Source organism: Trematomus bernacchii, unplaced genomic scaffold (genome assembly GCF_902827165.1).
Source record: "Trematomus bernacchii unplaced genomic scaffold, fTreBer1.1, whole genome shotgun sequence".
NCBI lineage: Eukaryota > Metazoa > Chordata > Actinopteri > Perciformes > Nototheniidae > Trematomus > Trematomus bernacchii.
In genome coordinates, this window is record NW_022988043.1 from 27,279,142 (window position 1) to 27,351,230 (window position 72,089).

General features: G+C 42.4%; 1 protein-coding gene across 1 annotated transcript; it reads right to left on the minus strand.

The window, feature by feature from the left end:
* Window positions 1-12,966: 12,966 nt before the first annotated feature.
* On the minus strand, window positions 12,967-49,053 carry LOC117472450 (protein crumbs homolog 1-like). Its single transcript, XM_034117626.1, has 13 exons — window positions 48,889-49,053; window positions 39,298-39,993; window positions 36,684-36,879; window positions 35,847-35,986; window positions 34,772-34,957; window positions 34,558-34,671; window positions 28,773-29,726; window positions 27,372-27,913; window positions 24,288-24,453; window positions 18,108-18,969; window positions 17,651-17,767; window positions 17,364-17,490; window positions 12,967-16,109 (listed from the first exon to the last, which is right to left on the minus strand). The coding sequence occupies exons 1-13, from the start codon at window positions 48,956-48,958 to the stop codon at window positions 15,888-15,890; spliced, it is 4,392 nt and encodes a 1,463-aa protein (XP_033973517.1). The 5' UTR covers window positions 48,959-49,053; the 3' UTR covers window positions 12,967-15,887.
* Window positions 49,054-72,089: the final 23,036 nt, after the last annotated feature.

The window sequence follows — 72,089 nt, forward strand, 5'->3', positions numbered from 1 at the left end:
TTCAGTTTATTAAAACATGCATCTTAGATTTAAAATGTTGTCATACATTCCATCAGTTATGATAACAATGCATTAATAATTGAGATTTGGGAAAATGTTAACATCACCAGATTTCAGTCTGCTGGGTCATGAAACATGCAAACAAGCAATCTGTGTTTTACTAAATCTGAATTGTCCTCAAAACCTTTGGTTGTTTTCCTTTTCCAAAAACTGTGAAATAGTTTTCAGGCGTATTAAAGGATCCATGTGTTAGGGTCTGAGAAAAGTGTGTGTGTGTGTGTGTGTGTGTGTGTGTGTGTGTGTGTGTGTGTGTGTGTGTGTGTGTGTGTGTGTGTGTGTGTGTGTGTGTGTGTGTGTGTGTGTGTGTGTGTGTGTGTGTGTGTGTGTGTGTGTGTGTGTGTGTGTGTGTGTGTGTGTGTGTGTGTGTGTGTGTGTGTGTGTGTGTGTGGTGTGTGTGTGTGTGTGTGTGTGTGTGTGTGTGTTATATCTATCTATTCCTGGGCCGGGGATCCTCTCCTGCAGGTCTAATTACTTTAATGAGGGATGAGCTCCCTCTCTATCAGCCCTACCCAGGGGTGCACATTAACATTCCCCCCACATAGTCATACACACCAACACTCACAATTAACCGCAAATTCATCAGCAGAGTAAATACTTCTTCTTGCCTTTGTGTGAAACGTACTCTCCTAAAGTCTTACTTCCTTGAGAGAGCGGGCCTTCAGCCCATCCTCCCCCCCCCCCCCCCTCGAGTCAAGTGATTCAGCCCAGACTCAGCTCAGCTCCTGCGTACCTTAAGTCACCTGCCTCCACTTCCAGCAGACACTAAAAGGTGAGAAGACACCAAGTTTTTTTTACTGATCAGACAATATGCAATTGAGTCATTATTCGGCTGTGCTGTATCACTCTCACCCACTCGTCCAATTTAGAATCCAAGGAAGTGGCTGACAGCCGGCTATCTAATGATGTTTCTGTTGTGACCCGCAAATATTACCCGTGCTGTGTGCGTGTGTGTGTGTGTGTGTGAGTGACTGTGTATTAAGCTTCAGAGAGCAGTCTAGCGTTGCCAAGAGACAGTGCAGGCTCCACTAAGGGCCACAGCTTTATTCATGAGAGAGATGTGGAAGCTTGGAGGGTTAGTTATTTAAACTGATCTGATGAGCAAAGCCCAAGGATGTGAAATAAACACTGCTGTCAGCGCTAAGTCAAAGCTGAAGCTTGTGTCTGCCCTCGGGTGGTCGTGAGAGGGAACTGCATCAGGAACAATCAGAAGAGAGCAGACAGAAGTGTGACCCCGCGCCGCATCATTCACTCTGTTTCTCTGAAACTAATGTTGGCGTTAGTCAGTAAGAGACGAGAGATGCCCACTACTGTAGGTGCTTTTGAAACTCAGTTTAACGATGGACCCCATATTGATTAGAAAAAATAACAATTGCAAATAGAGATTACCTCAAATTCCAAATACATTATTTGTTGTATTCATTTTCTGTTTTATTTTCACCAGAATTAATTTATAATGGCACTCAACTGGTAGTTGGTATCTCTTCAGCACTTTAGCCATTTACAGAGGAAGAGAGGTGTGTGTTCACCTGTAAGGGTGTGTCTATTGAAGAGATGCTGTGGTTTGCATTATTGGAAATGTAGGATCCCGTTTTTGTTTTGAATTTGGCTTGTAGCAGCTCAAAGTAAGGATAACTTGTTTAAACCTTTTGTATCTGTCTTGTGAAATCCCAAACTTGATGAAAGTGTTACTGAATTACTGTCTCCATGGCCTGTTTCACAAAGCCTCACAATTCAAGGCATGTGCAAAAGAGAATATATTTGTCAACAGGTTTAGATACAAATATGATATATAATCAGTTTGATAATCAGATTAGGTTGTGGAGAAGTTTAAGGAGTACTTCTGGAGGCCTCCACTTCACTTGAAAGACCCAGACCTGGTGTTCTGGTTGCCTTTTGCCCTAATGCTGATTAGGGCAAAAGCTCTTCAGACTGTCCTTCTGATGAAAAGCAGACAAGACCCTCAAATGTGGGTTTATTTACAGTATATCACTGTCTACCGAAAATGACCTTTTAAGATAAGATTTTAATTATTGGAGATTTGAATATTTACCAGGCTAAGAAATGTGATCTTCTTACATGTTTTGGATTTCTAAGTTTTAATCAGATTGTACATACACCAACGCACTCCAGTGGTTCCGCCTTGATTTGATATTTTCACACATAAAAGATGTTCCTGCCTCTCCTGTCACATCCGTGGCGAACACTTTTCTTAGCCTGTTGTTGTGATGCTGGTCCTGAAATATTTAAAGCTTTCCGCATTACAAGTAGCTACCATTCCTCGCATGGCTCAGATTCTATATCAGGAAAAATATATATTTTTAAAATAATTATAACTGATTTCTAAATAGGATGAGAAATGAAACTACATGGACTTGTAAGAATTAATTTTGTACCTTTCTTGTTATTTCGCCCTGGAAATGGGTATATGTATATGTGTACATATATGTGTACGTATGTACAGTATATATGTGTATGTATATATAGAATTGTGTTTATTTGTGTGTGTATTTATATACATACCGTATAAATGCCGTCATATTTGAGTCCCTCACCGAAAACGCTGAAACCCAGATGACAAACAGGAAGACTATTTTCTTTTTGCTTTCTGCCCTCCCGCTTCTACTCCTTTTGTTTGATTATCAGTTTCATTATTTGTCTCTATATTATAAGTTGGCTCTGTCCGCTGCAAAAGTAGCCTATTTCTCGAGCTAAATCAGTAACAGTAAACACAACCTGAGATTTGCTTCTGACATTTTAATCAAACATATTCAAAGAGCCATCTTTTAGCTACTCATCTTAAGGTCTTGCTATGGAAATGTGCAAATAAACCATTCAAATGATATGGAAATACATTATTGTCTTTTTATTTAAAATGCTTAGCATTAGCAGTTATGATTATGATTAAAAGTTTCTAAGAGCTATTGATAGCAAGATATAGAGAGCATGCTGTGAGTCAGCGACGTGCAGTCAGGGGAGGCAGGGGAGGCAGGGGAGGCAGAGCCTCACCTGTCATACTCCAATGTAACGGAAAAACAACTAAAGAAAAACTAAATAGTAATAATAATAAAATGTCTCCACTGATCTGTGTTGTAAGTGTGATTTATGTATGATTCCAATCGCTTTTTATAGTCAAAATCAGCAAATTTGCCGAGCTCCGCTACGGGAGCGATGAGAAGTGAGGCAGGCACGTGCTCTGCCTCTCGTAAGCCCACAGTAACTTGCTGGAGCACGGGCACTAATTTAGCGCGGGCACTTATTTTGTGAGCGCGCTCAAGCCAGTTACTGTGGGGTGAGGTGAGGCACAGATGAGCTCTGCCTCACCTCAGAATGCGTCACCCCACAGAAACTGTCTGGAAAGCGGGCCCTAAGCGCATGCCTGTTACCATCTCACTGTAGGTCACCAATGTAATGTATGTAGATCCCTTTATTACATTTATCCTCGCCATCCATAGTCTCTAAATAACTTATTTCACATAGATATGATAGTTAGGCCCGCTGGTCTCATCGTACAACGGCAATGAAAAAAGCACCAGGGGAGGCAGCCATAACCTCTGCCGCACTGAAGGAGGCGCACGTGAGCCCACAGGTTCTTGTTGCTACTGTTATTCTACGCAGAGACGGTAGACGCAAACAACAAACTAGACTTTTGAAACTAGAGGAAGATAAGAAGGACTTTTACAAAAAAGTAATAGAGATTGTTGTCCAGAAGGATAGCATGGACTTCATCTTCAAGTCAAGGTAAGACCACAACTGTAATGAAAATGGGATCTTACTAAGAAAGAACAATCCAATATTTAGATTTTGGATATCCTTTTGTTAAACGGTCTGTTTAAAATGAATCGAAGCATCAAGGCAAGACTAAAAAAGCTTTTGAAAATAACCGAATATTTCGATTAAGGTCAAAATATAATATTTGTAAATCTGACACTGCTGTGAGTACATAAACAGATGCATCATTCAAACTTTTTATTGATCTTTCTTGCCAAAAGCTTCTCTTTTTCATTTTTTATATCATTGTAACATGGAATGGTGCAGGGATGATGTATTTACCCGGAAATAAGCTGCGCTCGGGTTCCCTCGACAAAAAAGCAATGGGATTTCTCCATAGGATTTTGGAAAATAGCTCGAAATAAGGTCTGTGGAAAACGAACCTGTTAGATAAATGCACGTTTTGTTCAGCTGGATAATATCCACATGTCTACCCTACTTTTCTAATTTTCTAATCATAAATCTATTCGCCAGAAGCAAAATGCTAACTTTATGCTATAAACGAACTACAGCAGGGTCGCTGCTTCAACGTCACGCCAACTTAAGATCGATATTTAAAAATACAGATTCAAAATTGTACAAGTTGAAGCGTTTGTTTTAACAGTTTGCAAGAGCGCAGGTACTTGCTTTCAAGCAGAACAGGGGCAAACAAACTTAGCGGGAGTATTTACGTGTTTGCGGGCGGGGGCTATGGGGCTTAACAGGTTACATTTGTGTCAACCACAGACCTTATTTTCAGCTATTTTCCACATTCCTATGGAGAAATCCCATTGACTCTGAGACGAGGGAACCGGTAGTGGTAAAAAACTCATTTTTTTTTTTAGGACTCGTCACTGCACCACTCTATTACCATTCACTTTTGCAGAGTAAGATCTTTTTGAACAAAGGTTCAACGCATCATAATGTTACTCAATCACACCTGACGTTAGCTACCTAGCTAAAGCCGTATAGCAAGCTAACGTTAAAGAGCTAGGATAAAAGCTTTTTAATACGTTTCTATTAGTCACACCACATATTTGGACTAAAGCCAGAGTTGGTGTTACAAAGAATATTTAAGAATTTAACTCAGGGCAGAGGTTTGTTCCCCACCACTGCAGTAACATGTCAAAGTGTCCTAATGGCAAGACACTTAACCCCTGTTTGCATTTAAGTAGTTATATTAAAATGCACTTTTTGTTAGTATCCGTAAACAAACTTCTAATGAATTAAATTACACTGAATACACAACGCACTCTCTTCAGTCTGCGTACAAATGACACGACTTTACACATTGGAAATGCGTGCATAGATACGCAGAAGTCCGATTTTGCGTGCATATGATACGCTAACCATTCCTATTGAGATCTGAGGCCGAGCTTTGCGTGCATATGATACGCCACGTTTTGTCCGTCGGGTCTTGGTAGACCGGAAGCTGTGTGGTTAATAAAAACATGTTCTTACTCAATACCAAGCCACGATTATTGTTTTTATTTTAAATCATATAATGTCGGACTTTTTTTGCCGTCTGTGAGGAAAAGAAATAGGGCTCAGAGCTTCAGAATAATGAAATCTGTATTTCTTTTAATCTTTTTTTCCTTCTAATTTGTTATTCTTTTCTAAATAACACACTGTTATTTACTCAACAATAACACACAATTATCCTTGTTTTTATTTATTCGTTTAATTCTATAATCTTGGGCTTTTTAGCATGCTTTTTAGCTGTAAATAAAGTCACCGGAAACAGACGTAGGCCTATAAGGGACATTTCAAGCATCATTGCGATACACACGACAACCACAACCCACTGAACTGATTACCAAGGATCCTCAGCTTGAAGCTCGATGATTGGATGTTTTAGCCGCAATGCACGTTGGGATATGGTGTTAATGCGATATGATATCCGAAAAACATTTCAGAGTTTAGGATGGCCGAAGACATTACACTACCCATAATCCTCAGCTATCATTTGGGACTACAGTCCCGTTGCTTGACAAACCCTGTGATTAATCTTCAAGCTCTGGGATTGGATGTTGGAGTGGCAGAGCGCCAAGGTTACGCCGAGCGTCAAACAGCTCTTTGAAATCGAACAAAACCACGGCAGACTATCCAAAACTGGACTCGAACGCCCCCCACAGAACTACACATGCTGGCTATTGTGTTTCGCACATGGGTTTCGCAACATGTTCTATGGCACGTCTCTACTGGGAATTGTAGTTTTAAAAGACGTTTTCGTTTTTCCCACAATTAGAAGTTGACAGTATTAAACAGCTCATTGTTACTTTGTAATTCTACTCCACTACAATTCAGAGGTTAACCTGGTATTTTTACTCCACTGCATTTATTGTAGTTACTTCTGATTAATGATGTGAAATATAAACAACCCTTAAAGCAGACTTTAGTTACACCTGAACTATGTTGAAGTCATGCAATGAATGAAAAACTTGGGTCACAGCTTCCTCAACAGTGCATTACAAGACATCTATCAATATGTGTGTATACCTCCACCATTAAACTGTCCATTTCTGCACATTTCTTGTACTATCTACATACATAAGAGTATAATTAATGTGTATAATATCAGTTAAAATAAGTGCTTCAACACAGTTAACATTGCAGGAAAGCAATATATTAGACGTTAAGTACTTTGTCAGGCTTAATATTTATCTGTAAATACCCCCAAAAGCTTTTTTCTCATTTAAAAGAAGACCTTAACCTAAAGTATTCTTTAATGTGTTAATAAAGGTTAATTAGTTTGTCTGTTTTGCACATCCTCATATTAATATCTTTGTACATCCGGCACTAAACTGTTTTATTGTAGAGATCACTTAACATTCCCAGAACAAATGACCATATCTTCCCTTCTAAAAGGGTTAAATTAATAATCTTTTTCATCAAAGTAATGATAAACCTGTGAGTTGGATGTAGAAGAGTCAGAACAATATAGATGTTTTTTATTTTAATGAAAATTCAGATTGAACATAGTAAAAAACTGTAAATTATAGTGTCGGTCCAAAGATGATTTTTTACTTATAGTGAAAACTACCCTTGGATGATGGTAAGGTAGACTAAAAGCTTTAGGAATCCAAAGTACAACATATAATAAGTACCCTGTATCAAGATTGATGCAAAACAAGTGACATTTGACCTTTTTAGAGAGATTTAGCAAAAAGAAACCACTTCTGGGGTCATTTGGGTGGATTTTCCATATCTCTGGCCCCCCTTGCTCGATTTTGATGGTTGACACCTCTTTCTGACCGTTAGAGCCAATAGAATCGAAGGGGGAGTCCCCCACACACACTCATTGTGAAAAAAAAGGTGGGGGCTTCGCGCATGCAGTTTTGCATCAGAGTGAACCTATCTCTAGCTCTGACATCTAGAAACGGAAAAGCAGTTTTATTGCTTATGGATTATCAGAAATCATTTCAAAGGGACACAGACACATTGGATTAACCTATGGATTAATTTCAGCAGCGTTTTTATCGTTTTAATGCCATTGAAGACCACTTTGGAGAGACTACAGAGCCAAGGTAAAAATGTTAGCATTTTTAGCTACCTAGCGTCATATGTTTTGATGTCTGTTTTTGTTTATAACGTTGCGATTTCGTATAATTCAGTGATAATGAGGGTACCCATCGATTCTGTGTCACCTCACGATGTGAATCGATGTCATGGATGTGGAGAAGAGATAAATGCATATAAATAAAGGCAGATGTGTAATATTTAATGCAGCCGAACCGTGTATTACAATGCCGTTATGTAATGACTTCCAAAAAGAAAAGCAAGCACACTCGGAATAAAGTAATATTCAATTTTTTTAAATGTTTTTCGGATTTCATATCGCATTAACACCATATCCCAACGTGCATTGCGGCTAAACAATCCAATCACCGAGCTTCTAGCTGATGATCTTGGGTAATCAGTTCAGTGGGTTTGTGGTGTGTATCGCAATGATGCTCGAAATGTCCCTTCGGCCTATGTCTGTTTCCGGTGACTTTATTTTGAAATTCAGTTCCTGAGGAACGGCTAAAAAGCCAGAGATTATAGAATCAAACGAATAAATAAAAACAAGGATAATTGTGTGTTATTGTTGAGTAAATAACAGTGTGTTATTCAGAAAATAATAACAAATTAGAAGGAAAAAAAGATTTTAAAAATACAGATTTAATTATTCTGAGGCTCTGAGCCCTATTTCTTTTACTCACAGACGGCAAAAAAAGTCCGACATTATACGATTTAAAATAAAAACAATAATCGTGGCTTGATATTGAGTAAGAACCGTTAAGAACATGTTTTTATGAACCACACAGCTTCCGGTCTACCAAGACCCGACAGACAAAACGTGGCGTATCATGCATGCAAAATCGGACTTCTGCGTATCTATTGCACGCATTTCCAATGTGTAAAGTCGTGTCGTTTGTACGCAGACTGAAGAGAGTGGGTTGGAATACATAATGTATTTGAAAAGAGGTGCCGGAAAAGCAAAATGTATGACAAGATAGTAAAAAGTAACGATAATAATTCATATGAAATGGAATTGTATGCATATTGCAATTCAACAATGGTTTGACTTATTAAAGAAACGCCTTTATCATACAATCAATCCAGCAGCAGACAATAGGCGCTTTCACACCGGAGTACTTTTCCCAGGAATAGTTCCAATAGTTCCTGGGATTTTGCGTTCACACCAAAAAGATCTGGAACTAGCACTTAGTTTTCGGGAACCTTTTCACCCCTTTTCAGTCCCTGCTAGAGAGGTGGTACTTTCCTGGGGAGGAAAAGGTTCCCATTTCTGATTGGCTGGGCGAATTGCAAACCACGGCCCGTAAAACGCCGAAAAGTTTTTGTGAAACCGCCATTTTATTTGCTCGCATTAGCATTATTAGCATTAGCCCAGTGCACCAACGGAGAGAGACTAACTTAGGGCAACACAAAATAAAACGTGGGAGCGGTGGAATGATGAGGAGGTGTTGGCGCTTCTGGCGATTTACCCGGGACTTCGAGTGGCGATTTAGTATACGCCGTGATGTTGTTTGCGGCCTGCCAGTAAACCCAAAGCAGAAGAAGAAGTGACGTCAGCGGCTTCATTTGCGTAATCCTCCCTCAGGGACTTATTCCGGTGTGAACGCGATCTACTAGATAGTTCAGGAAATAAAGAGTTCCGGGGAACTAAGTCCCAGGAACTATTCCTGGGAAAAGTACTTGGTGTGAAAGCTTCTAATAAGAGCACATACAGAGGAATATAAAGCGTTCCTGATGCAGCCTTTGTCAGCAGTTCAGATGGGGGTCTTTACAGAGAAGCCCACCTGGCTAAATGAATAGGCAGTGTTGTCAGGGTTTAGAGGAGGCAGTGGCTGCTGTATAATACAGCTGCTGTCAGCACTGACAAGTCTCAGAAACACACACCTCTAATCTCAAACCCCTCTCTGCTACCTCCCAACCATAACACACAGAAAAAATGACACCCTGCGCAAATATTAAACATCTCCCAAGGCCCATTCCATTATCTGCTTTTCTCCAACACTGTTTTAACCCCCCCTCCCTCCTCCCTGCTCTCTCTCTCCCTCTCCACATCTCTCTCCCATCTTGTCTTGTCCTTGTCTCCTCAGAAGCCCTGGCAGCCGGATCATCTCTGTCTCTTAGTGTCAATTAAAAGTGAAATATCTGCATTTGTCAACATATCATTTGTGCTGGGCCTGTGATGCACTGCTGATTTGTCGGCCGATGCCTGACACCGGGGAGGGAATGCCTCGGCGGCAGGCTCCCTCATTAGACCTGGAGCTGGCACTATGATGGCTGACACCGCCGGGAGGCTTCGCTCCCCGCCGACATGATACTAACCCAGGAACAGACCTCGTCTGTCAGTCCTGTCACTTGCCAACCAGCCATCCAGTCAGGGAGAGCGGGGGCAGATGGGTGGAGGAGGAGGTGCTGGAGGATGGGGGGTTGCACCATGAGGGCCAGGGAGGGAGAGTCTATAATGAAGTTTATTTGTATAGCAAAATGTCAATATATGTCATAGTGTCTGAAGGACATGTGGGACATGGTTGACATTTGAGTTTGGTGACAGCAAATCTAATAATGATTTTAAACCAGGGTTACACTCTGCATTCACTATAAAATGACAAGAACCTTCTCATAAAGTACAGCTATGAGGTCGGAAAAAGATCACAAATAGATGGTAAACAATTATAATAACAGTCCATTGTGAGAACTAACTGCTCACAATTGACTGCATTTTGGCACTTTTTTTTGCTGTTGGCTCAAAAGGCAACACAACAATGTAGTTTGTGAATTTCTATATTCATCTGATTGTAAAACAAATCCCTTAAAAAGACCAAAACCCCAAAAGGTTCAATTCTGTCTCTCAAGACCTAAACTTCCTCTATGAAGACCTAAATCACCAGGTAACAAATATATAGCTTAAGTTGTTAAAAAAATGTATTTCCTCAAAGAGCAGGATATCGTAGATTTTGACTAATTACTGTAGGTAAAAACTCAATGTCAATGTCGTGAACATGATTTTGTAGTCAGAACACTTTGATAAAATGTCAGATCAGACCACACTACATTTGAAGCTGTTCTGTTTTCAGATGCTATTAATACAATATGTTCACTTTGTTGTGAAAACAATCCGACCAACCAGTTGAAAAGGACAATAAACTTAGCCTCTTCCGTCTATCTCAAACTTCCTAAAGAAAAGTTGTAAAATAAGAAGCAGGAGACTTCTGAGTGAGAGCTTTGGTAAGCACGGGTGATTCCAGGCCAGCAATACTGCAGGGTATATAGTTAAATTGCTAAAGTAAACTCTATTTATATTCTTCACATGGACTTGGCTATGAGGATCTGTTTCAGATAACTTTCTTCATATCTGCATGGATCCCATGTGGCAATAAAGTAGTCATTTCAAATGTACTGACAAAACACTTACAATTATGAAACAGACAACTTTATAATCCTGAACGTCACCAAGTGCTCCAGCCCCAGCTGTGTGCGTCACTCTTTAGTGTCCCCTGGTCTCCCAGCTGTGTGCGTCACTCTTTAGTGTCCCCTGGTCTCCCAGCTGTGTGCGTTACTCTTTAGTGTCCCCTGGTCTCCCAGCTGTGTGCGTCACTCTTTAGTGTCCCCTGGTCTCCCAGCTGTGTGCGTCACTCTTTAGTGTCCCCTGGTCTCCCAGCTGTGTGTGTCACTCTTTAGTGTCCCCTGGTCTCCCAGCTGTGTGTGTCACTCTTTAGTGTCCCCTGGTCTCCCAGCTGTGTGCGTCACTCTTTAGTGTCCCCTGGTCTCCCAGCTGTGTGCGTCACTCTTTAGTGTCCCCTGGTCTCCCAGCTGTGTGCGTCACTCTTTAGTGTCCCCTGGTCTCCCAGCTGTGTGCGTCACTCTTTAGTGTCCCCTGGTCTCCCAGCTGTGTGCGTCACTCTTTAGTGTCCCCTGGTCTCCCAGCTGTGTGCGTCACTCTTTAGTGTCCCCTGGTCTCCCAGCTGTGTGCGTCACTCTGTTGTATTTTGAGCTTCTTGCAGCGTTTTGTATTTGCAATGTTTGGTTTCTGCAGCTTTTAGTAAACGCTGCGCATGTTTCCTCAAGTTGCTGAATGTTTTCTAAATGCTGCATGTGTTGTCAAGTCGGTGATGCATGATTGGCAGATTTGTGTTTTTCAGATTTGCGCTTTTCTCCCATTGGAAATGTTTTGGGCCGTTGTCGGCCACCGTACACTAGCTGTGATGTGATCTCAAATATGTAACTGAAAAAGGTCTGTGATTGGATATTATCCCAAATGTATCTGCACACAGTGGGTGTAGATACTGGTCTCAATGTTATATCTTAGTATGTTATATAGCAGGGTTCCTGTTGCAGACCCATTGGGACCAGAGGGTTTAGGGTTAGTCACAAAGATTATGAGTCAGTGCACTGACAGAGAAAGAGTTCGGAAATCTCTGTGACACATTTTGATGGCTTAGTTCAGCCAAGTAACAACACATAGTACAAGAAAAATATTGTCAGTTTCCTCCAGTGGTATCTATGCAGAAAGGTAGTTTTGTCAAAACCCAGAACAGAAAGGGTATTAACAACAACAACAACAACAAAAGGCAAGCTTTATTAGCTTGTACAAAAAACACTCAACTAAGGGAGCAGACAAGGGTAACAAAAAAGAGAATTGACAGGAACCTTGACGAGCAGAACCACACCACGGGAATCAATGATGACAAACTGACAGAGAACACTGGGCAAGACACACACACACACACATTCTGATGTAGCAAATGGAGCTACTGTGATGCAAGAACAACTTCAGACTTGATCTGACTAATAAAGTATTATCGCATCTAATTGCATTTTGAATACTGCTCATCAAGATATCTTTGAATGTGAATTAAGAACTTTTCCATTGAGTCTGACTGACAGGATGTCTCTGTGTGTTTTTAAAAACAATTCCATAGCATCTGCGGCCCCCCCGCCCCCTCACTGTGGGATCAGGGAGGGGAGGCTTGTCCTGCTTCACTTGCCTTCATTAGGGAGGAGCAGTGACCGAGCCAGAAGCCAGCTGGGTGGGAGTCGCTCAGAGAGACGGAGGAATGCTCCATCAGGGCTTCAAAGAGAGAGAGTGAGAGTGAGGGGGGATTTATTTTTTAAGGAAATTCATTTTAAAGGAGGGGGTAGGTTGGGGAACGTTGAGGGGTTCAACAGTTCAACTACTTAATTTTTTTCTATCAGTGTTTCTGTGTTTTTTTTCTTCAGTTATAACCAGTAATCCAGAAAAACATTCCTACTGGTGAAGCGAAATATTCTATTGCAAACAATTATGTCCATTAAAACCCTAAAAAGAGTTGTAAAGTCATGAATTCATCATTGATGGATTGACGTTTTCTTATTTTGAAGACATTGTTGCCTTGATGATTTTTATATAAGTGATACATTTGCTTATTTTTTTAAGAAGAGTTCAAACCAGATAAAAACATTGTCAGACTGTGTTATTACAAATTACACATTATGTTCAATGTAACACCTCTTAGAAGGGAATTAAGTCAAAATGCTGTGTATTATAAGGTTTCTGTCATTACCCCCATCACTCGATTTTCATTGAAAATATTGTACCTTGTAAGAGTATTTTTTCTTTTATTATTGGGAATGGGAACAACCAAAACACAACCATCAAGATAATTCATTTTCTTTTGTTTTTATTTTTCATTGAACACATTTCATGCCCACTGACATTCATTCAGTTGAAGCGCCATTTCAAACTAAATGCACAAAATGACCATTAAACACAAAATCTTCCTCATATGCACACTTAGTACTAATAAAGAGATTTACTTCAAAAGGAGATATTCACTTAAAAAAACAGAGGTTTCTATGAAGTGCACCGAATAACTGAAACGTTGACTTTAACTAAATGTATTATAGATTTTCCAATACTGTATTAGGTTAGTTGAAAGCAATAATAATGCGTTTCAAAAAATTAGGTTCAACTTAATATTATTGCTTGGAACTAACCTAATACAGTTATGTTGTTAAATCTGTGTTTTCAGTGCAGATAAATAAAAGGCTTGGTTTGGACTATCAGTCATAATCTAAATCCTGGTTATTCCCTAATGTAAATATATCCTGTTTTGGAAGAAAAAAAACATGGAATGTAGATGTGCTGTACATGGTACGGCTTTACTTAAAACAACTCCAGTGTGAAATCACTACCATTCTGTGCAAAGCTGTCCTGTGGATGTCCTGCTGTTATTACAACACCATATCACAGTAGGTCTGTACAATACCATAATGAATTAAACAATGTTTGAATATGTGTCCTGAGGTTCTTCCTTTCATTAACCTCTCTTTGAAATACAGTCCTCACAAAGGCGTTATCTGTGTTTGATGGATGCAGGAAACAGGAAGGCACATACTGTCGTTTCATGTATTAAACCCTGCATGTAGCCAGTTGTAACAACCTCAGAGAGAGAAGCAGCAGTATGGATCAGTTTAAATGTACTGTAAATAAATATTTTGTATTTCCACTTGTGAACCATATCTAATTCCTGGATTTACAACAAAACAACAAGATATTAAACAGACAATAGATATCATGAATGGGGTCCACTCAGCTTTGAGGAACTTAGACCCGACCCAGGTACACATTTGGGCTGGGTCAAAATTATAAATGATAATTGTGAGGTTCACATTTTACGACCACAGGTCAGGGTCATTATGTCGAATACTACAAGTAGATCTGAATGAATCTGAGGGAACACAGTCCCCGTTCATCTCTCTTTTCTTCCAAAATAAATGTTTGCATGTCAGGCTTGTCAGCTTCCCACAGGCCCATTACAGTAAGACTCTTAGTCGATCTGGTCTGATGCTGGTTTTATTTAAACCATGGTAATGATGTGCTGCGATACCTCAGTCAGGTACATAACTGGGATGACTGAGGGCATTGTCATGTTTGAACAGGAATGGGTTTTACATTGGACAGGGATGTCTCCATACTTTAAGCCATATAGTGGATCTGATTAACCACATTTAAGCAATATAGGGTTAGTTGTACTAAATTGGATTATATAAATCAGAGATAACTGTAATATCTAGAAAATGATTGACATTATGTCAACCCATACCTAAAACATTACAGATCATGATGAAATTCATACATATTGCTCTTTTAAAATGGCATTCAATACTACTCTGAATAGTAATGACAAGAGTTTCTCTAATTCATATTTAGCTCTGACTTGCATGATACTTTCCTTTCACAACCGGTTCTATTTCATGAAATACAATACATGGGTAACATCAGAACCTTCAGTTTCCTGCAGCAGAGTCCTGGTTGTTCAGTTAGGAGCCCCGGGGAGGACAGAGTGAAAGGGGAGTGAACAGGGAGACTTCCTGGACTTCAAATGTGAGGGTAGTGCCATCTGACTTTAAGGACATTTCTTTAAATTAGATACAATTTAACTAGACTTTGCTGAATTCTCCTTTTTTCTAGACATCTGAAAAAAGTTATTTATATCCAAAAACACTGACAACTTACATACAGCATAAAACACAATCCTATTCTGTTCCCAGAGAAATGATTACAAAAAATACAGTGACTTTAACTTTTGCAGCAAATGATACACAACACAAACTGACAGCATTATTACACAGTGACCAATAATAGGCAGCCTGTACAGTGCACATTGACAATATATTACAGCAAATATACCGTTTCTGAGTCATTCATTCACATGTTCTGTTGGGGGTTCGGAGTCAGGCTCCATCGTATGAACTGTTTGCATGTCTTCATTCACAGACTGCAGAAGCTTAAATAAGGAGAAATGACCTTGTAACTGAGTACATGAACATTTTGTAAAAATTCAACATTTCTGATTCAGCAAAACAGAACATCAGGTTTGATTCACAAATACATTCCTTCTTCTGCTTCTTCACATTTTTGAGGCAGACCAAAAACACAGATGTAAAGTTAAAGGAGGATATCAGGGGCCAAACCCATTTTGATGAAAGAGTTGAAGTCATGTGGGATTAGCATTAGCAAGTGACCTCTAGCAGAACAGGATGTAAATGAGCGTCTGTTTCACAATAAACACACATATGTCTTGCATATGTGTGTTTAATAAGGATTGTGATGGTAAAGAAAGTGCGGCCCTGATAATAATAAGCCATTTTTACTCATGCAAATCAAACACTGATTCAACAACATTTTCCAATGTTTTCTTTTCCTGGTACACTTCTTTCTGGTGAAAACAGAATCAACCGTGGAATTGGAAAAGCAAGGTTTGGTTTTCCTGAATACTTGCCCCTTCATCATGTGGAGTTCAGTTTCAGAGTTGTCCAGCCAGTGCAACATTTCTTAAAATCCAAAATGACTTTTGTTCACATGGTCCTGACCTGATTTTAGTCCCAGGGGAGATTTCCTCAAGACTCAACTCTTCAAGGTCTAGAGTGAGAGCACCCCCCCCGACAGGGGAGCCTCTCTCTGGTCTTCACCTGTCCATCTGTGAGACCTTGACTTAAGCTGTGTTCCCAGGTGGAGGATCAGTCATTGATTTATCCTCCATGTCTTCCTCGTAGGGCAGGAGCCCTGTACACATCCTCTGGCCTCAGATCAGCCTCTCCTCGGGGGGCACTTTGAGGACACTGCCCATCTCCAGCCTGGCCCCAGCCACCTCCTGGGAGCTCGGGCTGTACGTGCCCTCTGACTGACGCTTCTTCCGCGCTGTCATGACCATGCAGAACACCACCAGGATGGCCACCAGCACACACAGCGTGGTGAGGGGGATGGTGACCACCAGCCAGGGGACGCGCTCCGTGTGCTCCTCTCTCTGCAGGAGGACAAGCGCACCATGTTTACAACATATATTGTACCCATCATTGATTGTCTATAATGTGTAACTATGGGTTTATTAATGGTTAATGAAGGATTAGTTCATGTGACAAAGATCTGTTAAAAGCAACCATTTGATTTCCCTGGTTTATTCTGCTCCAGCAAGTGTTGCTTTTTCTGTGGTGGAGCTGGACAGAGTACATCTATTTACAACTCATTTTATAGCTAGCCATTATGTTTGAAGTTCTACAGAATAATGTTTTGTTAATGAATTCATTTAAGTCCAGACGCTCTGACACACAAAGGCAAAGGTCAAGCAGTCCATTGTAATGGTCCTTCTGATGAACTAAACTGAAGACAATAAACCGGATATGAGAATATGGGACATTTGTATAATCAATCGGCCACAAAAGCGAGGTCAGAAACCCAACCAACGTTATATCATTTAAATAAGTTTCACTTTAGAGTATTCTTTACATTTATAAAGTAAGTGAACACGCTCACGTTGTAATATTAGTTTGATTATTGTGTTTAATTAGTAGAAGCCATTATAACAACACTTTATTGACATAAACCATAATGTTTTCTAACCTATTCAACTTCATTTATACAATGCTATTACTTCAATTAAGGGATTTTGAGCTCTCAATTGTAATTTCAAAATTGTATCTAGAACTTGTGAAATATTTTTACACTGGAAGGGGACATTATGGGATGCAGATGCTATATTCAGGGGTGCACATAACTTTCTCAGTGAGGTACTCAGATGAGTACCTGGAGTCAGTGTTTGGTACTCCAACTTCTGGCTCCCCTCAAAGTTCCCATGAAGCCCTCTGTATCGCGAATGTCAAGGGGGGGGGGGGGTTGGTAGTGGAGTACAGAGCTTCGTGACCACAGAGCGTGTGAACGTTGTGATCAGCTGTTTTAGCGCAGGGCTGCTGTACAGACCGACGTTAACAGCAGCCCTGTCTGTGCACACGGAGACCGACTCTGTGATCTAACCGCCTTCTGGAAAAGCTTCACAAGTACGTCGGTACGCAAATGCGCTTTGTGACACAAGTGACGGTACGCATTTCAGATTGTTGCCGCGCATGCGTACCTGCGTACCAGTTATGTGCACCCCTGGCTATATTGCTGTTTATGCACATTATGTATATCATGTTTTCCTTTTCTAGGCTTTAAGGGTACTTGAATATTAAACCCATTAAACCCATCACTCAGATTTACATTTTAAATTATCTTATTAACTTACGTTGTTCTCACACACTCTGCCACTGAAGCCCAGCACACACACACACTGGAAGTGGTTGAGTCTGTCCAGGCAGGTGGCCCCATTGAGACAAGGCCTGAACTCACACTCGTCTATTTCTGTCTCACACCTGAAACACATCACAAGGGATTAATACAATGCTGACTGAAGGGCAGCAGCTCTCACACACACAACACACACGTGTGTGTGTGTGTGTGTGTGTGTGTGTGTGTGTGTGTGTGTGTGTGTGTGTGTGTGTGTGTGTGTGTGTGTGTGTGGCTCACTCTCACCTGGCTCCAGTGTATCCTGGCTTGCAGGTGCAGTTGCCTCCTGAGTCCCCTCCTATACAAACCCCCCCATTAAGACACTTAGTGTCTGCATCACACGCCACTGGAGGGAAACGCCACCTGTTGGACACACACACATGAACTGATTATCACTCATGAATGTATGATTCTGTAAAAATCAATAAAAGCTATAGACACATATGCTCAGCACTTACTCAGACGGCTACCGTTAGACACCTTTACTCAAAGATATAAAACACTCGATCATCCATAGAGCCAGTACCCTCCTGGACTAAATTCTGTCCGCACTAGTAACCAGTGCATGCCAAGGTTCCTGACCGTCCATGCATCTTACACACATCTCTGATAAACAGCCTATCACTCGCATGTTTTAACAATAAAACAGGATGTGTGTTCAGTTTACAAGGATGTCAATGTACTGTTGAGAAAGTGTACTCACTGGCAGCGTTTTCCGACGTAGCCCCGAGGACATGAACATGTGTGAGCCTCCCCCTTGTCCATGCAGGTTCCTCCGTTCACACAACTGAACTCCAGACAGTTATCCAGCTCTTCCTTACAGTCTCTCCCTGTGTATCCGGGGTGGCAGTCACACTGGTAGTCTGCCAGAAGGTCCTTACATGTACCGTAGCCACAGGGACTTGAAGAACACTCATTTACCTCCAACTCACACAGCTCCCCCTCCCATCCTGCACTGCAGCTGCAGTTAAACTCATTAAACTGGTCCTGACACACACCCTGGTTGAGACAGGGCTGGGAATCACAAATCGGTGAACCCTGGCATCCTATGATTGGCTCGTGCCCACCCAGTCTGGAGAACCGGCTCATCTGCGGGGCGTCTGGTACGTTAATGAGTGGCAGGTAGACTCCCCCCACCCTCACTTCCCCTAAGCATCCAGTGTATTTTTCAGCCAGCCACACATTGGTGTCATTGAGGAAGTTGAGGTTGCCACCAACGCCGAAGCTACCCCCCAATCTCTGCCCGTCGACGGTGAGGCGCCAGCGGGACACTGAGTGTGTGGGCTCCACCATGGTGAGCTGGATGTGATGCCATGCTCCGTCTGCAATCACTCTGTCACTTGTGAAGGCCAGCAGCTCAGCGCTCGCCCCACTGTCCAGTTTGACCAGCAGGGAGGAGTTGAGCAGCCCCAGGCAGAAGACCTCCGCTCTGCTGGCGGCCCGCAACAGGATCCCGTTCTCGTCACGTGTCCGTATGTCCATAGTGATGTCGGTCACTGGGCTCAGCAGGGAGCTGTTGGCAACATACTGAAGAGCATTGTCCTGAAAAATGGCTTCAGTCAAACCTGTGGGAGGGGGAAATGAACAGTTTGAAAAAGTTTGAAAAACCAAGACCAGTGAAACGCTGAGTCACATAGAGTTATTTTTTTCACGATTGATGCATTGATTGGAAAACCACCTACTGATCCGCTGTCTCTTTAAGTACTTTTGATGTAAGATGTGTGTTATTATTGTTAAAGGGTTCATCTTTGTGAGGGTGCTAGTGGACTAAACGGTAGGGATGGGAATGATTAATCGAATATTCGAATATTCGAAATTATTCAGGTATTCGAATATGAGAATATGAGTTATGAGTATTTTTATTATTATCTTTTTTTTTTTTTTTTGGGAGGGGTGCCTAAGTTGATTACATATTATCAAATGGAATAATTCAATGTATACGACAGTGCCATAGCTAAGTGTGTTAGGTCTAAAGGTGTGTTTTGCTCCGCTCACCGGTCCCTCACAGCGGGCAGAGCTGCAGGTGCTGATCTCTCTCTCGCGTCCGGTTATACTTCACTCACGTTTATGTCCAAATCCATCAGATCTAGCTAGTTCTAGCTAACGATATGGCTGCTGCCCCTCCCTACACGCAGATCACGCAGACTCAAACCTCATCTTATGCCCAAATTCCAGCTGAGAGGGTCTTCTCTACAGCTGGCCTGATTGTGAATCGTCTCCGCACCCGCCTCTCCCCTGAGCATGTAGACATGCTCATATTCTTAAAGAAGAATGAGTATTGAGTAGCTGCATTCTGTGCATAGGCCCTGTTATAGGTTGTTGATCTCTGTTGTGATAGGGTTACGTTACCCTAACCCGTTATGTTGTTTGTGTATGATCCCTCTTTCATTTAAAAAACAAGTTATGTTTTAAGCATGAAAGCTGTAGGCCTATAGCTGTCAACTGTTCAAACTGTGATCACCAGTTCAATACATTTGACAAATTCGACTTGGTTTCTATATTTATTTGAACATGTGTTTGAACATGTGTTTATTTTTTTGTGGATATGTACATTTCGGTTAATCGGTTAACCGTTTTTTTGGGAATATTGAAATATACATTTGCTTTCAAATTCCCATCCCTACTAAACGGCGTATAAACTGTGGCGCGCTTACACTAATTGCGCCGCATAAGCGTATAATAGTGCGCCGCATTTGCGCTTCAGATGAGGAGGTGAGGCCCCCGCATAACTGCATGAACCCGTATGGCACAATACAACTCAGACTGGCTTACCTGTATGTCAATCAAGTGGAAAATGCCATAGTAAGGATGGATGATAGGCTAACTTTAAAAAGACAAAAGGTAATTACTTACTTGCCGATTTGGACAATTTTGGAATAGTTTGGTGGGTTATTGCTGAATCAATTTCTGACATTTTCAGGAACCAAAATGGCAGTATAATCAGAAAGAGGCCATATTTGTAGCATCCGGCAGTTTCTATGTGCTGGGGACCCCTACTATACATTTCTAACCAACACACTCTCACTCCATAAACGTCCAGGAGCGACGCTTGGTCAGGGTCCCGTGGCGTGCAGTTGGGACGCTCCTAGGCTCCTTCAGCTTCATAAACAGACGCAAATAGCTTTCAACTGATTGCAATGTATTCCCATCTGCGGCGGGATTTGACGCTCATGGAAGCACCGTATCTCTGTATGTCGGCGGCTGTTAAAGGCAATGTGAGTGTCCATTCCCATTGGATAACGGAGAATTGTACACCCGGAAGTAAGTATTCCCCTTACTGTCGATTGATTTGACAGTGATATCTCCACTACTCATCAACTCAAAAACACCAGATTATCCTTGTTAATTAAACAACATTGATAGGTTTTAGTGTACAATGCTTTTGTCACGTTTTCCCCTTCAATTCTGAGAAACAAGTCGGATTTGGCCCGCGAGCCGCCAATTGAATAGCCCTGATCTACATACATCTTATAAGAGTATAATACATATGTATAATATCAGTTCAAATAAGTGCTTCAACATTTCTCAACCTCAACGAGAGCAAGACTGAGGTCATCTTTTTTGGACCCCAACCTCCAGCCTCTCCGGTTGATATTCTTGGCTCTCTCAAAAAAAACATCCTCCCCTCGGTCATGAACCTTGGAGTGACCTTCACTAGCACTTTTAAATTCGACAAGCAGGTCAGCACTGTAGTCAAATCCTGCTTTTTTAAAATAAGACTATTGGCCAAAACCAAGTCGTATTTATCTTTTAATGACTTAGAAAGGGTTATTAACGCCTTTGTAACCTCGAGACTGGACTATTGTAACGCTCTGTATGTGGGTATGGACCAGGCCTCAATTAAACGCCTGCAGCTAGTCCAAAACGCTGCTGCACGTTTGCTGACTGGCCACAAAAAGCGTGACCACATCACCCCAATTCTGGCCTCACTACACTTCAAGGTTCAAGGTTCTTTAATGTCAATCTGACATAGCTACAGAGTAATTATGCAGTTGAAAATCTTATGTCACAGGCTTCTCCAACAATGCAACATAATAACATAACATAATAACAATAAGAGCAAGAGCAATACAAAAATAATAATAGTTATAAAAATGAAATAAAGTTATGATGTGGAATAGTGCAGTATGAGTCTATATACAAGTTATTGGAATGATATATATATATTAGGTATTAGATACATACTACTGAGTAGCAGTTGAATGTTTGAAGTTGTTTCAACAGTTCAATTTTTTAACAGTCTCACTGCCCGCGGGAAGAAACTGTCTCCGAATCTTCTTGTCCTTGCCCGGATGCTGCGGTAACGTCTGCCAGACGGCAACAGAAAGAACAGTTTGTGGCTGGGGTGATGGGGGTCTTTGATAATCCGTAGTGATTTCTTCCTGAGCCGCTGGGAGTAAAGGTCCTCCATGGATGGCAGCTCCGTCCTGGTGATGTGCTGTGCAGTTTTCACCACCCTCTGTAAAGCCTTACGATCGAGGTCGGTGCAGCTGCCGTACCAGGCCGTCATGCTGCCAGTGAGGATACTCTCTATCGTGCACCTGTAGAAGTTGCAGAGTATCCTGGAATCCATTTTGAACCTCCTCAGCCTGCGGAGGAAGAAGAGCCGCTGTCGAGCTTTCTTGGTGATGGTGGTGGTGTGAAGAGACCATGTCAGGTCCTCAGTGATGTGGACCCCAAGGAACCTGAAGCTTTTGACTCTCTCCACCGTAGTCCCATTGATGGCGATGGGGGCGTGTCCCTCTCCCTGCTGCTTCCTGTAATCCACAATCAGCTCCTTTGTTTTGCTGATGTTGAGATGGAGGTTGTTCTCCTGGCACCAAGATGTCAGGTTTTCGACCTCCTCTCTGTATGCCGTCTCGTCATCGTCTGTGATCTGGCCGATGACGGTCGTGTCATCAGCAAACTTCACGATGGTGTTGGAGCTGTGTGTGGCCACGCAGTCGTGGGTGAACAGGGAGTAGAGGAGAGGGCTGAGCACGCAGCCTTGAGGGGCACCGGTGAACTGGCTTCCAGTTCGGTTCAGAATTGATTTTAAAATCCTTTTATTTGTTTTTAAAGCACTAAATGGGCTGGCTCCGGCCTATATAGCTGAACTGCTCCAGCGCTACACCCCAGCCAGACCTTTAAGGTCTGCTGACCAGCTGCTGCTGGTAGTGCCCAAGACCAGGCTAAAAACCCGAGGGCACCGAGCCTTCGCAGCAGCTGGCCCTAGGCTCTGGAACACTCTGCCCCTCCATGTGAGGTCGGCCCAGACCCTAGGGGGTTTTAAATCTACACTAAAAACACACTTCTTCTCTCTGGCCTTCTAGTTAGAGCGGAGCACGACTCCTGACTTTTCCTTGTGTTTTTTTTTAATTTTTTATATATATCCGTTGTAATTTATTGTCTTTTATTGTGATTGTAGTAATGTGTTTTTATTACATGTACAGCACTTTGGCTCGACCAAAAATCGCTTTTAAATGTGCTATATAAATAAAACTTGATTTTATTTGATTTGATTTGAACATAGTTAACATTGCTGAGAGAAAAGCAAGCACACTCGGAATAATGTATTATTTTAATTTTTTTAAATGTTTTCGGATTTCACATTGCATAAACACCAAATCCCAGCGTGCATTGCGGTTAAACCATCCAATAATCGAGCTGAGGATCTTGCCTATGTCTGTTTCCGGTTTCGTTTATGAACGATGTATTTTGTTATACACACATTCCTTCACATTTAAATTTAAATTTACATTAAAGTATTTTGTGAGGCCTTCTAACATGTTTTTAAATATAACTACGGTTGTAGTTGAAGAGTTTGTAAATTAACATGAACCGAAGCTGTTGCCTGTTGCAATATATAGTCTATGGTTGGTACAGAGGATTGTGGGTAATGTAATGTCTTCGGCCATCCAAAACTCATAGAAAACGACTTGTTTCTCAGAATTGAAGGGGAAAACGTGACAAAAGCATTGTACACACACTAAAACCTATCAATGTCGTTTAATTAACAAGGATAATCTGGTGTTTTTGAGTTGATGAGTAGTGGAGATATCACTGTCAAATCAATCGACAGTAAGGGGAATACTTACTTCCGGGTGTACAATTCTCCGTTATCCAATGGGAATGGACATTGCCTTTAACAGCCTCCGACACAAACGAATGCCGTGCTTCCATGAGCGTCAAATCCCGCCGCAGATGGGAATACATTGCAATCAGTTGAAAGCTATTTGCGTCTGTTTATGAAGCTGAAGGAGCCTCGGAGCGTCCCAACTGCACGCCTCGGGACCCTGACCAAGCGTCGCTCCTGGACGTTTATGGAGTGAGAGTGTGTTGTTCTAACATAAAACTTTGTGGTAGTCAACATTTCTTTTTTAAAATACAAGTGATTCAAAAAGCTACTGATGAGCCATGATTTGACATCCTTCTGTAATTAAACATGATGTGTTATCATGATCACTGGAAAAAGCAACTGGTATCTGTTTATCAAATCTGTTGTCAGTGTCTAGTCTCTCTGCTTCCTGTTACCATTTCGTTTCTGCTTCTTGGGAAAAGCCTCAACCATCATTTATATTTATTCATTTACAGGGACAGAGCACATTAATAAACATTTGTGCCAGAGTTAGCCAAGAGGCTATTTTTCATCTGTAGTCCCTGAACAATCTTTCTATATATTTGTTCTTTCTGTATTTTAGTAGGATAATCTTTCTGCTAGCTGAGACTCTTTAGGTCGTGGAGTATATTTACTTTCTAAGGATGGCTTTAAATGGCCTTTCAGAAATGTTTCAAGACTGTAAGTCTAATTAAGAAATGAAGAGCTAAACAAATGAATGTGGCCTGACCTGACTCCACCTGTCCTTCCCTGATAAAGAATGATTTCAGTCAAAGGATTACTTACACTCATACCCATCCTGCAGGTCCACACAGCGCACCCTTTCAGAGCAGGGGTGGTCCACGCACCACAGGCGGGTCTCACACAGGAGGCCAGAGTACTTCATGGAACAGTTGCACTGGAAGTCATTCCAGGTTATTTGACACTGTCCACCGTTTAAACAGGGCTGATCCTGTGCACAGACAAACACAAACAAATGGATTAGATGATTACCTGTAAAATCTCTCACCTGATGCGACGGCAGAGGTAAAAGCTGCAGAGAGGATTGAGCGGTAAATTACAGATCAAAGGAACACAACCAGATCAATGTTAATAGGGTTGAGGCGACCCAGCTATCAGACAGCACTGCAAGGCGCTAACACAATTAGCATCTGTTCAGAGTTAGAGCTACACGCTGGCAAAACATAATAGTGTTTATCTGGGGATTTTTACTAAAACTGTATTAGCCAGACAGTTTTGTCAGTCACTGATCTTTGGATAACATGCATTTGTTGCTTTATCACATAATGTAGCCCTGCTAAAATGGCTCCAGAAGTGGCAAGATAGGTTTGTCAGTCGACCACTTACCAAACTGACATTTCTGAAAAATGTAAGCTGCGATTATACGATAAGATACGATACAATAATACTTTATTGGTCAGATCAAGTCTGAAATTTGACTTGCATCACAGCAGCTCCATGTGTAACATCAACATCAAGATAATACATGAAAAACAAGCAACAAACATTTAACATAACAGCACAATCACTGAGAGAAAACCTGCTCAAAGACGTGCATTTGATCTGGGATTCAGCTCTGTATTTACTGTGAGGATTGACTGATGCACAAAGGATTCTTCAGTCTGACTTTATTGAATCGTGGGACCCTGTATCTCCGATGAGATGGTAGCAGTTCATATTCACTGTTCAGAACATGCTTTGGGTCAGAGATGATGTTGTTGGACAGCCTCACTAGGTTGTTATGATAGGCTGAGTCATAGAGTCTCTGACAGGGTTGACCAACAATCTTTGAGCAGATTTTTAACAGATGGAGCAGTTTTGATTTTAAAGCTGCTGACAAACATTTGTACCAGGTAGTATTGCAGTACTGTAGAATGGACATGATCACAGATGTAAAGAACAACAGGATCATTTGTCTGCTCGCCCCAAAAGACCTAAGACGGCGGAGAAAATAAATTCTTTGTTTTGTCCTTTTGCACAGATATTCAATGTGATCCTTCCATGACAGCAGATGGTCAATCATTACACCCAAGTATTTGTATGCAACTCCCTGCTTGATTTCATCTGTATGGATGACAATGGGGACTTTATGGGAGTCAGATGGAGCCAAAAATAACAACAAGAGCATTGCTATCAGTCCACTCGACCACCTGATCTACAGCCTGTTGGTGCAGCTCAGGGTCGTCTGTGTTACTGAGCAGAGATATTAATGTTGTATCATCGGAGTACTTAATGATGAATTGGTTTTGTGTGTTGGTAGAGAGTGAAGAGCACAGCTGAACTCACGCAGCCCTGGGGGGCACCTACATTGGTTGTGATGGCAGATGACAGGGTTTTGTTCCCCTTCACACATTGCTCTCTACTAGTGAGGAAAGCGGCATACCAGTAAATCAGGTATGGATTTACTTCCATTTTGGCCATTTTTGACACCAAGATGTCTGCTTGTATTGTGTTGAATGCTGATGAGAAGTCTAGGGAGAGGGCTCTTGCATAGGTGTTACGTTTATCTAAATGTTTAGTGATGATGTGAACCAAAGTGGCCACAGCGTCTTCCGTACCGCACCCTTGTTTATAGGCAAATTGGTATGGATCAAGTTTGTCTTGTGTTGTACTGATAAGAAATCTGAGCAGAATTCTTTCTAGTGATTTCATAATCACTGAGGTGAGGTCTATTGGTCTGTAGTCCTTATGTTCTTTTGGGCATGGCATTTTGGGAAGTGGTTTTATGTGTGAAGTTTTCCATGACAGAGGGATGGGCGTGTCCATGGAAGCCTGAAAGATGCGTTGCCACACTGGAGCCAGCTCAGTAGCAACGTTTTTCAGCAGAAAACCGCTGCACCCTTCTGGCCCAGCCGCTTTCTTGGTGTTGGTGTACTGAAATGTTTTTCTGACCTCTTCGACACTGATGGTCATTTTGTCAGAGGAAGCAGGTATTATGGTTTCGAGAATTTCAGTGCACTTTGCAGAATTATCCAGTGACTCGAAACCGGTAAAGAACGTTTTTAGTTAATTGGCAAATACAAAATGCATTGTCCGTCACAATAGGTTTAGCTGAAGATGTCCTTCCTGTCATGATTTTCATGGAGTCCCACACCTTTTGGGGGTTTTAGGCTTTAAAAGCATTTTCCAAAAGCTCTCTGTGTGCCAATTTGACTTTCAGTTCTTTCTCTGTTTTAAGTGCTCCATAATCTTTGTTTTATGTGATACAGATCCCAGATAATTAATTAAAATGACTCTTATGATCTAATTCAATTCCAATTACCCTGAGCTTCACTTTGGAAATGTGCTAACATAGCATGGTAACATCTAGTACTTGTATATTAACACACTGAGCTTTTTGTGGTGTTGCAAAGAACGTCTGAGCAAGTTTACAACGGAGCCTGTTGACATACAGGTTGAACTGATATAATGCTGCTTTGTTAAGGTCACAACACAGCTGTCAGGGTAAAAGTCTCCACAATGCTCTCTACAATCACATGATCTTGAGAGTCCCCAATCATGACCATCAGCACTAACACTGGCTGTCACTATATTGTTTTACATACTGTACCATGCCCATTCTGTTACATTCATATTCATGCTGTTATATCTATCTATTCTTATTCTTAAACATATTTACAATTTGTAATCACCATACAATACCCTCATGTTTATATATGATCTTTATTTGAGTTTTATCATGCACTTTTATTCTGAGACAGGAATTGTTTATTAATGTATGTCAGCTTATATTTTCAAATTCTTTGACCATATGTATAGCTTCTTAATATTTAGGTGTGGAGAGCTGAGCATAAGAATGTTGGTGCAACTGCCCGTTATGCTGTACATGAGACAACATATCTTGAATCAAAGTGTACATTTCTCTTTTACCTTGCATGTGTCATCACTTTGGCATCCTGGCAGCACGTTCTCCATTGTGCTGGCCTGGTAGACCTCCACCCCCTCTGGAAGACCCTCAGTGGTCAGATGCTTGTGGTCCAGCCGGATGTCCTGCAGGCAGCCCTTCATATTTCCACCCCAGGCATTCATGCTCATGCCTGAAGGGAGCCCCCCCACATATGCCACATCCCCTGCCTCTACACTCACGTTCCCTAGGGCACGATGATTCCCTGCTTTGGGGAAGACCACATGGCCATACTGTACTTGTACAGCTACTAAATAATTGTTGCCGTCAGTGACGAGCTTGGCCTCTGAGAGCAGGGTGGTGTGAGGGCTGTAAATAGCAACAGTGCCCTCCTTCAGATAAAGGGTCAGGTAGGGCTTTCCTTCTCGACGAAGCTGCAGGAGCAGACCATTGTGTTTGAGCGAGCGCAACAAAAAGGAGATGGTGAAGTTTTCTCCATGGGTTTCCGAGATGTTGTAGCTGACGTAGCTGGTGGTGTTCTCATGACTGAAGGTCCAGGAGGGATATTCTGAGATGGGAGGGGAAGCACAACGTTGTCAGTGTCTTATCCCAACACACTGGCACATGCTACACCTGAATCAGCAATGCTGTATATCTGTTCACTCCAGCAATCCATATTAACATACAAAGAACTACTTGTCAGGGTACTACTCGGTTGTATCACATTGTTGCGAGCCCATGGAGGAGCATTTTCACCACATGACCCTTGTGCTGGGCAACATTTTAAATAAGTGCATTCACTAGGAGTTGCATCATGGGAAGTGGTGGATCCAGTGCTTCTGAAGCTTGACCCATAATGCATGGAATCAATCTTGTGATATCTTGCTGTGTTCATTTGTATGACTCATGTAAACCACATTCATTTACTTTGCCCTAAATACAGACAACTCAAATATATGTTATGCCCCTCCTCTATGGCAGTGCAATACTTGATTGGGGCGTAGTATTTTACCACATTGTGCAGATTTTCAGTGGCAATCTTTTGTATATCTGATTGAAGAATTGCATGTTATGCACTCGCATAACAAATCATATTTATATTTCGTTTTTTATTATTGTTTTAGCACCAAGCAGCAGTAAGTGTTAACTCTATGGAAGAGGTAGAGAAGCTCAGAATGGAATTTTTGATTTTATTAATATATTTTAATTAGTCACGCCTTCACTAAAAAACAGGACCTGAAAGTACACGAAACCATGGTAAATATTTACTGTAGGGAATGACTCCCACCTAAAGAAGCATTCCAACAGTTCCTCCTACACACAGTCTTGGAAATCCTCTCTGATCAGCAGTAGTCTACCTGATGTTTCTGTTCTACAAGTAGAGAGTGTTCCTTTAAACCTATAAAGTATGCTGTTAGTACTCTCACCTTTGTCACAGCTTCCTCCATAGTAGGGGCGATGACACTGACAGCTGGGACGGACCCACATGTCCACACACTGCCCTCGCTGCATGCATGGGTCATCTTCACACCAATCTTTTTTGCTGCATCCTATTTCCAACCCCTGGTTCTCCTCTCTAATGAGATCCTGAGGAAGAAGCAGCTTGTGATCAACTTGAAAGTCTTCCATGCAGCCAATGAACGCCCCTCCACTGGACGTGTAGGCTAAATATTCCTGTGGCACCCCTCCAACATACAGCTGTGGAAAGGAGCTGGGCTGGACAAACATCAGATGGTTGTAGACCTCATTTTTTACCAGGCACCCTTCCTCACAGCCGGGTCCTTTTACAACCATGACCAGCCTCTCATCCATGGTGACAGTGGCCTGGTGCCACTCCCCGTCATTGACTGGGCCGGGGTAAATGACTTGCAGTACCTTCCCTGACTTCACCCTGGCCTGAAGGGAGCCTCCAACAAGCTCCAAAGAAATGAAGCGCTCAGTGGAGCCCCGGTGGTACAGCACCATGTCGGGCAGAGTGCTCCTGAATCGAACATGCATGTGGAGCCCTTGGTTTCTGTCTTTCGCCTCTCTCTTTGTTCTGGTTTTGGAAACAGGCAGCTGCATGTGGATGTAGCCCTCTGAGTTGAAGGAGAAAGTGGTGGAGGTGTTGCAGCGTTCTCCAGTCCAGCCAGGCGGACACAGGCAGGTGTAGTTGTGTTCTTCGTCATCAGTCAGCACAGGGATGCAACCCGCTTTATGTTGGCACTGGTGCTGTTTGCAGCCCTCCAGACGGACGTCACAGTCCCTCCCACCCCAGGGGTCATGGCCTGGCTCTGGGACGGGGCACACACACCTGTAGGAGTTGGCAAAGTCTTCACACGTGGCACCATTCTGGCATGGATTGCTGTCACACTCGTTGATGTCCACCTCACAGTGAACTCCTACATAGAGAGACATGCTCATTTAGTAACAAAACTTACTTCAACAATACTGATTCAACTTTTTGCTGGAAGCAAAAACACACATGGATAAAAACAAATCTGTGTGAGAAAAGCATTATTTGATCAAATTTAAAATCACATAAACCCGTTTTATCCACTACAGAGAAATACACAAATAGCTCTGAGAGTCAAAACATAGTTAACCTTATGTGATACAGAGCTTAGTGTGCACGTATACAGATAAACAGGCAGGCTTGGTCGAGGCAAGTCATTCCCTTTCCCATCAGTCACAGGATATGAGGAAATTAGTGCAGGAAATAGCCATTAATTGCACAGTTAAAGGATCATTTGTTTTGATTTATGCAGAGTTTTGAAACGCAATTGAATCCAAAGTCTATCATACTGATTGAATTAGCCAGACATTGACACACACACACACACACACACACACACACACACACACACACACACTGATATTGCAGTCTGCCTGGTTCAGTAGTCTCAGTCACCTTACCGCATTCAGCATAAGCCCTGGCAGCAGTCAACTTGCATTAACAAAGTCCTTTAAAATACTCTACACCCAAGGAACCCTACAGCTGCCGTCCCCTATGTGCAAGGACTCTACCCAACATACAAAGGCATGCAACTTTCTAAATGTAAATATATGAATGTAGTGTACCCTACTGTACCTGTCAGCCACCAGAGCCCCCAGCAGCACAGCAGCATCAGCCTGTGCCCCCCCATGATCCTCTGAGTGAACAGCCAACACACTGAGAAACACCACCCACTCTGCTCCCTCCCAGAGCAGCAGTGCCTTCACTCCTCCACTCTGTACCAGGCAGAAGTGAGTTAAATGCAGCCCTGCCCACCTTGGCTTCTCCTCCTGACTCCTTCCCTCACCCCCCCTGCTCCTCTCCTGTCTGCAGCCCAGCCCGGACAGAGCAGTAAGCCTGCAACCTGAAGCTGGCTCCTGTCAGTGTTTGACAAGAGGAATGCAGTGCTGCATCCCCCCCACGTCCATGTGCTGGCCTGTGAATGCCCACCGGGGTCAGGAGCTGCTCCAGAGAACCTGCAGAGGGCGCTGCAGGCTCAGGGTTCCAGCCTGAGCAGGCTGCACCGTGCATGTTACCCAAATGTATCTTTTTTTAAGGTTTGCATAGCAGTCAGTCAGTCTTATGCAACATTGTGTTTGATTATGTCACTTAAGATGCATTGCCTTTAGAAAGACTTCAATCTTATCAGAATATACATTGTACCAGAGGTGGGAAGTAACTAAGTACATTTACTCAAGTATTGTACTTAGGTACAACTTTGAGATACTTGTACTTTACTTAAACTTACTTACATGTTATACTACTTTGTACTTCTACTCCATTACAGTTCAGATGTAAATGGTGTACCTTTACTCCACTACATGTATTTAATACCTTTAGTTACTTCACAGATGTGGATGAATGATGTGAAATATAATCAAGTGTTAAATCAGACTTTAGTTCCACCTGGAGTAAATTCACAAGCTACCCTGCAGTATACAAAGTCATTCAAACTAGCTGCACCTTTACCAGCTTTGAGAACACTTTCATGATCAATCATTATAAAACATATCATATATATTATTCTGAAATGGACCAATCTGCACAATGACTACTTTTACTTTTGGTACTCTAACTATATTTTGATGCATAATACTTGTGTACTTTTACTTGAGTAACATTTTGATGGCAGGACTTTTACTTGTAACAGAGTATTTTTACACGCTGCTACTTCTACTTTTAATTAAGTACAAGATCTGAGTACTTTCCCACCTCTGCATTGTATACTATGTGTTCCCTTCAATTGTTAAGTCATTTACAGTTTTTCAGAAAAAAAGAAACATTTCAGAATTAGCTTTTCTCAAACTAACATGTTTCTTTAATGCTCCTTTCTTTACATAATTGATCTTGGATTTCTTCTGACGTAACAATATTAACACGTATCTGGTGATATAAATGTTTGAGTTTTATACTAAAGCCTTCAAAAGAACATTTACATTCTGAGAGAACCAGCACATGCATCAGCAATGATTGGGTTGATAAGATGGCATAAAAAAAGCTAGGAGCTAGACATGTGAAGATGATCTAAAAGCATACACCTGTTGCTGACTATGTGATGAGCAAACCATAGTATTTGACCAAACTAATTACCCCAACCTAGGCATTTATAATACAAAATATCCTGCATCATCTTTCACAAACTCTGTATCCTCACTCTATAAGCATGGGTAGTAGCATGGCTCAGGTGCAAAGAGGGCACACGAAGGATCCATCTTTCCTGGCTTAGCTGTGACCTCATGCACGTGGAAAGTTAACCTCTTGCACACGTGCCATACAAAGTTAATAGGATCATATTTTGAGCCACATCTGAACTCGCTGTCAGAAGTACTGCATACTGTATGTTTACTGTGCACCATACCAGAAATATGAAGTGCATATCATTTAGAAGAAAAAGCCTTGTTTTGCTTACAATGGTTTTTTTTCATCAGTCTTTAATGAGGCTCCTAAGCAGCTTTGCTGTAATCTCCCCTCCCCCTGAAACATTTCTGAGACCCCAGTTTAATACCCAACGAGGACGCCTGGCATATGGCACCTTTTATTGGCTTTGTTGTTTTCTATGCTCCTCCGTACCATATGCCCTCTTACACACCCCCCCCCCCCCCCCCCCCCCCCCCCCACATCACATGGCCATAATACAATTAGCAAATGAAATTAGCTTCCCATGTTGTTGATGAAAGGCTAGCTGAATAGCACACTTCTACATCCAGATTGTGCGTTTTAAGGTCAGTTATCGGTGCGTTTCCTCCTTCCTCCTCCTGTTTTGAGTGATGCGGTGACGAATCTCCCTGAATGAGGAATGAATACCTTGGCTGGCCATGAGGAATGGCAAGCAAGAGGAAGATTAACCCTTTGTTGTTGGGCCAGAACTGGAGATTCTGAGAACTGTTGGTCATTCGACTTCGACATGGGAACATCCTGGAATAAAGATCTTTCTTTCCTTCAGAGTTAAGTTATTGTGAACTTAATCTTTGTATTTATTTTTTCATTATTTTATTTATTTATTTACTTGTAAAGCGTCTTTGAGCACCAGGAAAAGAGCTATTACCATGTATTATTATTATTATTATTATTAACGGTGAGCCAAACCAGCTCAAAAGCAATAATTGCTATTACCTAATAACTTTAAATACAATAAAAACAGGTTAAAGACAGTTGGCTTGTCACATGGAAAAAATCTACGAAATTAGACATTAAATCGAATTGGGTCTGAAAGCACATCATTAAAAAGGATGTTATAAAAAATATCCCAAAAAATAAAATACGATGTCTGTGATTTAATCTGCTAATAGCTTACTTCGAAAAAACTTGAAAATCTGCATAGAATGAATAGCGGTAAAAATAAGTAGTCACTGTGACGGCCCGTCCACACAGCAGCGTTAAAAAAATCTTCCAACGCTTCTGCCCATTCACTTTGCCTCACTTTTCACCGAACTGCATTGTGGGAAGCAGAGCGGAGATTTCCAGGCATCTCAGGGTTCAAAAGTTGAGCAATGTTCAACTTTTGAAGCTGAGGTGGAAGCGTCAGCCAATCAAATCCCGTTTATGCAAATCTGACAGTACAAGCGCTAGCCAATCAAACCGTGTGTATGCTGGGAGAGACATACCGCAGGTCATTTCCTCATATTCCAAAACATGGAGGAGAAATTAGCAGTAGGGAATCACCCGGTGCTTTATGACCAGTCCCTATTTACCTACCGGGATATAAACCGGAGGAGCCAGGCATGGAGGGAGGTGGCAGAGACAGTGGTAGGTTTTCGCCTGTTTGGGGAGTTTATATCCAGTTTACTTCGGGCTTTTTTGCTTCGTATGTCGGGGGCGGGAGATTCATGTGATTGGTTGTTGGTCGCATTGCTCGCAAAAAATCCCCAAGCTTCAGATACGCCCACCTCCAAGATTTTTTTAACGCTGCTGTGTGGACGCTCCGTGACATAATTTATTGGTTTGTGCACTACCGTTGTGAAGTCTTCAGTTGAGCATTTCCCACAAGAGAGGGGTGTTAAGTACAACCAAATGGACAACAAGACATTATGAGGTTAAGATAATGTTATAATTACCTTACATAAACTGAAACACACTTTAAAAGACTAAAGGCAAGACAAAACCACAGAGAGCACCCAGACTGGACAACAGCGAGTAGCCCCGCCCTAAAGCATGCTTTACTGTCTATTTTACTTTGGGATCATGGTCTACTAAATGCACATCATGCTGTATTTAAGACAGCTTGAAAATGCGATTTTGACCTTAAAGTCTTTAGTACAAGCTTCCACTGAACTTCTTTTTCCAGTGGACTCTCCTCATGTGGCCATAAGAAAGGTCTAAGGCACTTCCGCACTGGCCTCACATTTTAGACCCTGAGGTCGTAGTATGGGGTAATGAGACGATAACCATTTTATTCCCTTTTCTTAAACATTGATTCAAATTTCAAATCAAAGCTCAGCTTCATCGATATACCAAGGGACACTCGTTTTCCTTTAACAACAGTCTGTCACTAAAGTGTTGGTCTGAACAGCCAAGTCTTCATTTGCAGTCATGTTCGTCCTCTGAGTCAGCATCACATCTGTACAAGCTCAATTACCACACGCACATGCAGCAACTGATATCAGGGAGTACCTGTCCTGTACTGCAGTCAGTGAGGATGAGTAGTACCAGCGACAGGACACACCTCTGCGGGGGACTCAGGAGGAAGAGCAGTTTGTTTATTAGGAGATAGGAAAGCAGCAGTCAGAGTGTATTCTTACCTGTGAAGCCGTCTGGACACACACACTGATAAGAGTTGACCAGATCCTGACAGGTTCCCTCATTGAGACATGGAGCAGACTCACACTCGTCCACATCGACTGAGCAGTTGTCTCCTGCCAACAGAACGCATTAATGGGATTCATATTTCCTTGTCACTCAGTCATGAAATAATATTGCAAGACAGTGAAGAGTTCATATTGGGAACTGTCTTACCAGTGAAGCCCGGCAGACAGCGGCAGATGAAACCGGCGGCCTCTTCATAGCTGAAATTGGCTTTGCTGAATTCAGGCAGGGAGCCATAGTTCAGGATATCTGAGCGCTGGAAACACTTGCCACCATTCTCACAGGGATGATGCTCACACTCATCTGTATCCACCTGGCAGTTCTCCCCCTGGTAACCTAGACACAAATGCAAACATAAACACAAACCCACGTTCAAATGCCCATAAGTATGTTGAAAGGGTTAATTAATGGTCTGATGAAATGTTGTTGACAAAATGTGACTGCCATGATGTATCCCTTTGAACGGAGCTGTTAACTGAAACACAAAGAGGGAATTGAAACTTGGAAAGACAATGTATAACTTTACTTTAGCAAGTTTTTTAAAAAGTGACTTGCTAATTATTTGGTAGAACTATATTTTTTACAACAAAATATGAGTGGTTTTCAAGTGTTTTTTTGTTGTTGTCTTTGCCACGTAAAAAATGAAATAATAAAAGCAAGAGAAATTCAGTAATAGCTAATGAGAAAGCTGGCTAAGCATTGGATGTGAAGTGCTATGTATGTGTCCATTTGTCCTTTATAGCCAGTATACACTTTTTCATCATATTTCATTTAGGTGACGCCTGCATCCATTAAATTACTTGTTACGATGACTTCAAGCACACAATACATAAGAATAAACACCTGAAGATTTTTTATTTATTTTTTATATCCACCTGTGATATCTATCAAGGTACTTATAGGATATGCACACAGCAAAGAGTACACACACACACACACACACACACACACACACACACACACACACACACACACACACACACACACACACACACACACATCCTAATAAGCACATTTGTGACAGCGGCAATCAGACGAGGACTGCTGACATCGTCAACTCTCCCTGTCGCTGTGTGCTCATACATCACTTTTCATAATTCAACACACATTCTTTACTCTGCATTTTACTACTTGCAAAGCACAGCCATGCTCTTTAGCCCCCGCCTGCCCTCCAATCTGTTTATGTGTAGGAGAGTATGTTGGTGCCCAGAGTGATGGGATGTACCTGGCCAGCATTGGCACATGTACTGGTTGACCCCCTCCACACAGGTGGCTCCATGCTGGCAGGGGTCTGAAGCACATTCTGGAATATCCTCCTCACAGTGGAGGCCTACAAAGCCGGTCCCCTCACAGTCACACTCATAGCTGGAACAGAAAATAGAAACAGATTTTATAATCTGATTGTCTGTGCCATGATACAACATACTATGATCAAGAAAAGAAGATTATTATTATTATATTATTTTTTTATGGATTTTTTGTCAAAGCACTTAAGATATTCATTGCTATCGGGATGTTCAGAGCATTCCATGGAATATAACAAAAAGTGTATCTCGAGCCGGTTTCTCAAACGTACCTACCCTACCTTTAATAAAGAAAGAACATGTATTTTAATACAGTGATTCAGCATCCTACTTGTCAAGCTTTATTTCCTCTGGTGGACTTAATTTCTTATTCTTGTACATAGGTAGAATATTAAGAAAGGCTTGCTGTCACATCACAAGCTCAATATGATGTGACAGCAACATCCCTGAACAATCCCTAGTTCTTGATATTGATATAACATGGTTCACCTGACCCATTACCTTTGTTATCATGCAAATTGTGGAAATTTAAATTGCGTTGTTTAAATGTTTTTTGCTAAAAAAATACAACCACACAATATAGTTGTGTTCTAAATACACTCAAATGCATCCATGTTTTTTTCCACATTACAACTTAATCAAACTGTGGAAATGAAACCATCCGAAGTGCCTGTGAGTGCAGCATCAGCCTGCTGTGTCAGCTATCTCAGCTCACTTCAGTTTGGGTGTAATCCAAAGACTGTATGGTGTAATCCTACCTGTTGACCCCATCCAGGCACCGGCCCTCATTCAGACAGGGGGAACTGGCACACTCATCAATGTTGACCTCGCAGTCTTGACCCTGGAAGCCGGCCAAGCACTCACACGTGTACACGGCGATGTGATCGCGGCAGGTGGCTCCGTTCTGGCAGGGATGCACCTCGCACTCATCGATGTCCACCTCACAATTAACCCCTGCAGGGGACAGAGGGATGGCAGCGGGCCAAGGAGTGAGCTCAGCAACACAACTCATTACAGGTTCAGAGACAACACTATAACAGGGGAGCTGCCAAAAACTGAGCCGCAGACTTCAGAAACACACACTGATGTCCCCATACACAGCCATGAAACTCTTGTTCGAGTTAATGGCTCAACCCATCATACTCTGCATACGAAATGTAAACAAAAAATTGATTATGATTATCATTGAAATATCTTGTGATTTTTTTTACTTCACTGAATGCTGTCAAAAAATACTGGCGGACTGCCAGTATTTTTTGCCAATAATCAAATCTCCTTTACAACTAAAAGTAACACATAAATGTTGAACACCTGCCCTGCATTTATTTTCTTGGTCTGCAAGTCAAAAAGGTTAATACATTACTTCAGTGTGGTCAGTACGGAGCCCTGGAGGGTTCATAGAGAGAAAAACTAACGCCATATTATTAGTTTTATGAAGAGGATGTCCGGTCGCCAGGGAGTGTGTGTGTGTATGTTTGTGTGTGTGTCTGTGTGTGTGTGTGTGGGGGAATTTGTTTTCAGAAGATATTATGATAGTGGCGTTCGTTCCGGTGCACTCCGACAGCACTTAGCACTAGCCTACATCGAGATTAAGATTAAACGAACTTCTTTCACTTGGGAATACACAGATGGAGTTAGCCAGATGTGTGTAAATTACTGTTCATGGTAATTTGAAAACAAATTTGCCGGTGTCGGACACACACATACACCGAACACACACACACACACACACACACACACACACACACACACACACACACACACACACACACACACATACACCGAACACACACACACACACACACACACACACACACACACACACACACACACACACACACACACACACACACACACACACACACACACACACACACACACACACACACACACACACACAGAGCTGAGCTGAGCAGAGCACAAACAGACACACATCATGTAGCATTTCACGTTTCCATAGCAACAACAACTTCCTGTCAACTGCGTAAACTCGCCTTCAAAATAAAAGCATCTAAATAAAACAGGAAGTTAACCTAAATTACATTTAAGACATATACAACTGCAACGAAAGTAACAAAAACAATGTAATATCCTTTTCAGTTTCACAGAACACAAATTGGGTTATTTACACATCATGCGCCCTGGTGACCGGACCTCTCCTTCATGAAACGAGCACTAGGGGGAATAATCGGGCAGTTCGATGTATGTAGAGGTGTGTGTGTGTGTGTGTGTGTGTGTGTGTGTGTGTGTGTGTGTGTGTGTGTGTGTGTGTGTGTGTGTGTGTGTGTGTGTGTGTGTGTGTGTGTGTGTGTGTGTGTGTGTGTGTGTGTGTGTGTGTGTGTGTATGTGGCTAAAACGTAGCAGCTTCGATCTCTATTCAGCTGTTCTAATGAAGGTAAACACAGTGATGGCGCTGCGTAAAAGACACAGCTCTCTGCGCGCAGATAGCAGATACTGTGAGAGTCACGGACATGAATTCATAGATCAAGGCAGACTGGTTCACAGACTCTCCTGTTTTGCGAATCCGGTGCTTAAACAAATAGCTCTACACCACCGAGAAAGTATCTTGTGCGCACAACTGAATAAAGCGTGGCCTTGTTTTATTTAAATTGAGGCCACGAGAATTACATCTCGTGCGCGCGAATTAATAAAACGTGTCCTCGTTTTATTAATTTGTTCTCTCTATGAACCCTCCAGGGCTCCATAGGTCAGGGTCAGAGAAAGATCATAGTTATGGAAAACAAAGTATGGCTACAGTATGATTATGGAAGGAATGGAAATGTTTAGGAACATTTGGATTATTTACATAATATGATCATATTTGTATAATTACAATGATATCGATATTACAGTTTTATATATCAGGGTTATCATCAATACCATTTGCGACACTCATTGGTTAAGGTAAAATGGCAAGAAAGAAAAACGAATGTATGCTTTTCAAGAGACTATACACTATGTGTCACTATGTGACCCCTGATAATAGCAACTTTATTTATGTTCTTGTACTTTATTTATCTTCCTTTGTTCTAAGCTAAGAGAAGCCACAAGTCAACATGTACACTTTTTTGTAGAATGTACAAGCAAAACTCAATAAAAACTCAAATGTTAAAGGAAAATGGCAAGCATGAATTGAGGTCTCTGATTCTACATGGCTCATAAGACCTGTCCACCAGCCTGTCCTCCACACTGGTCAGATGTTCTGCATGAAGGGCATGAGAGTGAGTCTTATGATTGGATTGATGTTTAGATGGTCAAACATATTCATACCAAATGGTACATCATTGTCCAAGGTCTGATCCAGTGTAATACATTTCTCCTTTCAAAAACCCAGCCAGATATAACCCTGACTTTTTGAAAACAGCAACTCACCTTTGAATCCTGGAGCGCAGTCACACCTGTAGTGATCCACCTGGTCCAGACAGGTGCCATTGTTCCGACAGGGTTGGGAGGCACACTCATTGATGTCCAGGTCACAGTGGTAGCCTTGGAATCCCGGCACACAGAAACACTGGTAGGCATCCACCCCGTCTTTACAGATGGCTCCATTGTGACAGGGCTCAGACGAGCATTCATCCACGTTCTCCTCACAGTCCATCCCCTGGTACCCAGCCGCACACTGGCACCTGTGCCCAAAGTCAGGGATGTCCATACAGGTGCCTCCATTCTGGCATGTTTCCTCTGAACAAGTGGTCACATTACCCTGGCAGTCCTCCCCTCCCGACCCCAGGGGGCAGTGGCAGGAATAGCTGTTCTCTCCGTTGACACAGTTGGAGCGGGCTCCTTCACAGGGGTTGCTCTGACATTCGTCGACATCCTCGGTGCAGTTGAGGCCCGTGAGGCCGTCGGGGCAGTGGCAGGTGTACGCGCTGGTCCCAGGTTGGCTGGTACAGTTGGTGCAGGGGGCCAGGCTGCAGGGGTCATACAGGTCATCACAGTACGCCCCCGTGTACCACACCGGTCCTTTGGGGCACAGGCACACGTAGTCCTCCAGGTGGTCCACACATGTAGCTCCATTGTTGCAGGGAGAGGACAAACACGTGTCTGCTGCAGCCGTGCACAGCAGGCCTGGAACGGAACATACAGGGACAGTTACATTTATATGTTTATATATATATATACATTTTTGTATTTGCAGTTTAAGGAATTATTTCATTACCAGGCATACAAAACAAATTAAACACAGATAGATACATGAATTAACATAACAATCGACAAATCAAATGAATGAAATTAACTTATAAGGTGTAACTTACACATAATGGATACATCATTAATACTCATACGTACATTAATTGTCAGGTCTTTATAACTTTTCCTTGTGTTTTAATATTTGTTTTTTTATATATATCTGTTGTAATTTATTGTCTTTTATTGTGATTGTACTAATGTGTTTTTATTACATGTACAGCACTTTGGCTCGACCAAAAATCGCTTTTAAATGTGCTTTATAAATAAAACTTGATTTGATTTGATTTGATAAATGTCTTGTGTTCCATAATTTAGCCAGTTTTTTTTTTCATCACAGATATGAACTTCTGATTCTCATGGTTATTTTCTCCATTCCATTAATTTCATTTCCTTCCATTGTGAGATAATAAGTTATTATCTTTTAACCAATTCCTTGTAATTTGCTAATAATTGCTATTCTTATCACTAGAAATAAGTTGGAATATTTTTTTTGTATTCCCTCTCTTGCCAAAGTAATAAGGTTAGTGGCTTCTTGTTTGGCGAAATGACACAAATATTAGACATTTCTCTTATGGCTGTTTCCCAGAAGCCACACAAAACATTACAAGACCAACATATATGACCATGGTTTGATTCTGCTCACCACGTTCCCTCCAGCATTTTGAAGTCAGATTCTGTTGATACTGACTTTGGATTTGGGGTGTCTTAAAGTAACAAATGAAAATAATCCATGTGTATACAGTTAATTATTATGCATTTCTGTCATTTATTTTATTGTAATGTGAAACAGGATGTCCTTCTGATGATCCCACAGTTAAATATCTCCAGGTCTGCAGATCTCTTTCAACTCTTTGCAGCTTTTTAGTGTTTTTCAGTCGTTTACATCTCCCAACTTTACTCTTATCAACCGCAGCAGCAGGGATCTGTTTCCAAGAGAAAGGTCTTGATGATGAGATAAAATGATATATACAGATAAACACACAGATTAACCATTTCAATTATGTTGGTCCAATATGTACCCATGAATATAGGTAATAAGTCATATTTAAAAAGGCTGCGTAACTGTGAATGAGTACTTTAATAACCTGAAAGTAAACTAAACAGCTGTTGGCTTTCCCTCCTAAGCTTCAGATGCCTACCCTATGGCTTATATGGTGGTCTCTCCATAACTCTAACCTTAAGTGGTGCTCAAGATGAAAAGCCCCTCTTTTCTCTGGAATTAAGTTCAGAGCAGATGGTGTTAAAAGTAAACGTATTACATGAACAAGCTAGCAGCTGTCAGTGTTGGAGAGCAGGTGAACCTTTACTCATCACTGTTTGTCCTCAGATGTGTACACCAACAGTGATATTACTATCTGAGTCTTAGAATCATCCTCATTCAAGAGATAACATGCAAATGTGCTTTTTGTTTTTGGTTCGACCACGTCCACCACCAACAAAATAATGTAACACTTTCATATTTGAACTGTCACCACAGTTTCAAGAGTGAAAAAGGGTGAGCAGGATCCTGAAGCAAAGAGGGGGGGTCTTGGAACACTGAAGGGGTCTTATATAGAACATACTGGACACCTTCATGGTCTCCTGAGGATGGACCCTCCTGAAAACAGTGAACTCAGTTCTTGACCTGCCCCCTTTCCAGAAGGTTCACTTTCCATGTGTTTGATGGCTGAATTTCTATCAAATGTGTTGTGGCTATTCATGGTACATAGAGAATGAATCATAACGAACTTCTATGCACTTCCCCATTCTCTAATCGTCTGATTTCACAGTGCTTCTTTAACCTCTTTCATTTGGAGCAGCAAATATGCTTACTGCAGGAGTACAAGTTACTCCGTTAGCCCTGCTAGCAAATGCTCATACCGGGCAAGGTAAGGGAAATCATTTTGACAGGATGTCAGTTCAGATTGAAACTGTGAGAGTAATGTGGTGAGGATGCACGTTAGAGCTAATGAATTCAGCTTTACAGTTGTAAGTGATACGTTTTATTGTTTTTATTTCAAATGTGTCTTAGTTCAGCTTTAAAATGATTCTCTAATAACCCTAAGTACGTTGATTATAGGCAATTTCTGATACCGTTTTCCTTTGTGTCTCCTATAAGGTGCTACATCGCCACCAAAACCAGCCTTACTCAGAAATGTATGGAATCATGATTCTGTCAGGTGGGATCAAATCCTCCAGAAACAATGTGTTCCTCTCTTAGCAAGTTATCAACATAAACAGGTAACCAGGTTTTATATCTTCCCTGCATCACCTACAGTTCTCATTTCCCACTTGATCCACTCTCACACCCCCATTTCCTCTCACATGCATCTGCTATCACTTCCTCCTTCTGTTAGGAGTCTCCCTCCTCACATGAGTCTCTCACTTCTCCTCACATGAGTCTCTCACTTCTCCTCACATGAGTCTCTCACTTCTCCTCTCATCGTCGTGATGCTTCCACACCTGAGCAATCCAGAGAAGCGCTGTGTTGTTTATTCATCCTCTTTATTTGGAACTGGAAATGTCTCTGCATGCTTTTTGGCTACATGTCTGAATCAGGGGAGGACTGGTCCTGGGGAGACGGAACATCAGTACTGCTTGTTGGATAGACGGCTGATTTATCAACGCAACTAAAGCACTAAAGTCATGAAAATGTAACATCAATGTGTTAAATTGCGTTTAAGAATTACATTGCATAATGTGTATAAAATTCCATTACACATCAATAGAAATACTTTTTGTCTTTAAAGGATGCTCATGCTGTAAATGACTCAATCTGCAATGTTTCACAAGGTGAGCCAAAACCAGGTTTAGGGAGTAAGGGTTACGTGCAACGGGATTACGTCATCAGGATACAAAAAGACTTTGACTGTATTCCCTTATGCTTACATTAAAATAAGATGTAATCAGATTACTGTTATTTTAAAAAAGAATGGGGATTAATGCTCTTAATGTCTTTCATTTTTGTAAAGCACTTAAAATGGCCTTGTGTTTAAAGGTGCTAAAACATGTGACTTGCCTTGCCTTACTGTGTCATACACTGTGTTTAATTAATGCAATAAACTAAATCAGCATTTGTTAACTATATTCTGTAGGACATTTGTTACCCTAAATATCTTGGTTTCTTCAAAGGTCACATTGTTCTGTTGTCTGACATTATAATACAGTAACAGAAAGTAGTCTGCATCTTTCTTCCTCCTTATCTCAACCTTAGCTGCATCATCTTCCTCAGAAGTGTCATCCCCTCTGCCTGCCTCACACCCCCCCCCCCCCCCCCCCCCTCCTCCCTCTGCTGGCTCTCCATGTACTGAGATCATCTTTTCTTTCTCTCATGCCCCTTTCACACCAACGCAACTCCGGTTCAAGCTCCGTGCTAGAGCTTTTCTGGTTCAGAACCGGTTCTTCGGTTTAGCGCCGGCTCTTTTCACACCGCTCAGAGCCCGACTGGTGCTGCCGCTGCTGCGTCATGACGTCACAGTTTACGTCGCTGAGTTTCTCCCCAACGCCGGAGCTCACCTCACAACAACAACGGGCCGGGGACTGCGTTGCTTTTAATCATACGAAGCCAGATTAAATTAAATAACGACTTCTCCAACCTTATACTTTTCTCCAGAGTGCCGTGGTTCATTGTTTATTAATGTGTTTCAGCGGCATTTACCGACCGCTGCAGTGGCTGCACTTCCACGGGAGTTTATTGTCCCGTTAGCTCCGGGTTAGCTCACACGGCTCTAAAGTATTCACTGTCTGACTGTCACACAAGCAGCTGATACATATCCCCAGTTCCCCTTAAGTGAATGTGTGTCAGTCTGAATTGACGCTGTTTGGCATCACAACGCTGTTATGAAAGTTTCTCTGGTATAACATGGGTGATGTTAGCATAGCAACCGAAGCTAACTGACTACTTGCTAAGCAGTTTTCTACAGGCACTTTTTACCGACGTATTTTTCATTATGATTCTACTTGTGATAGTCGGACATGACAACCTGTGCAGCCCATGTATTGATTCCATCCGATAGCTGCTATAATAACAAACAAAACGTCTGCCTGCTCTCCACAATGATCAATAACAGCGAACGGATGGTCAAAGTAAGGTACAAATAAACAGAATCACACGAAGCCTGGTTAGTGTTGCCTGACTTTATAAAGTGTGTTTTTTTTAACAAGTGTGTGGTTGCGTTCTAGTCACTTTGCTCAGCACTACTGCTTGATACAACTTTTATTTGCCGTACTCGCCTTAACTGTTAGCTCAGGTTAATCTCGCCCCCCTCCGACGTAAGCGTGACGTATGCGGTTCTTGCTTCTAGACGGACAACTTTTTGGTGCTCGAAACGAACCGGATTCCGGAGCTATGACGCTGCTCCGCTGCGGTGTGAACAGGAAAACCCGGTGCTTTTCAAGCACCAGCACCGAACCGGCCCTGAAACACCGTTGGTGTGAAAGTGTTGTTCTCTTTGCCTCCCTTTTCAAAGAGAGCCAAGATGTTTCTGTGGACCGACATGAGGAGCAGAATTATAAACTTTACCCCGCACTACCTGTGATCTCATGAATGAAGGTCTCTGTAAAACAGAGACAGTGAGGGTCTGCTCTCTCTTCACCTCTCCTTCTAATCCCAATCAACCCTTCACACATTCCAGGGGGCTGATAACAGCTCCTTGCCCCTCCCCCATTACCATGCACTTCATAGATCATTGTTATGGCCCGACAGGGTTGACCCCCGGCACGGACTGGTACCAGCACCTCACTCCAACAATAACACTGAGCAGAGCCCCTGTGAGCAGGCAGAGTGATGTCATCATCACACTGCTATCCTGGTGTTCCCTCCCTCTGCCATCAAGTCTACTTGTTATATTGAATGGATATTCAAAAACCCCAGTGGAAGAGCAGGGAAAGTAACTTGACAAAGGTTCAGGAACTGTAACCCCGACCTTATTATAGGAAGTTAAAAGGAATTATCTTCATCCTTATGTATGAAATGGTGGTCAGTTGGAGGATTGATATGTATTCTTTGTTTACATTTGACAGCATCTAAGCTTACTTGCAAAGGAGGAGGGATCACTGGAGGGTTTAAACCAGGGATGGGCAAATGGCGGTCCGGGGGCCGCATGCGGACCCCACCTCCTCTTTTTGCGGCCCTCAGATTAATTTATAAACAACGTAATTAATAATAAAAAAAGAGAGTACTGATACCGTCCACTAGACTCCTAGTTACGTTGCGAGCTGCGTACATGATTTCAAATACCGCAAAAGAATCTGTGACGCGTTTGTGTGTATTGTGTTTGTTTCCCGGGGAAACACTCACAAGAAACACCGGCTGTTGTTATGCCTGCTGTGACGTTAAGTTACCGCTTGTAATTATGCCTTTACAAGCTTCAAAGTTGTATTTATCATCTGAATTTGGCGAAACAAGTTTAATATTCTAAAAACCAAGACTTTGTTTATTTGAAATCAGATGAAAACAAACTGTCACGGACCCTGCCGTGTTATCTATGATTAATATACGCTTTTCATTCATAATTTCAGAGGGAGGGGGAGCGGCGCTGAGGAACAGCAGAGTGCGGGTTGACAGGTGTCTGTGTGGACATTCCCCTTATTGTGGAATAAGGGGAATGCAGAGACAGGCTACAAGTGTCTTAGGTTCAAGTTAGACAACTAATGTCTGGGTTAGTGTTCATGACTTCATGTTTATGTCATCTTAATGGTTAATCTTAATGCACACACATTTTCCGTGCTTTCCAATAGTTTAAAATAGTTTTATTCCACTGTTAAATAACCTGTTCAATACAAACATGCCACTTGTAAAAATTAAATAACATTTATGTGAAGTGATATTTGTTTAGTGAGCTTATTAGAGAATGTTCCCTGACAGATTGAAAAATATCAATGAAGATGTCAGACTTAGTATATTTGTTAATAATTACATACAATACATGGAATTTGTGTGTGTGTGTGTGTTCCAAGTGAATCTGCGGCCCCCTGGTGGCCACTACATCAATTATGTGGCCCCCACCACCATCAAAGTTGCCCATCCCTGGTTTAAACAGTCTAGATATTCACTGGCAACTGACCTACAAGCATCATGACCTCTATTTGACTGTACCACTTCTGAAGCAAACATGTGTATTCATATAGAGAAATGTGTGTGTTGAAAATCATTATTGGTAACGTTCATGGGTGATGTTCCTTAGTAAAGGACATGACTGACACGCTCATTTAAACATCATTATAAGGAGCTGAGCATTAACAGGGTTCACCCAGCATGCAATATCTCTGTTTAATCAATATGGTTTATACATTCTGGTGCTCCTGTGATTAATACATGTTCTGAAGAAGCACAGTGTTAGCAACATTATGGAATCAAGTATATTCTGTGTGTTCATCAATATGAATTGCTCATTTCTCCTACTCAAGTTATTGTGTCTGTTTGAAATGGTTACTTCTTCATCAGAAACCAAGTGGCTCTGACTGGTCAGGAAGTAATAACAAGGCCTTGGACTGGTGGTTTTTGTCTATAATGGGATTTGTGGGCAATAAGACAATTATAAAGTAACTCCAGACTTATCTTTGAGATTTCTCTAAACCTGAGCTTTTTTTGCGATTTCTAGAACATTTCTAAAGCAAAACTTTAATCCAAACTAAACTAAAAAGACACCCAGAGAAACATAAAGCAAATAATGGAGTCTTTTGTAATGTTACACTGAAAGAATGTAAGTATGATTCTAAGAGTTTTACCGCCTCTGCATGTTTTTAAATAACATGTTTAAAGAGATAAAGGCTCTCTCAAACCCTTGGCAGGTGCGAAAGGCAGAGAGAAAGTGTTTACCCCGACTCATGAAAACAGCAACACAAAGTCAACAGAGAGGCTCGCTGCAGGGCAGAGGAAGCAGCCGCCATGAATCACAGGGAAGAGCCTAACGCACGTCGGGCACACAGGAATTTGATTGAATCTCCCCAAGAGACGAGCAGCTCTGCCTGAGTCCATCTCTGTGCTCCAAAGGCTCCACAGCAGGTGGCTGCTTTACAAATCCTCTCTGAGTCAGTCACCGTCACACACCGAGTCAGAGTCTCCTGTTCCGTTCTAACACTGTTCGCTCTAGCTGCGGGCTAAATGTGATTTTATTACTTTCCAATTACAATGAAATCAAAATCAACATGTTTTCCTGGGATCGGCTGGCTCCTCTAAGTGGTTTTTATTTTATTTGTTCTGAAAAATGTAATGTTTAGTAATACTGTCAATGCTTGTACGCCCATATTTGTATCTTTTTGGGTCAGCAGCTCCCAACTCTTATTAGAACAATTCCTTCTAACTCAGTCACAGTTTGAAGAGCCCTCTGTGTGTCCTCTGGAGAGGGCAGCCTGTAGAGACTCACACTCTTTAATGAACAGATCTCACATAACTGTGAAAATATTAGGTTCGACTTAATATCATTCTTTCAACTAACCTAAGTCTTTTGTGTGGAGATTGTTGACATAATACATTTAATTAAAGTCAACGTCTTCGTTTTTTCAGTGCAGGATGCTTAAAAGGTGGTTCAGACTTTGCACAGACCTCCTTTCTGGGATCTATTCCTCTAAGATTCCTATCCTGCTAAAGTATTAACGCTTCTCTCAGTAAACCGGTTGGTACAAAATATGGAGGCTTTTTTTTTAACTTTTATAAAAAATGGACTATTAACATAGCCATATGAAAAGGAGGACCATATTACTCCTGTCCTCCTCTTCCTCATCACATGTCCTCGGCTTCTCGTTTGTTTTTTTCTGTCCGTTTTAAATCCTCAAGAGCGGAGAGTGCCAGTTCTCTTGCTATGCTCCTTAATACCCATCACTCCTTCCATTCAAATCTGAGACAAAAAGCTGTGCACTAGTGCAGCCGGACGCTCAGCTTGTTACCATGGTGATCTTCAACAATGCCACCCCCAGCCAATCCCTGCTGCCGGTCCGCCAGCGTTTAAACGAGCTTCAGACAATTCACACAAATGAAGGTCGCGGGAAAAATGGGTCAGCAGGGTTTCATAAGGTGGTGGGGTCGACCAAGAAGCCCCCCACACACTCACATTTACACACACACACACACACACACACACACACACACACACACACCACTCACATTTACACAAACACAACACACACACACACACACACACACACACACACACACACACACACACACACACACACACACACACACACACACACAGAAAACAAACTCCTGAGGACCAGCTACAGTTTATCTCAGATCCATCAGAAAATCATAAAGACACTTAGTTTAGAAGAATTATAATTTGTATTTTGGTATGGTATGTTTCAAAAACTGACTAACATACAAATACAAATAGATATCTTCAGAAATCACCCCAGAAACGTTTCATTGGTTTCATCACTTTTAACACTATAGTGTGTACAGAACACGTGATGATGCTTAAGAAGTTTTGAAGTGATGCTTTATCTGATCACACACAACTTTATGAACTTTACTACGTACATCATTGTCTTATTATGATTTGGTACTCTGTTTACTACTCTTTATTTCACTTTATTATTCTCCATTATAATTTGCTACTGTGTGGCTGACAGATTAGTGCAACTCTCCTGATTAAAACCATCACAAGTTTACACCTCACACACACACCTCACACACAAAGCCATGCCTGACTCTACACACAAGCAAGGGATGCTTTTTGGAGTTTTGAATAGTTTATATTTTCCTCTTAAACTTCTCAGACAGTTCCTACTCTGATATGTGGCATACATGAAGGTGATGAGTTTCTGTTTCTGCAGAAGTAGAAAACTGCTCACCCATTTTGAACATCATCATGGTGATCAGCAGCGTCCTCTGATGTCTGGACCAAACTCTTCCAAACTCCATGGCTGCTGGCTGGTCAGTGTAGAGCGGGGCTGTCACTCACAGGCTCCATCCAGCTGCTCTCTCTCTGCTGCTGACACTGAGCTCCAGCACCTACATGACCACAGACCCAGGCTCTGAGAGTGTGGGAGGCTCTGAGAGTGTGTGAGGCTCTCTGGAGCAGGCTGGAGTAAACAAGGGGGTGAGGGGAGGAAGACCTGAGCTGGACTACTGGACTGGACTCACGCACTCTCTCTCTCTCTCTCAAGGGCTTTATTTCTGGATAAATAAGATAAGATGTACTTCATTCATCCCAATTTGGGATTTTTATCAGCAGCATAGGTAAGATAGTGCACATGAATGATGAGTTATAATATAACATAGTAATAGTAAATAGTATAAAATAAAATAAAATAATCATATTTGAGAAATTAGACATAATAAGTGCAATACTGTTTTTTTATTGTTTTTAATGAAAATGTACAAACAATCAACCATTTACCGTTTCCCTAATTAATCAAGAAAGAAAAACAAAGCATATGGAAGCAATAATAATCATCAGTAGAAGATAAACAAAATACACAAAACAGTGAATACATACGATTAATGAAGGATAAATATCTATAGAGTATATATATTGAATCCACAATATCAATATAAAGAATCGAGGCAGTGTACATTATGCTTGTCCAGCCTATCAAACTACTTTGAATACAATATACACTCGTAGAATAATAATAACGGTATTACGTTCAATGTAAATCCTCAGGGGACCACCTGAAAACCGTTTATACAAATGAGTGAATTTGTGATTTGACAGGGCTACTTTCTGAACTACTATAACTTGTTGTGATGGCCTAATTATTTTCCTGACTAATAGTTTATTTGGTCGGTCTGTAAAATATCAGGACACACAGAGAAGGTCTGTGGTGATGTCATCATATTGTAGCTTCAGCTTCAGCAAGTCCATAGCAACAGATCATACTGCAGTGGATGAAAGATGAACACAGGAGCTGGAACTGGGTCGTTGAATGAAAATATGACTTTCACAAAATAAATATTGAGCATTAATCATCAAAACTTGTTGGGGTTTGACAAATCTGTTGGTGGTGAAAAAGGTTGGGAATCATATTTGAGAAATACATCATAAGAAGTTAAATACAATTAAATTGCTGTTTTTAGTTTTTAAAAAGAATGCAAAAGCAATCAACCATATATCATGTACCTACTGTAATCATCAAGATAGAAAAACAAAGCTACATCAGAAGGAATTCTTAATAATAAAAATACTTTATAAAACATTTCAAGGGTTAGGGTGATATTAAAACATGTAATTTGAATAATTTCCCCTATAATAAGATGTAATGTTAACAACAGAACATAAAGTGTAGACATCATGTCAGCCTTGCAGATACTGCATATATGATCAGACCTCCCCCCCCAGCTTTGGGAGCAGGGCGCCTACCCGGCCGGTGGAGGCCTCTGTGGCCTACTCACCCCCACTTCCACTCCCACACACACCCCCACCCCCACTGCCCCACCAGGCCTGATCCCAGCGTCAGGCTTAAGTCCAACCTGCTGCGCTCACAACAACACAAAAAGTTTAATTAAACACTGTGAGGGTTGGGGGAGGGGCAGGACGAGGGGAGGGGGGGGGGGGCGGGGGTCCTTCAACAAGCGACATGCAAATGTATAAAGCAGTGAGTCACAGCAGCTCCACATTCCTCAGAGACTGCAGCAACAAGGAGAGCTGTCTGTCTGTAACCTGTCTGTAACCTGTCTGTCTGTAACCTGTCTGTCTGTCTGTAACCTGTCTGTCTGTCTGTCTGTAACCTGTCTGTCTGTCTGTCTGTCTGTAACCTGTCTGTCTGTCTGTAACCTGTCTGTAACATGTCTGTCTGTAACCTGTCTGTCTGTCTGTCTGTCTGTAACCTGTCTGTAACCTGCCTGTCTGTCTGTAACCTGTCTGTATGTCTGTCTGTAACCTGTCTGTAACCTGTCTGTCTGTCTGTCTGTCTGTCTGTAACCTGTCTGTAACATGTCTGTCTGTCTGTAACCTGTCTGTTTGTCTGTAATCTGTCTGTCTGTCTGTCTTTCTGTCTGTCTGTCTGTAACCTGTCTGTTTGTCTGTCTGTCTTTCTGTCTGTCTTTCTGTACATGGTTACAGCAAGAAAAGAGCCAAAGATAACTAATTGAATTAATAAACATGCATAACATATTAAAGATAAAAGTAGAAGTTACACAAATACTCATCCAGTAGCAGGAACAGTTGTGAGAGAGCAGACAGAGAGAGCAGACAGAGAGAGCAGACAGAGAGAGCAGACAGGGAGCGCAGACAGAGAGACAGACAGAGAGAGCAGACAGAGAGAGCAGACAGAGAGAGCAGACAGAGAGAGCAGACAGAGAGAGCAGACAGAGAGCAGACAGAGAGAGCAGACAGAGAGCAGACAGAGAGAGCAGACAGAGAGAGCAGACAGAGAGAGCAGACAGAGAGCAGACATAGAGAGCAGACAGAGAGAGCAGACAGAGAGCAGACAGAGAGAGCAGACAGAGAGAGCAGACAGAGAGAGCAGACAGAGAGAGCAGACAGAGAGCAGACATAGAGAGCAGACAGAGAGAGCAGACAGAGAGAGCAGACAGGTGTTTTAAGGTGGATATTGCAGTTATTTACAGATGTATTATAGAAGCTGAATTGTCTAACTAAGGGTCAGCAGCCACTAAGAAATATAATTTTTATGAAGCGTTATGTCTGTATATTGCACATGGCATAACACATTGTAAATATTGGTTATTTAGGAACACTCTCCTCCCCCTTTTCCTCTGAAATGACTTCTGTTCTTGTCCCGTGCTGGGGCTTTAGTTTAGTTTGCAGTGGATTCACAGTTTGCTGTTCTGAGCCCTAGGTCGCTGTGTAGGTCGCTTTGTAGGTCGCTGTGTAGGTCGCTGCGATGCCAGCCTGAGTATCCCTCACAGTAACAACACTGTGCTCATGTTACTATTACACTTATGAAGTCCAATAAAATTGCAAGCATCTCCATTGTGATGTGTCTCGTGCCGCCATGGTTCAGAAGCATTTGCCGACCTCTGAAGTGGTACTCCACCTGTACTCCACCTGTACTCCATGTGTACTCCACCTGTACTCCATGTGTACTCCACCTGTACTCCACCTGTACTCCATGTGTACTCCACCTGTACTCCACCTGTACTCCATGTGTACTCCACCTGTACTCCATGTGTACTCCACCTGTACTCCATGTGTACTCCACGTGTACTCAACATGTACTCCACCTGTACTCCATGTGTACTCCATGTGTACTCCACCTGTACTCCACCTGTACTCCATGTGTACTCCACGTGTACTCCACATGTACTCCACCTGTACTCCACCTGTACTCCACCTGTACTCCATGTGTACTCCACCTGTACTCCATGTGTACTCCACCTGTACTCCACCTGTACTCCATGTGTACTCCACCTGTACTCCATGTGTACTCCACGTGTACTCCATGTGTACTCCTCCTGTACTCCACCTGTACTCCATGTGTACTCCACCTGTACTCCATGTGTACTCCACCTGTACTCCATGTGTACTCCACGTGTACTCCACGTGTACTCCACCTGTACTCCACCTGTACTCCATGTGTACTCCACCTGTACTCCACCTGTACTCCACCTGTACTCCACGTGTACTCCATGTGTACTCCTCCTGTACTCCACCTGTACTCCATGTGTACTCCACCTGTACTCCATGTGTACTCCACCTGTACTCCACCTGTACTCCATGTGTACTCCACCTGTACTCCACCTGTACTCCACCTGTACTCCACGTGTACTCCACCTGTACTCCATGTGTACTCCACCTGTACTCCACCTGTACTCCATGTGTACTCCTCCTGTACTCCACCTGTACTCCATGTGTACTCCACCTGTACTCCATGTGTACACCACCATTACCACCTGTACTCCACCTGTACTCCACCTGTACTCCATGTGTACTCCACATGTACTCCACATGTACTCCACCTGTACTCCACCTGTACTCCACCTGTACTCCACCTGTACTCCACGTGTACTCCACCTGTACTCCATGTGTACTCCACCTGTACTCCATGTGTACTCCACCTGTACTCCACCTGTACTCCACCTGTACTCCATGTGTACTCCACCTGTGCTCCACTTGTGCTCCACTTGTGCTCCACCTGTGCTCCACCTGTACATGCTCCCATCTACTGTGAAAAACCACATAGGATATTGATGTTTAATGTTTTGACGGGGGTTCTCTGGTCTCATGTATGCCCCTCTGAGACACTTCCTGTGTGGAAACGTTGAAGCTGGGCTAGCAGCTCTCGATCTGATCCAGCATAATAATCAGTGTTCCTGACTCTCGTGTCCACGTACAGTCAGGTTCCTTAAGATGACAACAAGTACCTGGTTTGTTTTTGTCAACATCATAATACGTTTTCAGGCCAACATTTTTTGCAGCCAAATATTTCTTTTTTATTCTATGTGTTTTGTTCCTGTTCTTGCTCTATTTCTTGTGGAGGGGCCTGGGGAATTGTTTGATACATAAATAATATTTGTCTTCGGTGATTGACTGTACATGCTTGTCATTCACTATAACAAACCCAATATCCAAAAGGAGTAAAGAATGTCCAACCAGAAAAACGTCTTGTAGTCACTGTCATCATAGTTTTGTATTAAGCAGCACCATTGCAATGTGACGTAATGTGGATGCTGAATATTGTGCAGCCCTGATGTACAAGCGTTGTGTTTCTACTCATTCATCTTGCTCATTCATTCTAATGCAACTGAGTTAGTGGCAGAAACTGGGGCTACAGCATAAAATTCACATTAACCAAATATATATATTTTTTTCAACAACAATTGATTAATTTAGAGAGTTAAAAACGTAATTTAGTGGGAATGCTGATGCAGCCATAAAAGACGATGTCGCTATAACTCCTATGAAAATGTTCAAAAAGTGCTCAAACTTCACATGTGTGCTAACAGTCCAGCCGTGAAGACATCTACGGGACAGTTTTGAGATTTCTTCAAATGCCGTTGCCATGGCAACACAATGCTCGCCTTGAAACATGGTTTTATCATAACTTCAGTGAAAATACTCCAAACAGCCCAAAACTTCACAGGTTTGGTAACGATGCAGCCATCAACGCATCTAAGCATATTATGGGGTGTCATCAAATGCCGTTGTCATGGCAACAGACAACTCGCCATGAAACACGATGTCGCTGTAAGTCCAATCGACACGGTCCAATCGTCCCCCAATCTTCACTTGTATATCACCGGTCCATGCCTCAACAGCCCTACGCCAAATCTGAGATCTCACCATATGTTGTTTCCATGGAACGATGCAGCCATCAACGCATCTAAGCGTATTATGGGATGTCATCAAATGCCGTTGGCATGGCAACAGATCATTCGCCATCAAGTTAGTTCAAAAGTTAGCAGTTCAAATATTCTGCTGCTTTTCCAAGCCTTTTACTTTCTTTTCTTCTCTCATCACACATTCAAGCCCCCAGTGTTCATGTATCATTTCAATCTAAATTATTCACTTTCTTCTTACACATTACATTTCGGCATAGCAGTTTAGCGTCAGCTTTTCAGCATAAAGCATTCCCACTAGCAATTTCTTCAGGAATTGCATTCTCTAGTTTGCGTTTACTATTCCTATACTGATACTAACACAATATCACACTTAATGATCAATGAAATAACCATTTGGTCAGGCTGTCAGTCTGGAGAAGTCTGCATTCACTGCTGAGTTCTCTCTATACTCACATCTATGTCCTCCTGTCACAGACCTACAGAGCAACATTATATAGCTGTTTACGAAGGTGAAAACGAGCCCAGCTGTGTGTGTGGGCAGAGGTGATTTATTGGACACACACACACACACACACACACACACACACACATACACACACACACACACACAAACACACACACACACACACACACGCACACACACACACACACACAAACACACACACACATGACTGTACAGACACACTGGAGTTCCCCTGGAAAATAAAGAACAAAAGAAACATTGTCAACACACCTGACCTTTTCATTCTCCCCGGAATAGTTGCCATCACATTATTTGAGCTTTTGAACTTACTTGTAGCATTTATCCCCCACAACAGAAGAATATTTTACTATTAACAGCATAACAGTTATTCCCCTCAATAATTCATATAACACACATGAAAAACTGAAACGTTGACTTTATTTTGACATTTGCACCTAACTACATTAGGTTAGTTGAAAGTAATAATTGTAAGTTTTAATAAAAAATATTATGTTCAACTTAATATTATTGATTTCCACTAACGTAATACAGTTATCTGAAATGTGTTGACAAAATACCGTTTAGTCTACGGTTCAGTGTTTTCAGTGCATATTGAATACAAGAATCATATTCAACATGTCAGAAGAGATCACCAAAACATTCCAAACTCTAACTGAAAGACTTGATATAACATTTAGCAATAACTGCAGTGTTTCGGGACACTAATAACTTTAAGTATACTGGCCTCACTGTTCAAGAACTTTTGTAAAATATGGTAAATCATCTAAAAAGAGTCTCATAATATTAACTGTTACTAAATCAGAATCAGAATATCTTAATTTCAATAATAATATTACAATAATTGTATTGTGAAAATATTAAAGGTGGGGTAGGTAATTTTGGAGAAACCAGCTCGAGATCGCTAGATTTTGAAAATACACAGCCGGAAGAAATCTGCTACTTCCTTAAAGAGCCCCTCCTCCAACACACACAAACGCGCACATGACCAATGAGGGCACGAGATAAGTTTGTGCACAGATGGAAGGCTGACAGGCAGGTAGGCCATCCAGTTACTTTAGCCGGGCCGGCTAAAATGATTGGTCGTGCTTTTTACAGTACTACGGCTTCCACAGATGACATTTTTGTATGGATTTTTTTTCAAAGCACTTAAGATATTCATTGCTATCGGGATGTTAAGAGCATTCCATGGAATATAACAAAAAGTGTATCTCGAGCCGGTTTCTCAAACTTACCTACCCCACCTTTAACCTCTTAAGCACGGCGGTCCCCCCATTGGACCCCTCCCACCGTTTTTTTTTCGAGATAATGTCTCAGGGCTTCTTAACATTTATGAAACTATTAATGTGTAGCACCAGATTAACGGGAAGAATCTCAGCTAACTGAAGATATGAACCATTTTTACCAAAACAAAACACAAGTCTCATAAGAAGCGTCTAAATGACCCCTGAGCGAAAAAATTCTAACGCACTGCGGCACACAATTCAAGATAAAAATACCCTTATTACTTATCGTAGCTGCACATACAATATAGCCGATTAAAGCTGAGACTCCACAGATTATTTAGGTATAGTATCATCACTGAGCGATCCGAACTTGCGACAGGGGAAGCAAACACAGACATCACAACACGTACCTTTACGGAGCATTTACGGCAGATCGTCTCACCGTAGCTGTCAATTAGGTCAAAAGACGTGTTCAATGGCATTAAAATGAAAAAATTGATTGATAATGTACCTGTGCCTTTGAAAAAATTATTTATAATCCATAATTCAATTTTTTATGTAAAAATCGGAGCGGAAAAGTTAGCTGCTAATGGTAGCCACCAGAGTGTATGCAGCTTCCGGTTTTGGTAACGCGTCACTCTCACTCCATATTTGTTAACGTTTTGGTGTGTATATAACTTCCCCTCGATTTCATTGGCTCGAGCGGTTATAAAGAGATTTCATTCATCAAAATCGAGCAAGGGGGGCCAGAGATAGGTCAAATCCACCCAAATGACCCCAGAAGTGTTTTTTTTTTGGCTAAATCTCTCTAAAAAGGTCAAATGTCACTTGTTTTGCATCAATCTTGATACAGGGTACTTATTATATGTTGTACTTTGGATTCCTAAAGCTTTTAGTCTACTAACCCATCATCCAAGGGTAGTTTTCACTATAAGTAAAAAAGAACTTTTGGACGGACACTATAATTTACAGTTTTTTACTATGTAAAATCTGAATTTTCTTTAAAATAAAAAACATCTATATTGATTCTGACTTTTCTACATCCAACTCACAGGTTTATCATTACTTTGAGAATAAAGATTATTAATTTAACCCTTTTAGAAGGGAAGATATGGTCATTTGTTCTGGGAATGTCATTTTCGAGCCTGAGACCTGAAAAACAGGCTCAGGGCTTAAGAGGTTAAAGAAGTTGTTATTAGTATCCTTTTCATTTCATTATCATTATTTTTAATATAATACATATTTCTATAAATATGGTTTTTTATAATACATCTTTCATCTAACAGCTTTGTTCCCTCTAATGAAATGGACTTTCATACCTTACAATAACAAAAGTAACAAAGTCTCTGATACTGCATTTCAGTGTCTAACTTCAGTAGTAAGGCATTAAACGGATTAAACTGGGTTTTTTTTTAATGTCAGTTTTTCCTATACTGAGAGTATTATTAGATTATTTTAAGCAAGTTATAAAATATCTTCCAGCGTGATTCACCTTCCCCTGCCAGCATGCTGATGGACGGTGTTTACAAGTGATACTTACATTCAGTTCACACAGAACTCATTTTTATTCAAAATCACAACTAGGATAATCTAATGAACTACAGGGGACATCATGATTAATTCGGTGTGCATGATCTCATCACATGACCATTTATCCCTTACTGTGTTCCTTCAGAGCTGCTGGACAGATAATCCAGTTTCATCCAGCGTGCAGACAAACCATGACAGGGGGAAGGCATCTTTATGAACAAATGTTTGGATTAACAGACACCGACAACCCATTCTGAGGCAGCGTTTGCAGTTTATGGAACCCATGCAGCAGAAGTGTGAGGGGTCTGGGGGATCTGAGGGGTCTGAGGTTGGATTATCAAACATGCTAACAATACTCAATAAAGTCACAAGCTGTTATAAATGTCAATTCTGGAATATAACAGCTTCCACAGGATGCCAACTGTCCCTCCCAGTTTGCACCTGCACTCTATGCTAATGCAGAAAGTGTGACAGGAAGAGCTCGTTCACAGAGTTATCTCATCATAAACATATCAAACAGTGTTGAAGAATGGGAATAAGAAAAACTGTTTTGTGAAAAAACACTTTTTCACAATCTCCTTTTGCTTTGTTCAAACTAACCACAATCGTTTAAGTCACTTTCTTCATATTTAACTCTAAACTATCAAAAGACAGGTTAGACCACAGTGTGACTCCAACACCACTATTTGCATCCCACCAGCAACCCAGAGTCAACTTTCTTTGAAAGCGTGCTCTTGTGTCTGTATCCAGTGAGCTGAGACAGAGAGCAGATGAAGAGGAAACACTGTTGGTGGCATTTTACAAGCAGCAGCTGTCTGCTAATGGGCAGCTAATGCTAATTCTTCTAGTGACTGTTTATTACAGTCCATCATTGCCCACTGAGAAGCATCCATTACCACTCTGACCACAGCGTTGTTATTATTAAGCCCTAACAGGGGTGCAAAGTAACGAAGTACATTAACTCAATTTATGGTCTTAATTACAATTTTTGGCTACTTTGTACTTCTACTCCACTAAAATTCAAAAGTATATCATGTGCTTTTACTCCACTACATGTATTTAATACCTTTAGTTACTTTACAGATGTGGATGAATGATGTGAAATATAACCAAGTGTTAAATCAGACTTTAGTTCCACCTGGAGTAAATTCACAAGCTACTCTGTAGTATACAAAGTCATTCAAACTAGCTGCACCTTTACCAGCTTTGAGAACACTTTCATGATCAATCATTATCAAACATATCATATATATTATTCTGAGATGGACAATGACTACTTTTACTTTAGGTACTTTAACTATATTTTGATGATAATACTTTTGTACTTTTACTTGAGTAACCTTTTTGAATGCAGGACTTTTACTGTAACAGAGTATTCCTACTATAATGTTTTACTAGTTTTAATTAAGTACAAGCTCGGAGCACTTCTCCCACCTCTGTCCAAACAACACTCTGAAAACCTAATTCTAGATCTTAAGCAATGTCACAAACATGCAAGAAAAAGCACCTGGGATTAAAAGGTTCAAAAAGTCATTTGGGATTCCTCTTATTTTGAGTTTTCTTCCCAGATAACTTTTCCCACCTTCCCTTGAGAGAGGAGGGGCAGAGCTGTGTTTGATTTATAGGAATCCTTATAAAGTTCCAGACATTTACTCCTCTCTCTCTCTCTCCTGCAACAACACACACACACACACACACACACACACACACACACACACACACACACACACACACACACACACACACACACACACACACACACACACACACACACACACACACACACACACACACACACACACACACACACACACACACACACACACACACACACACACACACACACACACACACACACACACACACACACACACACATTTCCCTCCCCTGCACATCTTAACATCCATTCCTGTCTGACCCTCCACAACAATGGCATCTGCAAAGAGCTCCAATTGCCTTGTGACCCCTTAGCTTCACCCCTCACTCCCCCTCTTCTAAACTCTGCCAACAAAGAATGCTGCTAAATCTCAGATGGGGGGGGGGCGTTCAAACTCCATTTAACAACCAGCCCACCATTACTCACATCCACTTTCACATCTCCACAGCTCTGTATTAAACCAAATGTACGTGTTTGTTTGATGCATTTGAACAAGTAGCCTGTCTGAATGCCCAACACTAAAATAAATAGCAGTGGAAAGGTGAAACCAGTGGCGTCGCCTGGCCTGGGCATCCGGGGCTTTAGCCCTGAATGTTTTTTCTGTAGCCCAGGACAATTCTCCCTCAATAATATAATACATTAACCGTGCTTTACGTGAACCTCATCATGACACAAGAGAGGACGGCAGCACTGTAATTTCCCGTGTTCAGTGAATGCAACAGAGGCATGACACCAGACCAATCAGAGAGTTGCATGGAAATAAACGTGTGTCATTCAAGCTCGGCTCTGTGTGTGTGTGGCAATAGCGCATGTGAGAGAGAGAGAGAGGGGGAGAGAGGGAGAGAGGGGGAGAGAGGGAGAGAGGGGGAGGGAGAGACCGGTGTCAGCATGGACCGTGTTGTTAGCATCTGGTTAGCTAGCTGCACTAACGACATAAGGAGCTGTTTGTTCCACAACAAGCTGGAGGAGAGTCCTCTCCTCTCAGACTGAGAGACTCAGGTGAGCTAAAGGACTCTCTGAGTGTTTAGATAGTTAACTTTAGTCTAAGTTATCTCAGTGGGTCTCAAACGGTTTGGTCACAAATTATTCAAAAGATTATTTCCGCGGCACACCTTCATATGATCATTATAGTTATTAAAAAAAAGAGAATAAAGGAAAAACAGTTATGAAATACTATATGGCAGTAAAACAAGAATAGAGTTTAAAAGGGGAGTGATTAGTAAAATATCCATAAAGAAAAAGTACATGTCAAGGAGTGAACTCTGAGGCATGAACTCAAATGCACGACTCAAACTCAGACTCAGGAGAGGTTCAAAATAAAGACTTTACTGGAATGTACACAGTAACAAAACAGGGAAAACAATAACTCTCTTTCGAGGAAAAACAATGACAATAACTTTGAAGCTTAGAGATACGTAACACGTCTGTGGAGTACGCTTGCTCAAAGTCCTGAATGAGGAAACGAACCGACAATGGACAGGAGGGAACTAGCAGAATATATACACAGGGTAAATGGGAACAGGTGGAAACAATCAGGGCGGGGAAAACAATCACAGACGCAGGAGACAGATAGGGGCGGGGAGCGTGGAGGTCTGAAATGAGAGGGAGAATTACTATTCAACATAACATAAAGCACAGGACAGAAAGACATGACAAAACTAACATAAAGAATAAACTTTCACAATACGTTTCTTAGACATGACAGTACCCCCCCTTCTAGGGACGGCTCCTGACGGCCCAGGTTCCTCCGAGTCGAGGCGGTCAAAATCCTCAATGAGGCTCTTATCGATGATGAAACGGGAAGGAATCCATGACCGCTCCTCAGGGCCGTAACCCTTCCAGTCAACAAGGAGCTGTCGCCCTCTACCCCGTTTCCTTGCAGCCAAGAGTGTCTTGACTGTATAGACTGGACCTCCATCGATCATCCTGGGAGGCGGGGGGGGTTTGGCGGTGGGAACCATGGCGCTCTCCTTCAGGGGTTTCAATTTCCCCACATGGAAGGTGGGATGTACCTTCGTGGACCTGGGAAGCCGTAGTCTCACTGAAACCGGGTTGATGACCTTGGTGATGGGAAAAGGACCCACAAACCGGGGAGCCAACTTGCGGGAGAGTAAGTGGAGGGGAAGGTCCCGCGTAGAAAGCCAGACTTTTTGGCCTGGCTGGTATACAGGAGCTGGTCGGCGTCTTCGGTCTGCTGCTCGTTTTACCAGCTTTGAATTTCTGCAGAGGATTTTTCTTGCCGCAGCCCACACGCGATGACAACGCCTGACCATAGCGTGGGCAGACGGAACCGTGACCTCTTTCTCCGTGGCTGAGAACAGTGGCGGCTGGTACCCATAAACACAATGAAACGGGGACAATCCCGTGGCAGACGTGGGAAGGATGTTGTGTGCATACTCCACCCAGGTGAGGTGCTCGCTCCAGGAGGATGGATTCTGGGACATCAGGCAGCGCAAGCAAGTCTCCAGTTCCTGATTCAGGCGCTCTGTCTGGCCGTTTGACTCCGGGTGGTATCCAGACGAGAGACTGACCGTGGCACCGATGAGTCTGCAGAACTCCTTCCAGAAACGAGACACAAACTGGGGCCCCCGATCGGAGACAATATCCTTAGGGAAACCATGCAGACGAAAAACATTATGCATCATGACCTCAGCCATTTCCTTAGCTGAGGGCAATTTGGGCAGAGCAATGAAATGTGTCATTTTGGAAAAACGGTCCACTACCGTGAGAACTGTGGTGTTACCTCTAGAGAGGGGCAGGCCTGTGACGAAGTCCATAGAAATCTCTGACCAGGGTCTGTTGGGAATAGGAAGTGGTTGTAACAAACCCATCCGCGCCCTGGAAGAGGTCTTATTGCGAGCGCAGACAGGGCACGCCTCCACATACTCCTTCACCTCCTTCTCCATGGATGTCCACCAGAAACGTTGTTTAACAATGAACATGGTTCTCTTGACTCCGGGGTGACAGGTGAGTAGCGACGTGTGAGCCCAGTGGATCACCTGTGGTCGCTCGGCTTCCTGAACGAATAGCCGGTTAGGCGGGCAACCCCTGGGTGCAGGAGCTCCCCCGTTGGCTCGTATCACCTCCTTCTCTACTTGCCAAGTCAGTGCTCCTACCACACGGTTTAACAGAATGATGGGTTCCGGCTCCTTGACTGAAGGCACAGGGTCAAACAGACGGGACAGAGCGTCAGGCTTGACATTCTGAGACCCCGGCCTGTAAGAGAGAACAAAGTCAAACCGGTTAAAAAACAAAGTCCACCTGGCCTGGCGGGAGTTCAGTCTTTTGGCTTTCTTTATATATTCCAGATTTTTGTGATCAGTCCAGACCACAAAAGGATGCTCGGCTCCCTCCAACCAATGCCTCCACTCTTCCAACGCTAGCTTCACAGCCAGCAACTCACGGTTTCCCACATCGTAATTCCTCTCTGCCGGGGAGAGCTTCCTGGACAGGAAAGCGCAGGGGTGAAGCTTATTGTCCTTCTGTTGGCGCTGGGAGAGTACCGCTCCCACCCCCTCGTTGGAGGCATCCACTTCCACCACAAACTGGCGAGTGGGATCCGGCAGAGTGAGTATGGGAGCAGAGGTGAACATCTTCTTGAGTCGAGAAAAAGCCTCCTCAGCCTGAGGAGACCACACAAAAGGCACCTGGGGGGACGTGAGGACATGAAGAGGGGCTGCAATAGAACTGAAGCTCCGCACAAAACGCCTGTAAAAATTAGCAAAGCCTAAAAACTGTTGCACTTTCTTACGAGAGTCAGGGGTAGGCCAGCAGGCTACTGCGCTAACCTTCGCTGGGTCCATCCTAACCTGACCTGGGGAAATGATGAAGCCCAAAAAAGTGACTGTCTTGACATGAAATTCGCACTTTTCGGCTTTAACAAACAACATATTTAGGAGCAGTTTCTGTAGAACCTGGCGGACATGTTGTTTGTGGGTGTCAAGGTCAGGGGAGTAGATCAGAATGTCATCCAGATAGACAAAAACGAACCGGTTCAGAAACTCCCTCAACACATCGTTGATCATAGCCTGGAAAACTGCAGGAGCGTTTGACAGTCCAAACGGCATGACGAGGTATTCATAGTGGCCTGAAGGAGTGTTAAACCCCGTCTTCCATTCATCGCCCTCCCTGATCCTGACCAAATGGTAAGCGTTACGCAGGTCTAACTTGGTGAAAACCTTGGCATCCTGAAGCTGCTCGAAAGCAGACGAGATGAGAGGAAGGGGGTACCGGTTTTTAACCGTAATGTCATTGAGAGGTGAGTAGTCAATACAAGGCCTAAGAGACCCATCCTTTTTGCCAACAAAAAAAAAACCTGCACCTGCTGGGGATGAGGAAGGACGAATAAGCCCTGTTTTGAGAGAGGCATCAATGTAATCCTTCATGGCCTCTTTCTCAGGTCCTGAAATTGCATAAAGTCGACCCTTAGGAATGGGAGACCCAGCAATCAAGTCAATAGCACAGTCATAGGGGCGGTGAGGAGGAAGAGCCAGAGCCTTGGACTTACTAAAAACTTCACTCAGATCGTGATAGCAGGAAGGGACTGAAAGTACATCAGGAAGATATATTTTAGAGATAGTATCCTGTCTAACACTCCCAGTGTTACATCTCCTGTCAATCTCTGCAACCGGTTTTAAACAGTGATCAACGCAAGTCTGTCCCCACCCCTCCACCCTCCCAGAGTGCCAATCTATGTGAGGGTTATGAAGTTTCAACCAGGGAAAACCCAATATGAGAGGATGTTGGGCTGAGTTGAATAAGTGAAATGACATTGTCTCGTGATGGTTATCATTACATCTTATTTCTAAAGGCTCTGTTTGGTGAGTCACTTTGAACAACAGCCGTCCATCAAGAGCACTTGCCTCAAGAGGCTGGGGTAGAGGTTTAGTTTTTATGTTCATTTTATTTACTAAACCCCAATCCATTAGACTTTCGTCTGCCCCTGAGTCAATAAGAGCACCATGAGTAAAAACATTGTCTCTGATTTTTACCTGGATGCGAGTCAGGGTGCGAGGAGGAAAATCAGAGGAAGAGATTCGGCTCACCAACGTCCTCCTCTTTATTGATGAGCCTCCTCTTTTACCGGACAAGCAGCTTGTGGATGTCCGCGCTGACCGCAGTAGAAGCACAGACCCTCCTTTAACCGACGCTGACGTTCTGCCATAGACAGCTTAGCACGGCCCAACTGCATTGGCTCCTCCACGGAGCCAGGGGGCGCTGATGTCTGGAACGCAGGTGGTGAGGGGTGACGGGGCCTCCAAGAAGAAGTGGAATCCGGCGGCGAGCGTCTCCTCTGGAGAGACGGACCAACCGCATCCTTGAATTTATTCCTTCTCCTCTCTGCCAAACGATTGTCTATTCTTATTGCAATGGATATGACGGAGTCCAAGTCAGCGGGCAGATCCTGAAGCGCCAGCTGGTCTTGTAGAGGATCCGGGAGACCGCTGACGAATGCGTCAAACAATGCAGCGGAGTTCCAGCCGCTGTCGGCTGCAATAGTCCGGAACTCGATAGCGTAGTCAGCCACACTACGCTGATTTTGCCGCAGCTTAATCAGAGCCCGAGCTGCTTCTCTGCCCGGAGTGGTTTGATCAAAAGTTTTTCTCATCGTGTCTATGAAGTCGTCCAGAGACCCGCAGATGGGAGAGCCTCGGGACCACTCTGCCGTAGCCCACGATGCTGCTCGACCGGAGAGATGGGAGATCATGAAAGCCACTTTGGAGTCATCCGTGGGAAAAGCAGCCGGTTGGTGTCGATAGTGTAACTCACACTGTACGATGAACGGCCGGCAGCCTTCCGAACTCCCGGAATACCTCTCGGGTGGAGCCAGACGCATGGAAGGAATATGCGACTCCGTAGCCGGGTTGGGGTCGGATCTGGTCGCCGCTGGAACCGGAGGAGAAGCAGCCTGCAGGTGAGTGAGCACACGCTGAACCTCAGCTGCCAGCAGATTCACCTGAGTAGTCACCGATGATTGTAATTCCGCCTGACTGTTGGTTAGGTGCTGCACTCCATGCTGTATGGCGGCCATCTGGTCCTCTTGTTGCCCAAGACGTTGGCCCTGAGAGCGGATGGCGTTCTTTAGTTGGTCTGAGTCGGCTGAGTTCATTTTAATGGTCGGTTCGTACTGTCAAGGAGTGAACTCTGAGGCATGAACTCAAATGCACGACTCAAACTCAGACTCAGGAGAGGTTCAAAATAAAGACTTTACTGGAATGTACACAGTAACAAAACAGGGAAAACAATAACTCTCTTTCGAGGAAAAACAATGACAATAACTTTGAAGCTTAGAGATACGTAACACGTCTGTGGAGTACGCTTGCTCAAAGTCCTGAATGAGGAAACGAACCGACAATGGACAGGAGGGAACTAGCAGAATATATACACAGGGTAAATGGGAACAGGTGGAAACAATCAGGGCGGGGAAAACAATCACAGACGCAGGAGACAGATAGGGGCGGGGAGCGTGGAGGTCTGAAATGAGAGGGAGAATTACTATTCAACATAACATAAAGCACAGGACAGAAAGACATGACAAAAACTAACATAAAGAATAAACTTTCACAATAAGTTTCTTAGACATGACAGTACATCTGTTTACAGTTCTGCTTCATATGGGTGTTGAGAGAGGTATCCATAGATCTCTTCATTTTGCTCACAAAGTGCACCAGATTGATGCATTTAACTTCAATATTTAAAAAAAAAAATCTTCCCGGGGGAGCATCCCTCCGGACCCCCCACGAGGAGGTGAGCCCCCCACTCATAAAAAATACCACTTTACCCCTGCCTATATGCCGTGAGCTGATTATCGAGCCTTCATTGTAACAGTCGCGGGTGTGTGTGCGTGTGGGGAGTGTTGCAGTAAAAAATGCCACTGTAGTGCCGCCGCCACTGTGGGCTAAGCCCCGAATGTTTTCAGGTCCAGGCGACGCCCCTGGGTGAAACACTTGTGATGTGTGTGATAAACCCCAGTGACCTCTTTTATACATGATGATGTGTTTTTATCTGTTCTTCACATCATAATGAGACTCTCCAAAATCATATCACAAAGTGTTGTGTGTTACATTTGTTCTATATCACTATGAATGCTGAAAACTATACCTAACATGTATAGAGAGAAATGAAAAAGTGAAAACCTACTTGAAAAACAACAAACAGCACAATAATGAAGGATGGCGGCAACAACACTAAAGCTCTGCAGACCTGAGCCAGGCCTCTAGGGGTGACTATGTTTATTGAACCGGACTGATCTGGTGCAATATGTTGAAATCTTTCAACAAAACACTCGCAGACACTTTTGATATCCTTATCTTAGTCTTTGACTGGCCTTGGAAACCACAATTCATTATAAGGAAGAGGTGGACAGTGGGGTTGTGGAGAATTACAAGGGCAATTGGCAATTAAAAAAGCAAGGAGATTAGAACAAAAAGTCCATAGGTGTTGCATTAAGGGAAATGTAGGCTAAAATCAACAATGCTGGAATAACTGCCAAACGGCACTTTTTATTGGTGTTAAAGTAAAGCTCAGTTTTTCTCTTCTTTCTGCAGAGCATGAATGTGACCAGTATATTTAGCTGATCTTTGCACGTTATTTTCTTTTTAAGTTGTCTTTGATCCAAAATGCAAGTCTACACAATTTAAATGAAAATGGTGTTGTTAATTTTTAAGAAAATCTGAGCTGTATAGTTGTCCAGATCGAGACATTGCATTGAAAGTGAGTAAACTGGATTCATGCTGCTTTTTCCCTCCTTTTTAATCTTCTTAAAGGGCCCATGTCATGCTTACCCGTCCCCTTGTGTGTTATGTAGCTTTTTCTGCATGTAAACGGTCTGCAAAGTCACAAACCCTCAAAGTACACCCTGTAGCGAGTACAACTCTAACACAGAACAGACCTGTCTCGTTGGAGATTTCCTTTTTCCATTTTTGTCTTCCGGGAACCAAGTGACATAACGACGATCAAAATGGATCGTCGTTTCTCAGCTGCAGCTCCGCGGATTTCTCAGCCTGGACTCAGCCTGAGACGGCGGGACACGACGAGGCCCGGCCCGGGCCCGGTCCGAGCACACACACAGACCCAAAGCCAGGCAGCGGGTGTGTGTGCTCGGGCCGGGCCTCGCCGTGTCCCGCCGTCCCGCAGACCCCACGCAGCAACCAGGAAATGACACCAGTAACCCAGCTCACACTGTCCGCTCCAGCAGCGAGCTGCGCAACGTCCCGCCAACACAACACACTCTCACTCCCTAAACGTCCAGGAGCGATGCTTGGTCAGGGTCCCGTGGCGTGCAGTTGGGACGTGCCGAGGCTCCTTCAGCTTCATAAACGGACGCAAAGAGCTTTCAACTGATTGCAATGTATTCCCATCGGCGGCGGTATTTGACGCTCAGGGAAGCACCGCATCGGTCCATGTCGGCGGCATTTAAAGGCAATGTGAGCGTTCATTCCCATTGGATAACGGAGGATTTTACACCCGGAAGTAACTATTCTCCTTACTGTCGATTGATTTTACAGCGATATCTGCACTACTTTGTAGAGTACGGCTGTGCTGAGGAGGATTTTACCCCGGAGACATTGCGGAAAGACGGAGTGGCTCCATGCTTCGGGCTGGGGCCTGCTTCCACCGAGCGTGTGCTGCTGTGCGGAGGTGGATTTACCACGGCTGGGGCCTGCTTTCCACCTGTCCTGGTTCTGCTGTTGCGGAGGCCTGCTCCCACCTGTCGTGTGCTGCAGTGTCGTGTGCTGCTTTGCTGAGGAGACCTTTTACCCCGGGGATACCACGGAGAGACCGGAGCGCTTCCACACTGCTGCTTTCACCTGTCCTTTGCTGCTGTGAGGAGGAGGATTTTTGCCCCAGGAACATCGTGGATACTGTGTGCTGGTCTGGGAAAATGGCCCCTATCGTGATTCTGCTATGCCTGTTAGCTATTTTGGACAATGAGGAGTTCTCTCGTCATCCTGAGAAGTCGACTTGGTTCAGGTCTGTTCTACCGCCCCTGTAAAGGTTTGGATGTGTTACACAAACAATTACTGGTTGCCTTGTCACAGACATTCAGTTCGACAAATGTTTGTTTTTCTCACTTGCCTGCTATGATGGTTCTTCAGGACTGCTTCTTGAGCTCTAATCTCACTTTCACTGAGTTTGCTGGTGACTTTAAAGCAGATAACAATGTATGTGTGTCGGTTAAGAGGAAAAGGTGCTTGTTTTTTTTGCTATTATTACTATCAGGGAATGTACAACTAAACCCTGGACCGCCCAGTAGCAGTAGTAGTCAGATAGCTACTCCTGCTGATTTTATTTCTAAATCTGGGTTGGGATTCATTCACTTAAATGTGCGCAGTCTGTTACCTAAGTTAGATTTTGTCCGCATTTGGGCGAGCTCGACTGATGCTGATATCATTGTCTTATCAGAAACGTGGCTAGATAAATCTATTTTGGCCTCTGACATCTACTTAAATGGTTATAGTGTATATCGTACCGACCGTCCTAAAAAAGGTGGTGGCATTGCCATTCATGTGAAAAATAAGTTTTGTGTAACCAAGATGGTTTCCAAATCTATTAGTAAAAAACTAGAATTTTTAGCCTTAAATATCGAAGTAGCAAAGGGTCAACAGCTCATGGTGGTGGGCTGCTACAGACCCCCCTCAGCTGTCAAGGACTCTTTATCTTTATTGGCAAAACTTTTATCTCAACTTGACTACAAGGAAATAGTGCTACTTGGTGATTTTAACTGGGACTGGTTAACTTCTGTGTAAGAGGATTTTAAAAACCTTTGTATCTCTGAATGTTACTCAGATTATAGACAGTCCTACTCGCCCTAACATTAAGTCCCCAAATAAATCCTCCTTAATTGATCTCATTTGAACTAATGTTCCCCATAAATACTCATCTGTGGGAGTATTTGCAAATGATGTGAGTGATCACTGTGCTGTAGCCACAATTAGGGACACTAAGGTCCAAAAGGTTAAACCTCGTATTATCAGTAAGAGAGACAAACATTTTTTTGTGGAGCAGGGTTTTGTTCATGATCTGTTTGATTTTGATTGGGGTAAAATCGATCTGTGTGCTGATGTAGAAACTGCATGGTCTTATTTTTATCTTGGTTTTATGGAAATTATAGCTAGACATGCACCCCTACATAAATTTAGAGTGAAGGGACGAGACAATCCTTGGTTTTCTGCTGAATTATCTAGTCTCCTAGGTCAGTGTATGTTTTGGTCATTGGATTTTCTTTTCACAAATGGAAATTCAAAAACAAAAAACGACTGGATATTTGATTTTCGTTTTCAAATTGAAAAAACAAAATTGAAATATCACGGTCAAAAAGGGATTTACTAAACTTAAAAAACGGGATGATTTTCATTTTCTACTTCTCAAAACAAAAAATAAAATCACTAGAAAAAAGAAACAAAAAAACCCCCCGTTTTTTCATATTCTGCTACCGGAAGTTGTCTTTCAAAATAAGAGCGCAGATGAGGACGGTCAATCCGTGTATCTACGGTCCATTTGTTTTCACAACGAAAACAGCCAAGACACATATTGAGCCCAGAAAATGAATGTTATTAAGGGCTGTAAATATAATAGGCCTATGTCTAAAATGGACAACATTGTTAGGAGATTTAAACTATACAGCGATTCTGCACTGCGGTCAGCTCAGCCGTCTCTCGAGTTTGTTATAATTTTTTCTGCCATTAGTTCTTCGTGAGATCGATCCTGTTGGACTCAGTAGGCTAGTAGTGAAACTACTCCCACAAGTACTATGAAGTACTTACTGTGTACTTTTTGAGTAACCCTCTGTCAATGTCCCCTCCTGAGAACAAGAATGCATGTTTCTCTGCTATTTTGAATCAGCGTTAAAACACCTTTTTTCATGAGACTGATATTGTTGGACAGAGTATTTTAAGAGGATATGGTAGACATGATATCAGCAATACTTCCAGTCAGTAGTCCGGCAGCAGCATTTTTACCCCTTGGAAAGTCTTGCCCGCTATTTAAATTGACTTTGATTGAAGTTAATAACAATATTGATATTATATAGATATATAGATATAGCATATTTGATGCAGTCTTTCTGAACACTTTTAAAATAAAATACTGCAAATTAAGAATATTTGTAATGTTCTGCACAGATAGTGCCTTAACTTGAATTTGAAAACACGTGGCAGCTTTATTAATACAGCAGATGAAAAGATTTGTGGAAGGATACATTCTTCATGGGCTTCATTGGCTCTCTAGATAAAGGGCGTTTTATGGTTGCTTGTATTATCCTCAGATAGGGGTTTGTTTAAATAACTAGTGACATTTTAATAAATATTGAAAAAAAGGGCTCCAAAAAAGGCATATATATATATATACAGGGGTGCACATAACTGGTACGCAGGTACGCATGCGCGGCAACAATCTGAAATGCGTAACGTCACTTGTGTCACAACGCGCCTTTGCGTACCTGATAGGTCATCAAAACAAAACACATATTTCGCCTACACATGTTTCTTGTCAATACTCAGTGGAGTAAATTATTAGACATGTCCAAAAAAAACAAAGACATTAAGCAGCCACTTTGCCGTTTCGCTCCCTGCTAAAATCTTCAGACTTTCTATGACTGATTGAACTGGGTGCTGGCCGTGCCGCGCAGGGCATAACCGACGGACCTGTGAAGCTTCACAGGAGGCAGAGGCTTAGATCACTGGACGACAGAGTTGGTCGCCGTGTGCACAGACGGAGCTGCTGTTAACGTCGGTGTGTACAACAGAATTGTACCAAAACTACGTCAACTGGCTGCGGTGGGAGACTCCCCTGTGCACATTCTGTGCCCCGCGCACACACTGGAGAACTGCGCAAAATCAGCTGATCACAACGGTCACGCTCTGTGGTCAAGCTGCTGCAGTTTTATTTACAACAAAGTGGAGTAAAACACACAGCTGCAAACTTACTCAGGCTGTTAATGGAAGAGTTTGAAATCAGACAGAGGTGGAAGAAGTGTTACTCAAGTAAAATTAGAAAAGTATTATCATCAAAATCTAGTTAAAGTAGCGACAGTAAAAGTAGTCATTTTGCAGATTGGTCCATTTCATAATAATGTATATGATATGTTTTATAATTATTGATCATTAAAGTGTTTAAAAATTAGTTTGAATGACTTTGTATACTGCAGGGTAGCTGGTGGATTTACTCCAGGTGGAACTAAAGTCTGATTTAACACTTGATTATATTTTCACATCATTCATCCACATCTGTAAAGTAACTAAAGGTATTAAATAAATGTAGTGGAAGAAAAGTACATGATTTACCTCTGAACTGTAGTGGAGTAGAAGTACAAAGTAGCATAAAATAGAAATACTCAAGTAAACTACAAGTATCTTAAATTGTACCTAAGTACAGTACTTGAATAAGTGTACTTTGTTACTTCCCACCTCTGAAATCAGATATGACTTCAAGTCATGTGATAATTTCTTAGTATTTGATCCTTCAACTTGGCCTCAGGAAATGCAAGGACTTCACAGTTTTGGCAACAAGTTTTGGAGAAAGCAAATTGGAGGCTTACAAAGAGACAGGGAGGTGCATCTTCATCATCTTCATCATCTAGCATGCAAGAAGTGTAAATAGAGGACAGTGAAGGAGACACTGAGGAGGACAGTGAGGAAGACTGCACTTATTAACACCACGCTTCATGTGGGGTGAGTACCAAACGCTGTCTCCTGGTACCAGTGGCGGCGCCAGGGTATGGCTGGGGTAGGCTACAGCCATACCAAGAAATGGCTTAGCCCCACCATAGCCCCACCATGAAAAGTGATGCAAATTCAATTAAATAATAAGCGAAATGCTAAATGTTGAGAACACGGATTGCGAAAATATACGGGTCGTGTCCACAGCACACAAACTGATCCTGCTGTAACAACAAGTGCACGTTACTGATGCAAT

What these genes read in the sequence shown, in the direction of transcription:
- LOC117472450 (XM_034117626.1), bottom strand. Translation starts at nt 48,958, where the DNA reads ATGGAGTTTGGAAGAGTTTGGTCCAGACATCAGAGGACGCTGCTGATC. An exon ending in CCTGCAGGATGGGTATGAGT is followed by an intron (nt 18,970 to 24,287) that starts GTAAGTAATCCT and finishes CCCCTCCCACAG; the next exon opens with GTTTGACTGAAGCCATTTTT. An exon ending in TACGTCGGAAAACGCTGCCA is followed by an intron (nt 17,768 to 18,107) that starts GTGAGTACACTT and finishes TGTGTCCAACAG; the next exon opens with GTGGCGTTTCCCTCCAGTGG.